Here is a 71,685-nt window from a genome sequence, read left to right as displayed (position 1 = left end):
TAGACAGCGCATGAACACTTCAGGGACTGTCATATATTGAAGGTTGGGTGCAATGGTATTTCAATGACAGGATGTGGAAAACAACAAAGCCAGGTTGATCCTGGGAGAGATTTGCTGGCAGAGCTATGCAAGCCACCCTCTCCTGCTTGAGGGACAGAGCTTGAACAGGTTACCTTCACTGGCATAACTCGTACCAGCTCAGCAAGCAGAGGAAGCCATCAGGACACTTCTACCGTGCCAGATGCCCCAGGGCTCACAATTACAGGCAGTCCTAGAGACAAAGAAATGTACAATGACTGTAACATGACTGTTCTCCACTGGATCCAGCACAGTGGAGCAGCTTCTTAATGGCAGCTTCTAGTGCTGCCTGACCTGCACTAGGCTTAACAGAGCAGGAAGGGAAAGAGCGCATAAGAGAAAGAAAGAAGGCTTGGGTTTCCCACAGAAAAATGGACTGGAACACTGTTACCATTTATTTTCTATGCCTCTGTTATTCTGAAAAGCTCTCTTCACAAGCCATTATGAATCTTAAAAAAAAAAAAAAAGAAAAAAGACAGTGCACATCTCCTGCACAGCCTAAGGCCTGACAGTTGAAGTGACCCAGGGTGGAGCGTTTTTAAATCTGCTTTAGATTTGTCTTTATCAGAGACAGAATAAAGTAGCTTTTGAGTATCTGTAATATCCTAGCCTAGTTTCTGTTGTGTTTTGCTCATTGTTTATACACACTCTCAGCCTGCCTTGTCTCTGAGCAATTCTGTTACCTGCAGTATGCCACCACTGACAAGTGTCAGCAGTCACTGTAATCAGCAAACCCAAAGTATTTTTATCAGATTCAACTTCTCTTGGACGAAAGCACCCCAAGACTCACAGGCAGCTCGGGCTGTACACTGGAGCAGAAAAAAAGCTGCTTAACTAGCAGCATAGTTTTTAGAAGAATGGTCAGGAACAAGATCTCAGCACTGACCTATTACGATGGGCCTCCCTTCAGACTGATCTGTTGCCTCTTGAAGTACAGGAGGAATCCCTGTTTGCTCCTTGGCATGCACAGGGCTGCTAACCAAGCGTGCCCACTCCCACAGTTGTTCTGACAGCATGAAAATAAATTAGAAACGAGACCACTTATTTTTGGAGCTGTGCAGATATAGAACAAGCTGGCAGAATCAGCAACCCAAGTATTGCAAGCTCCTGTAGCTCCCCATCAGATCTATAAATAAAAATCTTTGTGTTAAGGCACTTGAAGGAAAAAAATCTACAGATGAAATGATGGGCAATGACTTAGTGTGATAAGGATAGAGAAACAAGATTTTCACTGGAAAGACTGACAACACAACTGAATGGGGAAAATTATCATCCTGTGAGCAAAACCATGAGTTACAAGAAATTGCAGAAGGTTAAAAAGGAGCAGGAGTAAGCTGAAACATGTTGATATTAAGTTTTGATTAAAAGAACAGCAACAAAGAAAAAACCATTGCTAAGAGAGCACAGGGCAAGGAACTGGAACCTGCACACCAAGTAACACCCCACAGACTTCACCATCAGAGAGGAGATAAAGCCAGAACATAAATTCTGTTAAAACATGATATAATAGATAGAGGTTATTGCTATGTAGCAACAATATAGATAAAGTCATTCACTGCACGTATCTCTTGCACTGTAAACACAAGTTCACACTGTAAAAACAGGTTCCCATAGAATATTCAACCCAAGACAGAAAAAGACCACAGCTGACCAAGACAAGGAATTTGCTGCTGCAGAGACATTTCTTTCCGCATCATTAAACACAACCAGAACTCTTAAAGCAACTTCTTCTACAGAAAGAAGAAAGAGACATTGAGTACAATGCTTCCACACCTGATAAGCTCTGATACCAGAGGGAAAAAAAAAAGATCTCATGATCCCTCATGTTTTTTACAGCTTAAAAAAGTAACACCTCTCTATATTAGCACACTCACAAAATAACTACTTTGTGGAAGGGCATCAGAACAGTCAAAGAACCAGGGCTTAAGAAAACTGCTTAGAGCCTTACATGCTCCTAACAACTACCAGGTGCAGGCCAGCCAATGTGAAGAAACACAGCTTTGTCCTTCCAGCAGTGTTTCCACCTGCCAGCAAGTGCTTGCCCTTAGAAGAGGCAGCGTCCCTGGGAGGTCATCTTGACTGCCACAAGACTGACCTTTCCAAGCGCACAGCTTGTCTTCCCTAGTGCAGGCATGAGGCTGGACTCCCTGCTCCACCTGAAGCAGTGTCCGCCTGAAAGCCACAGGAGCGACACAGTGCTGAAATGTGCTCAGTGTGTGAGCACGGCTCTTCCCTCCAAACCCCACAGCTCACTTCTCCCTCTGGAGGAAACCGAGTGTGGCAAGGTACGTCCACCTTCCCACAGAAGCAAACCTGGCTACGGGGGATCCCAGCAAAAGCACTCCAGGTCTGCACCCTCGGTATTTCACAGCTGCCTGCTGGGGTCATGGTGGCACCCAGAATCATAGAATCACTTAGGTTGGAAAAGACCTCTGAGACCGTCGAGTCCAGCTTCTGACCGAACACCACTGCACTGAGTGCCACATTCGCTCTTTCCTTAAACACCTCCACGGACGGTGACTCCACCACCTCCCTGTGCAGCGCATTCCATGGTCCAATCACCCTTTTTTGAGCAGAAATTCTTCGTAAAGTCCAACCTGAAGGTCCCCTGGCACAGCTCAAGGCTGTGTCCTCCCGTCCTGAGGCAGCAAAGCCATCCCTGGGGCTGGCACGCTGAGGAGAGGGCACGGCACCTCCGGCCAGCACCCGGGCGGGCAGCAGGCGCGGCACCGCTCACGGCGAGCGCTCCTCGCCCCGGTCCGCCAGCTTTCCCTTCCCGTGCCGCCGGCACGGAGCTCCGTCGCTCCGGTCTCAGCCGGGGTCTGCACACCCACCCCCGGCAGTGCCACACCGCGGCCCGGAGCAGCCGTCCGGCACCAGGCGAGGCGCACCCCCGCGGGCCGCCGGACGCGCCGCTCGCCCCGGCACACCGAGCCCTCCCGCGGCCCTCGGGGCACCCGGGGCTCGGCCTGAGCCCCGCAGGGCGATGCCGCCCGGGGCTCCCCGGTGCCGGCAGCTGCCCCGGTTCCGGGGGGCGGTGCGGGCCGGGCCGGGCTCACCTTTGAAGAAGCGCAGCGCCAGCCCGTAGAGCTCCTCCAGCGCGAAGCCCCAGCGCCGCTCCAGGCTCAGCGCCGCCTCCTCCGCCGCCTCGCCGCCGGCCTCCGCCGCGCCCGGGGAGCCGGGGCCCGCTCGGCCCCGCCCCGCCGCCGGCTCGCCCTGCGCCGGCCGCGCTTCGCAGGGCGGCACCTCGGCGTTGGGGCTCAGCGTCAGCCCGTCCACCGAGACCTCGAGCCGGTCCGAGCTCAGCACCGCCGCCATCCTCCTCCGCCGCCGCCTCCCACCCGCCCTCCGCCTCCTGCTCCGCTGCGGCGGCCACGTCCCGACTTCCCGTCCCCTCCGACCCGGATCTTCCGGGCCCGCCCCGCCCCGCCCCGGCAGCCGGGCCGCGGGATGCCCCGGGCGGGGGTGGATGGGGCTGGCGGCCGGCTGGGCCCCTCCCCTTCCCTCAGGGGCTCTGCCTGCTCCGGGGCCTGGGCTGCCGCACCCCGGCCATCCCGGGGCCGTGGGTGCCTGTGGGAGCCGCCGCTGGGCGCCCTGCCCGCGCTTCTTGGGTGCTTGGTTGATAATGGTTTTATAACAGCGATAGTGAGGACACACTGCGGGAGATGGGCCTGTTAAGACTGGAGAAGACAAGACGGAGAGGGAAGCTCATCAATGCATAAAAATATGTGAAAGTGGCGAGACTTTGGGTGGTGCCCGTGACAGGATGTGGAGCAATGGCCGTAAACTGCAACACAAGAAGTTCCACCTCAGCCTTCTGCACTGAGGCTGGCAGAGCACTGGAACAGCTGCCCAGGGAGGTCATGGAGTCCCCCTCTCTGGAGACCCCACCAAACCCCATTCAAACCTCACCTGGATGAGTTCTGTGTCACCTGCTGCAGGTGATCCTGCTTTGGGAGGGGGTTGGACTGGTGATCTCCCAAGGTCCCTTCCAACCTGGACAATTCTATGATTCTGTAAAAGCCTTTGGTCCAGCTGAAATGTGGTGTGGGGTCAGCCGCTGACCTCTTGTCCTCCTCTCTCAGAAATCATGCTTCAGGCCTCACACAGGAGAGGAAAGCAGTGAGCCAGAGAAGGGTAAAAAGAGCACAAGGCAATTACTTCTCCAAGAGCTGTGTCTGCAATTAGCTCATTCCCTTGTGACCGTGAAACACTGCTTACAATAATACTATTATCGTGTGCTGCGGAAGGGTTGAGAGTCGCTGCCATGCACGGCTGCAGAGGTTTTTTCCCAGCTCACACAATCTTGCTTGCAGGATTTTGAGAGAGCCTGTGTTAGCATGGAGTGCTTTTGGTCACATTTCTCAGCCAAACCACGATTCAGGCTGCACACCTGGCAAGTGGCACGTCCCTGCCTGGTGGTTCATGAAGGCAATGCTAAAGAAGACAACTGCACACCTCTGCAGCCTCCTTCAACTCAGGGGTCTTCCCAAAGCCTGTGCCCCCTTCTCGGGTTATCCCCTGGAGTTTGTCACACTGCCTGGTTTATCTGCCATTCAAAGTGGCTTTGGATCCATCTGTTGATCTCTCAGGAATGTTGAAGAAATTTCATTTTCACACTTTCAAAGTACTTAGAAGCCTTTGGATGAAAGGGACAGTGAAATACATTTGTTTACAAGAAATGTAAAGCTTTAAATTAAATTACTTCAGTTAGTATTTCTTGGGAGACAACGCCACTCAAGGCACTGTTTACTACACATGGGGCAGAATTCGGTTTGGATGATGAGTCACCTAAGCTTCAAAATAAATTTTACAACTAACTGGAAATCCTTTGTAGCCTCTTCACTAGCATTTTTGTTTACTGAGGTTCGAATATAACACCATGTAGTTTGTTTTTTCCTGCCAAAAACTGCAAAATGAGGCTGCACCATCCCCTTTTGTTGGCTGGAGCCCTCAGAGCACACAGTTCTCTGTACTGACTATTTGGTACTACCTCAAGACCAGTCTAACAACAGAACAGATGATTTTATCTCCCCATACAAGCCTGCACCCTGCCTTACAGGTCTGTCACTTCGGCATCATAGCCAGCTTCACTTTAACATTTAATAGTTAATTTGTAAATCACTTCTATTGAAATTTCAGCTTTCAAAGTTTTGATCTGACACATTTCCTTCTTGGCTTAAGGAATATGCACTTCATAAATATTTTCTTCTGGCATCAATTCTACACTTTAATCCGTAGTTCCTGCTTTAAGAAACTGAATTCTTTACCCTTAAAATGCATCCTTGGAGTGAGAGAAGCTGAAGTTCTACTGGCACCAGCAGATCAGCTTCCCCCACAAAGGGCACCATGAACTCTTGGAGAGGTCCCAGCTGCAGTGTCAGAGCAAGGTGTCTCTGAGAGAGCTGTGTCTGACTCAAGTTCCTTCAGGTGTAGGAAGGGGAAGTAGCTGTGAGATGGTATTTTAGGAAAAAATGGAAGTTTAAATCTTGTGAGGAGTCGGGAAGTCCTGGTCCGGGATCAGATAATACAAATGATGAAACATTTTTCTAGAAGAAAATTTTGAATTTGCGGCGATGGTTATTGGAGCTGACTGTTCCCTGGCATGCAACCAGTATGACTTGCAACACCTTCAGTGAATTGCTCATCAATCCTGTAAATGGAGACATATTTCCCACATGATTATGACAAAGAGTTCCCAATAATTTATGTGTTGGAGAAAACCCTTAGCTTAATTCACAGATAAGATGAAAATGCTAAGTTCAGCCAGTAAATTGTTCATTCATTTCTTGGAACGGCAGCTCCTGCGTGGGAAAAGAAACACAAAAGAAATACAAGTCCCAGAGAGGAAGTCTGGTCCTTTAAGTACAGTGCTCTCCAGTAATTTTATAGAGAACAAATCAATTATTTAATTCAAGCTGCTGAATGTTGGACAGTTAAAAATACCAACCTACTCACTGAAATTATACAGTAAAGAATCAAAACATTCATAGGGCAGTGGCCTCCTGTAAACAAACAGCTTCTTCCACTCCTCCTGGTACCAGAGCACCAGCCCTTCCTCCCAGGCAGCCCTGGATGAAACCCACGTTCTTCCTGTGGCTTTGGCTGTCCTTTGGAGGAGTCCCACTCGTGTGCTGGTGTCTAACAGAGGAAGAGCCCCACTTTGAGAGATGTGGCCTAACGTGGTGTTTGCTGCTGCAGCAGCAGCTGCTAAATATTTGATTACCTCAAAGGAACATCTCTGTGCAGCTGGGTCTGGCACTGTGCTATGGGCTCAGAAATGCAAATCTCTCACTCAGGAAATATTTTTATCGGTTTCTCAGGAATGGCTGCATTCAATAAACTGGGTGTGACCATCACTCCCAGCCCTAGTGCTATGGTAGCAGCCCAGGGCTTCCATAGCTGGGAAGGAGTGCAGTGCCTGGTAAGTAAGGCTACGTGTATCCCTGGGAGGGTGACTAGATTAATAGATTGAATAAATTCCTCAAAGTTTGGAAATTGAGTTGCTTTTGTGGGTATTAACAGGACTGACCTTTTTCCATAACATGACAGTCCTATTCCTCTTCTCACTGTCTTTGCTTTCTGTTCACGGGAGTTTTACTGACTGAATAGAACCAGGACCAGAGGGATCAAAGTGTTCAAGCTCTTTTGGTTTAATTAAAGGTTTTCTCTTTGTCTGCCTGCCTTTCCTTACAGGACAGAGATCAGCTGTCTGGTTAGGAGCTGGTCTGACACTCTCCACCCAGGGAGGCACTGTTACAGTGTAGTGGACTCCCAACTCTGCTAGAAACATGAAGAAAACCAAATTTTATTTGTGCTTATGTCTGATACAATCCAGACTAACAGTATGTTTTTGTATTCCCCTTATAGATCTGTTGATAACAGTCATTTCATAGAAATTTACTTTGGATGTTGGAAAACATCTTTTTCCAGGACTTAGAATGAATCACAGAGTCATCATTATCAGCTGCCCTTGTTGCCCATTTTGGTGACCACTCAACCTCATTTACCACCAAACTGCTCTTTTTTTTGTCTGCTTGTTGCTTTTCCTAAAGTTTAGGAGCTCATGGTGACCCTAACATATGTGTGACAGACAGCAGATGTTCTCAGTAACTCTTTAGATGTTCAGGACATGTTGAACTCAAGGCTGACACTCCAATGCCTTGCATTTCTGTGGTAATTTATGGTGACATTCACACCAATTTCTCTAATTTACTGTATGAAGTGCAGAATAAGTTGATTGGATGTAGGATCTTGGCAATGGCTTTTTAGCCATCTCAGCAAATCCTGCTGAAATCAGGTTTATTGGCAGGGTGCTCGAGCAACTCCTGAGGAAACGTACACGTGCTAAGGTCCATCTTCACTACATGTTCCCATTCTGAGAGACAACAAACATCCCAATGCACGGAGGCAGCTATCCCAGCTCCGGGTGACCATAAAAGAGCAGCTCAGCCTCATAAATGAAGCGATACCGGTTCCATTATCGCACGCTGATACGATTGCATCTGCTGCGGTGTAGCTGTGTAAACAGGCACGCCCTTCACAGGCACAGGACCCGGGAGAAGCAGCTCTGCACTTTTATCTCCAAGTCTTTGCCAAATGAGATATGGCCAGGAATTGGAGCACTTCCTGAATTTAACCAACTCCTCTAATGAAGTGATTTTACAGGAGAGAGAACAGGGAAATTGATGCAATTAGCAACTGCAATTTTGGCTGTGTGCCCAGAAGAAAACGTGAACCAACAGCCAGCTGAATAATTTCTATCCATGTAAATTCAGAGCACCTATGGATGCTCTTTTCAAACACATCCAGAAAGTGAATTGTACCTCTGTGGCAGGGTATGACCTCAACTAGCATGTGTCCCCAAGGAGGACAGAGGTGGCACACGGCTGTCCCTGAGCTCTGATGCTCCAGACATGTCCTCTTCTGTGCTGTGCTACATACCAGCTTCTTCCCTCCTGCGTCCTTTTCTTTTTTGGCTTTATTTTCAAATTAACTCTATCTACCTTTGAGACTCCAAGCTATCCAGTGGCACAGGAAATGCTAGGCAGAGAGGAGATTTCGCTGCAAAACTGCTGCCTCTCTCTTGGTGAGAGCAAGGCTGTGTGTGCAACACATGGCGCTATCCACGTCACTCTTTCTCTTCAGCAAACAGAAGGATAACACACCTTTCAAAAGCATGCAGTGAGCCTGGCCCTCTTCCTCTGATTATCAGACTCACTCTTTAATGGAGAGCGTGTGGCTGGTTCTCAGCTGCTCAGCCGTGGCTCACTTTTTTATGTTGTTGTTTGGGGTTATTTCCCCCGCTTTGAGTTAAACTGAGAATGAGGTTTCATGAGATGTCTGCAGCCCTGGCCTGCTCCCAGCCATACACCACACACTCCCATCAACATCCTGGTTGCCAGCTCTTGAGCTACTTGGGCCTCTCAACAATCCTCTTCACCTTTTTAAGCAGCTGGGTTAGTTCTCTGCTGGCTCGGAGGGCAGGCCTGGTTCACCAAGGGGCTGGGAAACCACTGGCAGCAGCATGAGCATGCTGCCAAGAGCAGGGAAGTGAGGATGGGAGCAGCTTTGGGCACAGCAGTTACAGCCATGAGCTAATGCCAAACAGCAGTGGTTGCCCTCCTCTGCTGCTCCCAGCTGTGTCTCCTGCCCTTTCCCTTTTACTGGATCTAGCAGTGGATGGCTTCAGGGTGAGTTGATCCAGCTGGCTGATATGGCTGAAAACTCCTGGTTTTTATGGCATGGTTGGTTTGCCCCTGTTGTCAGCCAGATGAACAGATTCTCCCTGTGGCTGCACAGCCACTAAATGCAACATAAGGAAAGCAGTGCAAATGGGAAACAGAGACAGAAACCAGCTTGTATGTAGCCTAGCTATAATACCAAATACCAAACTGCAGCCTAAAGAGCAGCCACACCTATCCAGCCATCCTGCTGCTCTGCCAGAGTCAGATCACTCGATAGTTTGCTTCCCTACCTGTGCTCTTCTGCTCTAATGAACATCTTTTCAGTACAGGAAGTGTATTTTTATCTCCCTTGTTCGGTATGAGTAGTACTGCACTCCAGCAGGCAATTTCAACCTCCTCTGATTTGTGGACTGCTAGTGGAGAGGCTGGCATGACTAAATCTATTGACTTCCATTCCTTTGTGGCTTTTGTGGACCTCGGAAGTTACTCACAGTGGCAGCAACTGTAGAGTGAAATGTACTGCACAGCAGAACTGCTGAGAATCTCATAGGACTCATCAGGCTGGCAATAGTCTTTTGACACCTTTTTCTCCTCTCATTTCTTTTTATTTCTTATTGAGGATAATAAAATCAGAGCAGATTATGGAGAGTGAGGCTAGTGAACAAAAATGGAAACTTTGAGCTAAAACCTTTTCAGTTCAGTTTCCTAATGGACAGCACAAAACAAACTACTGAGCCAGGACTTCCCATTCTCTCTGTGAGTCTAGGCTGTCTTTTCAGGAGATAAGCAGTAACATCCTTTCTCAGTAGTGACCCTTTGTTGCAAGCCAGAGTCACAAAGCTAAGTTTGTGCAGGGGCTGCACTGGTTAACTGTGCCTCCTCTTGGCTTACAGATGCTCCTTTTGGAAAAGCTGTGGCTCCTCTCTCCATCCTTGCAGAGGGCTGTGTTTTGGTAGCAGGGGGTTTCAGAGGCAATACTGGCTTGCAGTGAAATGCTGCCTCCTTCCTTTTATACCTCTTCTCCCTCTCCCCCTCTCTATCTCTCCTGGCTTTATTCCCAGATCTGATTCACAGCCCAGCCCCCTAAACTGAGTCAGTACAATTGTCAGGGTGAAAGGCTGCAAGGAGAGGAGTGGGAATGAGGGAGATGGCAAAAGAAACAGCAGGGGGGAATCTGCTTAAGCTGCCAAGCCCTTACTTTTCACCAACCCAGACTTCAACACTGTCATGTTTAGTACATCTATAGTCTGGCCCAGCCCCTTCAGCTAAAATTGTCTGTAGTTTATTTACACACCTTCTGGCCCTATCTTGCTGATGACTGAGAGGAATTGCTGCTGAAGACATCATAGGTTTTCCCCTTAAGAACACAGATACATGAATCATTTTCCTTTCACATGCTTTGCTAAAAGATAATGAAATCTTTGAATGAAGAGGGGAACAACATATTAACATATAATTTAAAGTAATCATGAAGTCATCCACTGGGGACCTCATAATGTACCTTGTTAAGTGGGGTCTGGGATGGCTGGCATGTGTGGGAAAAACAGGGCAATAGATCTCAAAGGAAAAGCTTAACCAAGGTCAGTACATTTCACCAGATAGATTCCTGAACAACATTCCCAGGAGAGAAGTATCGGAATGCCTGATTCAGTGGTGATGTGCACCTACACACCAGTCCTAAAAGCAACAGAGGTTAACAACACTCAGAATGTCAGCACTGGCCCCTGAGATAAAACTCTGTCATGATGAAAGGAGCAATTCTCTGGCGTCCTTCTGCCTGCAAAATCTATATAAGCTGGGCTGCACTCAAGGAGCCTTAGCAGTGCAATTTTGTGAGTTAAGAACTGGGTCTTTTGCTGATAAAAGCCCTCATTTAGGTGTAGCTATACGCACATAGGCATGAGGAGTGTGTCTTTAACATAGCAAAAATAGATAGCAATAGATATAGCAAAAAAATAGATATAGCAAAAAAATAGATATAGCAAAAAAAAAAAAACACACAAAAACCACGTATCTCTGGTATAGACAAGCCCTTAGGATCAAAATACGTGAATGTCTCATGGTGTTGATTTTATTACAGGCCTCCACAGAGTGCCCATCACTGCAATTCTTCAGTAGCCTTCAAACAACACCAAAACAATGGTATTTTCTAGCTAAAGAACGGGCTCTAATATTTGGAGCATCAAGTGACATTTCTTTCTAGATCAAAACCTGGGGAAGGAAATTCCTTGCTGGATGGAGTCCCAGGCATCACTGGTAGTGTGCTCAAAGCCTGTTAGCCATGACAGACAGCTGGTTCTTGCTAATCCTCTCTATCCAAAAAGAGGGCAGTAGCAATCTTTGAGGGTTGAACCTTATCACTGAGGTGTGAAATGCCACTTGCAGGTCAGTGGCTACTTGTTGCAACCCACCTCACTACATTTTGGGTGCAAAAACTTAATTATTTCACTGTTGATTACTTTAACAGAATAGTCCAGTCCCCTGGCTTAAGTGGTCGTGTCAGGAAGGGGCTGATCCTGATTAGGACTCCCAAATCCCACAGAAATAAGTAAGAGTATCCAATGTTATCTGGTTTGATGATAATAGTGCTTACTTAGAGGCAAGAAACCTAATGCACAATGAAATATCTAACCATTTTAATCTTTCTAACTGTCATCTAAGAGACAGGAGAAAAATCCTTTAGAAGGGCTGGAAAGTCATGAAGATCCAAAGAAGAAAAATTGTTATAACCACATGTGAAAGAAACAAGATGTTAGCTTTGAACATCTTAGCACATTCATTGCAAAGGGGTCCAAATTTTCATTTAATTTTGTTTTTTGAAAGGGCTTGTTTTCCTCAACTTGTAAAATATATTACAGGGAAAAACATGTGTTTTGAAAGGAAGTAGGTTTTTTTTTATTCCCCAGTGATGCAGCACAAGATGTTCCCTTGTAATGTGTTGCAGGAGTTGGTTTGATGATTCCTCCTGACACCTCAAAGATCCAAGACTACAAAGAAGTAGTGAAAGGATTAAATAAATCACTTGGTCACCGTGGAAAATCATAGCCAGGGAGTCAGAACACCAGGAGCCCGAGGTTTCCGTGGCTGTTGTATGGGACAGCCAGTTTCATCTTGTCACCCATCTAGGATTGCAGGACTGTTTTTTCTCTTCTTTAATCAAATGGGCTCATGGCCAACAATTTACCAGTCTCACTTTTAGAAGTGTGGAAGCCACTTGGTTGTCACAAATCCTCAGACAAAGGTAGAGAAAAGCTTTGTGAAAAGTTTCAGCTGTCCCTATTTAGAATGGAGGCTGCTCAACATCTAAAGAACTGAGCTCTTAGTTGTCAAGGGATATAGTAAAATCTTAAATAATCTGCAGACTGTTAGAGGTACTGGCTGGGAAGTTATTGAATGTTCAAGGATTTCCAGTATCCTGTTTCCTAGGTGCTGTTAAAGAAAACACAACCTTTAATTCCACAGCAACTGGTCTCCCCCTGTGATACCATTATGTGTACATGGCTGGACATGAAAAATGTGCCAGCTCTCACCTGACACCATATTGCTACACACTGTAGCATGTAAATGAGTCTCTGTGTGTTGACACAAGTCACCTTTCTTCAGCGTCACTTTATTTAAACAAGCATACTCTGTGTGTTTGCATGTGTATCTGTGGGTAGAAGAAACCACCTCCCCTCCTTTTCCTGCTCACACTGTGAACAGCCAGGAGCCCTGGCAAAGGTGGGGGAGGCCGAGGGGGTTTCCAGAGAGCCCTCAGGGAGTCAGGGAAGGACAGGCACCAGGGCTGCTCCCTGGCTCCCTCCCAAGCTTTTTGTCTGCCTGGAGACTGCTCTGCTTGCTTTCGTTTCTGGGTGCCTCTGATTCCCTCATGGATCAAACATCCCTTGTTGGGAACTGGGTGCAGCCAGCGCTCAGAGACACGCCAAGCCCGTCCCATGGCGTGCGTGTTTCCATCCCAATGGCTTTGGCTGGTGCCAAACCATTGCTCACGTTGCCTGACTGTCCTGTCACCTCTGGGAACAGCTGTGTCTGGCAGCCGACCGTTTCCTGCAGACCGGTGAGCTCACGCTGCTCCAAACCGTGTCACAGGAGTTGGCACGTCCCTTGGAACAGCCTGCTCCCCACCCACACTACAAAGGCCTATCTGCACTACAAACCAAACCACCCTGCCTGCAACATTGCAGCCACTTTGCACTGCTTAGTCCTGCCAAGGATGCAGAAAGGAGCTGGAGGCTCTGCAAGGCAGGATGGTCCTCACTACAGGCCCTGCCAAGGCACAGCTCAGCCCAGCAGGACTTCGAGCAACCGCTACAGCAAACTGGGCACTCGTGAGATTTGCTTCTGCAACTTTCCTTCTTTTTTATGCAGCTGTTGCTTCCTGGGCTCATATCGTTTGAGCTGTCTCAGTTGGTTTCAGGAAATGGAATTGGATGTGCCACTGGTAATGCCAGCAGCAACAGGGAAGGGGGAAAGCACAGCCAGGCTCACCTTTTTGCTCTGCCACTCACTGACTTTCACATCATCGTGGGCAGGTCGCTCAACACTTCCCATTTTTTAGTAAAGCAGACATATGCCTGGAAGATTTTTCAAAGTCCTCAACAGAAGCAAGTCCACAGAGTGAAATGCAGGGATCACTCCCGAATGTTTATTTGAAAAAAAAAACCAAACCAAAAAACAAAAAAACAAACTTTACTACAACATCCAGCATTTCAAGGTTGTCCTTAACAGAGACCCAGCCAAAACCACCTCTCCAGTACTGTGAGCACAATTCCACAGTCATTCACTTCTGTCTGTTCATCTAGATGACTAAATAACATTTCATTCAACTGTTTCCTTTCCTGCTTTTATGGGAAATTTTGATCACTGATCAGTGTTTATTTTTTTTTAATATAGATGACCAAATCCAGTTAAGGACAAAAATGGGTTTTTTATGTTGGGTAACATATTGATGGACTTACCCCATGCAAGAGCTCAATTTGTGTGTGTGAACAACACCCAGCAGAGCTGCCCAAAGGAAGGTTTGCTGCTCTCTTGTCACTGTGTAGGGATCACTGATAGCAGGTAGTCAATGGGGAGGTAAAAGTCAATTTTGCAAATCCAGGTAAACTTACCTTTCTGTTAACAAACCGTGCAAAATTACTCAGTTTGTCTAACCTTGAATTCCTCTTGGTTTCTGGGGAGATCATGTCCCAAATGCCTTGAACTATTTAATGATTGCTATTGTATTTTATTTTGGTTGTGTGAACATGAAGTAGGGCGGACTTGTGATACACCAGGGACTGTGTAGAGCAGCAGCTGTTACACTTTCAAAGAGCATTACTGAGCTTTTTATAGTTGGCTGCAGTTGACATCACGGCTAAATAGAGTCTTGTTCTAAAATATATTCCACCCAGCCTATGCAACCTGAAATCTAGGCATTGCTGGGAGGAGAGAGGGTCACAGGAAGCAATGCAATACCAGTACAGAAGTAAAACCCTGGGGATGCATTTGCTTGTTTTTTCTGTGTCCATTAGAAATGCCCTTGAATATTTTTGTCCAGGAACTGCAGAAACCTCTGGAGAAGAATGACAGGGGGGAATCTCTCCTCTCAGGATCAGCAATCAAATCTGGCTCGGGTGAGCATGACCAACAGCTGTAATATCTCACTGTAGGTAGCTCTCTTAGTGCCTCATGGATGACTGTCCAAACCAAAAGAGGCCAAATGCTTTTACACTGTTATCACTGGTGCCAGTAGGATGCTGCTGGAACCTGGCCTAAAGCTACTGTGCAGTAAAAATCATTGGAGAGGGGCATCACACACCCAGCCCCCTTTCTGAACTGGACCAGCAGCTTCCAGAGCTTTTGGGAGAGAGCTCTGCACTGTACTCACTATTAAGAAAATAACAAAGCTGAGTTAGTTGAAACAAAGCTGAAGCTTATCCAGGACTCAAGTCTAGCCTCCAAAATGTCTAAATCCACATGGTGCTTGTGTGTGTCTGAGTATCTCTACTGCTCTATAGCTGGACATACTCCATGTGAATGGCCTGGGTTTCCTGGGGTACTTTCACAGCTTTACATGCACTGCACCTCCTCTCTGAGTCTGTGACTGAGGACTGTTTGGTTTTCAGGTGTGGTTGTTTCTGGGATCCTACATCACCTCATGGGGAAATGTCAATATCTTACTCTTTGCCTGACTTCTGTTTCATCCTACAGGGACTGACTATCCTGGCAAGAAGTCCCTCTAGGGGGCCAAGCCAGGGATATCTAGCCTACCATCACCAGCAGAGACTGCAAAATACGAGGAGACAGTGCATCACCAGTCTGTGAGCCTTCCCTGGGTATTGGTTAGATGGCCTGCCAAAAACATCACAGGTGAGGCTTACTGGCACAAACCCTTTCACAACTTGACACTGTTTACTGTTTGTGGGGTGTGATGGCACAATTCCTCCTGGAAACTGCAGAGACACAAGCCTCCTCTCTGCTGCAAAATGCATTATCCTCGGAGCCACATGAATCAGCACGTACCCAGCGCAGCAGCCAGGACTGGCCAGCACTGCCTTCCCCTTCCAAAATGTCAAAGGAATTTCTGCTTCAGCACATGACACCAGCAGCCACACAAGTCTCCCAGCCTCAGGGTTGTTGCTGTCCTCTTTATGTTATGCTTCCCTTCCTGTTCATATCAATGTTCAATGATCAACTCCCAAATGGCTCAAACTCCACCCAGAGGAAAAAAAAAAAAGCCATTACCTAAACCATGGCTATTTTGCAAGTGCTCCAAAGAGCACTTCATCACCCCTTTTTTCACAATTTATGATTTTTACATGCCTGCATGGAGAAAAGCAGAAACCTGGACCCACAGGGTCTGGAGATGATTTCACAGGAGTGGCTCTCCTTTTGTTGTGGGGAAAAAAAAAAAAAAGTGAATAAGTCTTTACTTTTGTGTGATGTGGTAGATGTTTCTCCAGCTGCTGAAAACATGGGCCAGAGTTTGAGAAGTGGCCCTGGGGAGTGTGGACAGGGAAAGAATTCACTCAGACCTGGAATGAATGACCTGGTCTTTTGCAGCACTTTGTACCTACACATTTTACATAGTCCTAAGTAAAATTCCCACCTGAAAACAGCTTTTGCACTTTGGTTAGACAAAGGAACCTGGTGAAGCTGCACTGCTTCAGGATTACATAAAGCCTGGAGAGCAGGAAGCAGGCACCAATCCAGCTCTGGAACAGGCATCTTCTAGGAACAGCCCTGTGTGTCTTGGCCAGTGTGCCATGCACCTGCTCTTCAGCTATGGGGTCACAGGCAAGTTACAGTGGCATTTGGTGGGTGTGTTTGGACAGCCCAGCCTTGGTCATACACTGTTAGTGGCAGCTTGCTGCTGTGGAAATCTGAAATGCAGAGACTTGTTTGGAATAGAGGAAATCAGATCGAGTAGATGAGGAAAGAGTGCAACATGCAGGGAGGGTTTGCTTGCTTGGGCACCTGTGTGGCTCTTGGGTCCCTAAAGCAGGAGTCTGCTCCATGCAGCCAGAGGAAAGATCACCATTTGCCTGAAGAGATGCAAAATCAAGCTCTGTGGGCAGGTAGGATCAGTCCTTGGTCTGTTAGGATTTTTAGTGGCAGCAGGTTCCCCATTTATCCTGAACTGCTTTGTACATGCCAGGACTCTTGCTGTAGTAGTTGATAAAAATACAAAACACAGAGGAAGGAGAGCTCAACCAAGTGAGATTAATCAAAGGAAACTCATTATCTTCTCACTTCTGCCCTTAGCCTGGCAAAACTTGAGAGAAATACAATGTTTTTGAAATGCCAGAAAACCATGAACACTGCTATGCTGACACTGACCAAGACACACACGATGCAAAACACCCAGGTAGTGCTGTGATAGATGTGATATCCTGCTCAGCTTTGCAATTTCCAGCCACTGTCATAAATATTTTGTCTACAGCCATATTTCAGGCATTGCCAGTGAGTCACAAAAGAGGCCAGCAGCAGTGGAACTGCAAATAGAAACCTAAAGTATGACGCTGCTGCACTCTTTTTTGATCACTCAGATGCAGCAAACTCTCAGAATTCCTTTAAACCTTCTCTTACCTCAAACACCTTAGGTAAGAGGTATCCCAGCTGCAAAGATGTGACTGCAAAAGAGGAAAAACGTGGTGTTGTAAAGATGTGGAGGGTGGCTAAGATGGCATTAGAGATCTGCTGAGATCACCCCAGCCCAGAGTCACTCTCCATCTTGGATTGCAGTTGTCCCATCTGCAATAAAAATAATAATAAAAGTAAGAAATGCATTTACTCTTTGCCATGTGTCCAGCAGCACGGAGAGCCTTCCAGGGGCAGGGAAGGAAAGCTGTCAAGGAGAAAAGTCTTAAACCCCCCCAGTAACATCTAAAACAAGCTTGGTCATATGCAAAAGAGAGGGGTTAGAATCAAGGGGACTAAAAGATAATGGAGAAAGAGATAAAAGTACCAATAAAAGGAAGGAGAGGAAGACCTTTAGTCAACAAAGGAGAGGATCAGAATAAGGAGGTGACAAGGGTGCGGCCTTGGCAAACAGAGCCAAAGTCAAATAGAAAAATAACCCTGCCAGAAATTAAAGCAGAGGAGTTGAGCTTGAATAAAAGGGGAAGAAAAACAGCTGTCATGTAAAATGGGAGTGAGAGAACGAGCAGGGCAGCCCAAGGGGGCAGTGGTGCAGGCTGGAGCAGGGACATGCCTCAGAGAGCGCCTTTGCCAGAGGAGTGATCCAACACACAGGACTCTGTTGGACAACTTATCTGGGATGGCTGAGGCAGGGGGACAGGAGAGTGGGGGAGGAGGATGGAGATACTGATCTGTGCAAATGTGTGGAGCTTCTCTGTGAGTCAGGCACCAGAAAACTGTGCTATGGGCTTACACAAGTCAGGATAACCCACGGAAATAATGCCTACCGAGTGTGCTGCGTGGCATTTCTCTTTAATTTGACTTTAAATAGCAAAGAAATATGAGTCAATTCATGCACAGAAGAGAATGACTTTATCAAATGGCATAGTAACCACTGCACTCCCCAGCTATGATCATGTGGTACTGCTGATTCAATGATCAACTGCAAAACCCCAGCTCAGGTGAAACTTCCAAAGTTCCATCCACATGTTAAACCTGAAAATCTTCAAAACTTTACAGAGGCTTGAAAGCCTTTGAAATTAAAGCACCCAGAAAGAAATGCAAGAGCAAAACCAAAATGGTTTTGTTGTAAATGTTATGATACATGAGACTAAAAGTCCCCCATCTCCAAAACTGATCAGAAAAGAGGGCGGGAAACATTTAGAATGAATGATTAGACTAAAGCCAGAGCACTGACCTTGGCACATGCCTGAGAAGCGGCAGGGAAGCACAGGGAAGGCAGATGAAGGATTCTCCAGGCATTGCCACTCAGAGAGGAAAAACTGGGTGGATTTTAATAGCACCAGGGCAGCCAAGGGCAGAGAAATGTCATGGGTTTGTGTTCATGTTGTAACAGGCATCCAACCATACCAGGACAGTTCTGGTTCTGTGTATTGTCTTCTGGTTTTGAACCACTGGAGCAAAACTTGCTTCACATTTGGATCCTTTTCTCAATAACCATGAGACACAAGCTGTAACAAACAAACAAACAAACAAACAAACAAACATTTACATAAAAATCCATTAATTTCAGCAGCTCATGCTCTCAGATACCAAACACTGCAAGACAGAAACAGAGAGTCTTGTGACTCATTTGTTAAGTTGGAGTAGAAGGAAGAGCTTACCACATGCGGGGGACTATGATAAGGGTTTAAGAGCCTGCCAAGAAAAGGTAGAAAACAATGCTCTAACACTGCGGGCTAAGGCTAAGGAGCCTGAAAAGGGAAGAGAGGGGACTGTTTGGAGTTTTTCATGCTGTTATCCAGTGCTGTTAGAGGAGAATGTGGCCTCTTTGCTATCCATCACCCTGCCTGCCCTACTCTGTGTGTATATTCTGGCTGCACCCTGCCAGGCTGCCTCTTCTAAGTAGGTGCTGAATGAAAAGGAGGAAAACATGGTCCTGTCTTTTTCCTTAGCTCTTCTGTTCCTATCTTCTTCTTTCTTTTTTTGTTCATTTGCAAATATATTCCTTTGCTTTCACAGTAAATTAATTAAACATTCTTGGGAGTTTGGATAACGCCGTTATTTTGTACACAACCACCTGCACCAACAGTTTTCAGCAAATCTTCATTAAGGAAAATATCTCTAAGAGTTGGGTATGACCTTGTTCAGAGCATGCGAGTAAGCAAAGCAATACAGTAAATTCTATTAAATAGAAGCTTTAGGTTCTCTCACAATTTAAATATAAATGTAAATTCAGAGAAGGCACACAGAGAAATTGCAGCAAGGATTTTATTTAAGCCTAGGGTTTGCTGCCACAGCAAACTTGGTGGGACTGTCCCCTCACTGCAGAAGCATCAGTGAGGGTCAGGTACATGCACCCTGCCACTCTCAGAGTATCTCAAAACCCAAAATTAAGCTGAGGTTTAAGTATATTTAAATTCAACACTAAACACCCCATGCTCTTTCAACCAGGCCCCCCCTATCTCCAGGTAGCTTCCTCCCTATTGCCCTTTCCCTCTTCCCACCCCCACCATTTGCTCTTATCTCCCTTCTACTCCCAAATCCTGGATCTTCCTCTCCCTCCGATGGTAGGGAGCCAGCTGCCAGCCATCAGACATACTCTGCTTTCGCCCTGTTGCTGTGTCTGGGTCCTTTCTGAACCTGGGCATCTTGCCCCAAAATCTGTTGCTGCTGGGATTTAGCAAATACAGCCCCTTGATCTTTTCATATGCATTCGCTGGGTTTTGCGCCTCCCCGCCTCCACCACCGCTTCCTTCAAGGCTCTCTGTGTGTCTGAAGCTCTTATCAACTCCCCGGAGCAGAATACACGAATGGCACCACCAGGTCTTGAAGTCCCGTCTCACACCTCTCAGGAAATGGCTCACCCCACCAAGTCACATCCCCCTCCTAAGCACAGGGCTAAAGTCACAAGATACTATTAGTTCCTCGTGGCCTAAACCAAGGGGACACAGCAGCTGGATGCTCAAAGGAAAATAGATTGTGCATATACAGAGGTAGTCAGGTCTGAGCCAAGCAAGGCAGGCATCTTTCAGAGAGAACATAACCTCTTGTCACATTGCATTTATTTTGACCCTCTGTCTGTGCACAGAGCTGCTGGGCAAGCCTGGTGATCTGAAATAACCTGTGCTGGGGATTGCTATCACCAGGCTCTGACATCGTTCTGGTTCTCCAATGCCACGGGCTCCATTGCACTGGAGATGTGCCCAATGCACCTTAAAGTGCTGAAAGGGGTTCAGCCCAGCCCCTTGGTCAAGGTCACACTCAGGACACTGTGACAGCACCATCTCCCTTTCACTCCCCAGTGCTCAGGCACCTGGACACCCACTGGGACAGCCTGGAGCATGGCCAAGTCCCATTTCTGACCTGGCAGTGAGACACCGGCTGTATCCCCCTCACTGTGTGTCCCAGCTGGAGCTGAACACACTCCCTGGGCTGAGCAGCAAGGCAAGCCCCCTCTACCCTGTAGAGGACTCTGGCAAGGAGGGGACACAGCTGAACATCCACAATGGACAAGCAGCTTAGGCCTTTCAAGAATGTATTTCAAGGCATCTGCAAACCATGCCAGAGTGAGGACTATACACAGCCCGCCCTGCTGAAGCCGTTCCCCGTTAAAGCCGTGAGGACTAGAAAAAAATGACAACTCTAAATTAAAAACATGACATCATTGTAAGATCTCAGAACTCTACCTAAAAGCCTGGAGGGGCCTCAATATATAGATCTTGTGTCTTTACATTGGAAAGACCTGATAAACCTCTAAAAGCATTTTGAGGTTGTAAAGAGCTTTGTCACAATGACTAGAAGCACTCAAAGGGAAATTAAGTATTCATATAAAGATTTCCTCTTAGGCAGAATGAAAAAAACCTCAAAACCTAAGCCTAGTATGCATTAACAATTTTTGCTATGAGGGCCCTGCTAGAGAAGCTGGAAATTATATGGTATTTTCCTGCCAGCAGAAACTCTGGAGCAAATGTAGTTATCTATGCAACCATAAAAATGTGTCTGGACTACAATTAATTTAATTTGTAAGATAATTATCCAGGGATTGCTTCCTCAGGGACAAGCCATCCAGGGATAGCTTAAACTTAAGTCTTAACAGCAAAAATGTGGTTTTCTTTTTTCTTAAACTTTCTTTAAATTAATGAAATCAGGTTTGTGTGACCATTGTCCTTTTGTTTTGGTCAGTCTCCTAATACATGGAGAGGAACTTTTTTGCAAGGGCATGCCATGACAGGACAAAGGTGAATGGCTTCAAACTGAGAGTAGGTTTAGATTAAGTATTAGGAAGAAATTCTTCACTGTGAGGGTAGTGAGACACTGGAACAGGTTCCTCAGAGAAATTGTGGATGCCCCATCCTGGAAGTGCTCAAGGCCAGGTTGGATGGGGCTCTGATCAACCTGGTCTGGTGGAAGGTGTCCCTGCTCATGGCTGTGGGGTTGTAACTAGATGATCTTTAAGGTCCTTTCCAACCCAAACTTTTCTATGATTCTGTGATAAGATTTGAACTTTTTGGCCAACTTCATTAAAACTGATGTAGAAATTGAGATCTCCAAGGTACCAAATCTTTGCGAATTTACTCAGGTTGACAAGAGACTGCTAAATCTTCACTTCTAAACACCTGTCTTGGGTTTAGTGACCAGAGAGTTCATGTTGAAGACAGCCACCGAAAAGAAAAAACCAATAAACCTTGCTGGAATGACAAAAGACTGTGCACAAACTGCGTCCCTGCAGAGTCCTAGAAGGAACAGGGTGATGTGACAACTGACAAGTCAGAGGAGTTTGAACACAGCCAAGGCTGCACAGCTGGTTACAAATCACTGCATGGCAAAACCCCAGGTGTCCCATTCCCTGCAGGACTGAGCTGCAGAACTGCAGCTAAATAACTAACTGAAGTTAGTTATTTAAAGGGGTGTGTTGTCTTGTCAGCAAAGCCACGACTGCATGTCACACTGCATTCTGGGATGCTTCCCAAGCTCCAGTTCCTCAAGTCACATAAAGCAGGATCTTAAACTGCACATTTAAAAGATGACTTTGTAGCCCCAAGAGCCTGAGAGAACCTCCCCAGCTTGACATGCAAAAGGCTGAAGAGCCAGCTAGCTGGAAAACTCACCACAGGGCCTATCTCCCCCTGCTTCTCCACAACCTTGGTGTTTCACAGCCTGTCTTACCCTTGCTGGATGCTCAGAGCTGGCAGCAGTGATGTGAGAGCATGTTCTCCAAATGAAGCTTAAATCTGTTTTATTGCAGGTACAGGCAGATTTTGTATTGTGAGTCCTCTTGGCACAGAAGCCTCAGTGCTGAGACACTCCCAGCACAGACAAAAGCACGAGAAGTTTCTCTCCTGACGAACAGAGTGAAGATCAATGGAAACAGCTTCTGAAGCGGCCTGTAATTTTTCATATCAACACAGGGCAGTCTGCTTTTCCCTTAGAGACAGCTCTCTCAGTTTTTGCCATCTTAATTTCAAAAAGCAAGCCACTTCTGGACTTCCGTCACAGCTTCTGCTTCTTGAGGGAAGACATCAAATCCCCTTTTTTTGCCTTGGTGGGACACAAATAAAAGCAAGTCAGCAAAACAGGAAGGGACAAAACTGAATGTCTTCTAAATGCTTCCAGCCCTTACCTGGGTATGACTCCATGCAGATGCTGGCACCCGCAAGGCATCAGAAACTTCTTTGTCAGACTACAAGGGGTACAGCAAGATGGAAAACTACTCGTCAGGGAAAGGAAACTCCACTGAATGCAGACACAGCGCTTTTTCCTTGCTGCAGGAGGCACACTGCACTACCCCACAGGCACAGCTTTTAGGACATCAGTGGGATGATTCTCTGTGGGAGCTGTGGAGAAGCATGCCAGCATTGGGAGGGGAGAGAACTGCCAGAAGGAAGCAAGGAGCTGTCTTTCATGTCATCCTGCTTGCCTGGGAGGAGGCAGAAACCTCCAATTCTGATGTCCACCTAACAGCACACTCCTTTACAATCAGTACTGTCCCCCTTTGCTTTTATTTAATCTTAGATCTGTTTCAAACCAAGCCAATATAGAAGGGGGACCACGAGGATCCCAGGGACAAAATTAGTGTGTGATGCTCTGAGCAATCGGAAAGGGAAAATATTATTCCTGGGCTCTGGTCTTGCTCCAGAATTGCTTTGCTTTTGCAAAAGCACATACCACTGCTAAGCAGAAAAGAACTCATCACCAGGATATATGAATATGCTGGTAATAGCCAGCCAGCCCAGACAGGGAAACTGAGGCAGACTAGAAGTGAACAGAAGTCAGCACCTGCGGACAGGCAGCCCAGCCTGACCTGCTCAGAGCAGTCCCATCCACTCACAGGGATGTCTGCTAGGAAATACAATTGTCTGCAGCCAGGTAATGAAGAGTGTGAGTGGGAACCCCACAGCCAGGGGCCTGTGTGTGCAATCCTGGGCTGCACCAAGGGTTTTGGCCACAATTCACTCCCACAGGGTTTCCTATTCCACGGGGCACAGCCACGGGTCGCACTGCATCCATGGAATGCCACAAAATGTAGGGTGTGGAAGTTTTTTTGCTTTCATTGTAACAATGTAGATTTTAAAAAAGTCTATAAGTGTTACATCTGTGTCTCCCGATGAAAGTTTTCAGGCCTGAGAAGCCTCACTGTTCTTTTCCTCTCCCGAGGGAAGCGTGTCAGCTGCTGTCACAAGACAGCTGTTGGAACACCTCTGGAACCATAAAGGGCAGGGCAACCGAGGAGGCTTTTGCTCTGAAGGATGTCACAGCAGTCAGAGATCAAAGAGTCAGCCCATTTCCAGATTTATGAGTTGGGAACAGGTCTATTAGCTCCCAGTACTCACTCTTTCCTGAGTATCTGTTCAATATACATTGACAGTTGTCTTAATGGGAAGTCTGACACTGAAAAGCACCATGCTCCTGGGCAGTCTGTCTCAGTTTTGCTCTCTGCTAGCTCAGAATCAGATCCAGGTGGGGCAGTCCTAGAAGCACCCCAGATGGGATCCCCTCATTTCCCTCCTGCTCCATCTGACAGTGCTCTCTCACTTGTACAGCCATCCTGGGGGTATTGATAACTCATAGGAATCCCAGATCTGGACTGAAAAAACCCAACCCACAAACCCCAACTGTTGTTACTGTACAGTTAATGTAACTTGGGTTAATGCCCTGAGCACACTGTGTGGACTGACACATGCTCAGCTAAAGGGAAGGCATCAGGACAGGGGTGAACAGTGGGGGGCCTGTGGTGCCAGCAGCTCCTTAAGCCTGGGCTGCTGCTGAAAGAAAAACACATGTATGTGTGTGAAAAAACACATTTCCTCAAAAACCTGCGCTCTCTGTCTGGCAGCCTTCATCAACCTTAACCAAATTCTAGAAACTATATCCTTATAATGGCATAATTCCAAGCAGAAAATAAATTTTAATTCATAATTCATTCAGAAAATAAACCTCCGCTATGTTTTATGGAATATTATATTTGATGTAAAATACAATAAAACATTCCTCATGTAAACATAATCTGGAATAATTCTCTTGTGCTGCCACCTGCGGCATCTTCTAAATCTGCATGCAATCTGCAGAGTGATTCAGTGAGTGTTTCACTAAAAACCTTAAATAATGATGCTGTCTGTGCTTTCTGGATCACTACTCACCTGTGCCCTTTCTCACCACCTTGCCCTCTCGTTACACTGCTAATTGAGAACATTGTTCAAGTCTCATGGGTCTGACTGCTGTCTGCAGGCTACAGCCCATGATTTTGGGAGCAAACCCTCGAAACTTCAGTCATGAAAGCACCTGGACTGCTGCGCATGTAAAGGCACAAAGGTACAAATGTTTTAGGAGCAAAACTTCTAAAAACAGCTTTTAACAATTTTAACATGATTTTCTGTACAAAGTAATTTTTCTTGGGAGACAGTTGTAAAAAGTAATATGAGGACAAACCATTTTAAGTGCCTTGATGTTGTCGGGGTGTGCAGGCAGCGTTTCAGCACAAGACCTCTCCGTCTGGGAATCAGTTTTGGCAGAAGCACACGGGACGCGCCAGTGTGATGTGTGAAGGCATTAGCAAGTGGTGGAAAAGGTGATGACACCAATGTTTGCCTCTGCCCTGGCTCTCCGGGTGCATTTAACTTGCATCTTAAAAAGAAAGAGATGTTTTTGCAGCAGCAGCAAGCTGTACACCTCCTGCACAGCTGGCAGCAAAGCGCTGGAAGTGGAGCAGCCGCGACCACGGGAAGAGATAACTTCTGTTTGTTTTATGTCTCACACCATGCACGATCCGTTACTTGCCAAAGCAGTCAGCTGCTCGGGAGCATCTACCTCCACACCAATAGCTGGAGGGAGTGAACTCCATAACCCGGCCAGCCTAGACATTGTATTAGAAATAACCCAGCCGCTGCTCCGGTCCTCTCCGAGTTGCCAAACTCCCAACACCCAGTTGTTTTGCGTGCGGATGCAAAGCCCGCTCCCTTCTCCCTCCTGCTGTCTATCTTTCGGCCGGGGAGTCGAGGGCTGCCACCATCACCCAGCCCCGTCAGGCACGCATGGGGCATCACTGACTCCTCTGGGCTGGGCGAGGCGGGGGCCGCCCCAGCCGGGCACCCCGCCGGCAGCCTGGGGCGCGGGGCCCGGCGGGGTGCCCGGAGCTCGCCTTCCCGCGGGGCCGTGCCGCCCCCTCGAACCCCCGCCCCTGCCGAGCCCCCTCCCCGGCTATAAAGCGCGGCTGGCCGTCCGGGCCCCCTCCTCGCCGCTGCCATGGCCGCGCTGCGCTTCGGGGAGCCCCCGGCGGAGCCGCCCGCCTTCCCCGCGGGCAGGTGGGCGGGGGGCGGCGGGCCCGGCCCGGCCTCGCCCGCCCTCAGGGCGCTTCCCCCGGCGGAGCCGTCGGAGGGGGCGCCGGCGGCCTCGCAGCGTCGGAAGCGGACGAGCTTCACGGCGGCGCAGCTGGAGACGCTGGAGCTGGTTTTCCAGGACACCATGTACCCGGACATCTACCTGCGGGAGAAACTGGCCGACGCCACGCAGATCCCCGAGTCCCGCATCCAGGTGAGGGGCGCCGGCCGTGCCGCGCCCGCCGCCGCGCCGGGGCCGCCCCGCCGCGCTCACCGCCGCCCTCTCTCCCCAGGTGTGGTTCCAGAACCGCCGCGCCAAGTCCCGCCGCCAGCGGGGCCCGCCCCGCCCCGGCCCCGCCGCGCCGCCGCCGGGCTGCCCGCGGCCGCCCCGCTTCGCCGCCCTGCGCGCCCCGGAGCGGCCCCGCTGCGCCCTCTCCGCGGTGGCCCGGACGGAGAGCGGCTCGGCCCCCTACGCGTGGCCGCCGGCCGCCGGCTTCCCCCCCGGCCCCGGCTTCGAGGGCTTCCCGCACGGGCAGCCCGGCGGGGCCGAGCCCGGCCCGTTCGCGGGGAGCGCCGCCGGCCCCTTCCCGCCGGCCCGCGGCTTCTGCGGGCAGTACTCGCCCGTGTCGGACGCCGAGGACACCAGCGGCTACTCGGAGTCGGGCTCGGAGTGGGAGGAGAACGCGCTCGGCGCCTTCCGCGCCCTCTGAGCGCCGCCGCGGCGGGACGCGGCCCGGGCGGGGCACGGGGTGAAGCCCTGCCGCCGGAGCCCGGCCCGCGGTGCGCTGCTCGGGCGGGGAGCAGTCACACACCGCGCTACCTCACTGCTGCTCTGCCACTGTGTTGCACTTTATCCGGTAGTGACCGATTGTACCTATTTATTTAAGAAAGATACGGGTCGGCTCCATCAGCTGAGGGCATCTTTTTACACTGTATTTAAAGCTTTTTTTTGTATCATGTTTAGTGTATCTATTTAACCTTCTTTAGCCAAGAAAAAGCTAACCCAAATCCACTGTGTTTTGGGGGTGGGGGCTGGTCTTAAAAAAGAGTGATGGTCTGTCGGGGTTTTTTGACCAAGGAAACAAAATAAAGGTTTATGTTTTTGATCTGCTTGTGTGTGTACCTGGAGCACGGGCAAGGTTTCTTACCTTGGCTGATGGTGGGGTAGAGTAGTGATAGATATCCCAGCTGCAGGTTCTCCTCCCAGGTCCTGGAAAGCTACGGCTGCAGTTCAGATGTTGATAAGAGACCTAAGGGGCCCGAAGGACAGGTTAAGGAAACTGCCTTAAACTTTCTCAGTATTTGTCTTAAATCTGCCCTAAACAAACACCCCCATTCCTAAATGAAAATGGAAATGTCAGGCCTAAGTAATACAAACCCCCAAATCTCAGGTGCTCGGACAAAAGCCTCCAGTCTTAAGCCAAGAATAATGTTAAATTAAGAGAAAAGGGAGTATTTTGTGGACACTGTAAGGGTGCTTTAGCTGTAGGCAGGGACTACTCAGAAGCTGTTCACATGATTGTGGGCGGAATGGCAAAACCAGTAACAACAAAAGTCTCTCCTCTAATTCAATTTATTGAGAAAGGATACATTACTCTGTACATATTTTGAGCACAAGGCCAATTCTTCCTGCTTCAGGGCCTAGCAGAGCAAGTTTAAGTTATGGAAAAGCAGCCAAATGCCAGAAACACAGGAAAAAGGACCTTTGCAGAAATATCAGGCATCATGCCCCACAGAATAAGGTTACCAGTGCACAAAATCCCTCAGAGCCACCCCGTAACATACCTGTGCTTGTGAGATCTGCGACAGCTGAATGCAGCTTGGACTGCAAGGTGAAGTGGCATGACAGGCTTGCTGATTAGTACCCTCCATCAAAAAAACCCCAGAGCGATCCTTGAAAAAAACATGAACCAAAAACCAACCAACCTACCTCAGACACCATCTGTGCCAAGTGGACTTGGGTGCTATGCCGAGGATCAGGCAAACCCCAGGAGAGAAGCACTCGCAGGAAGAGAAACAAAATGAGACCACGGTTTCTTGGGGGCTCAGGGTGAATTCAAGTTTACTGATTATAATAAATCAAAGTAACTTCTTTTGCTCCTGCAGATTCAGGTAGGGTGAGCTCTTGAGACTCCTGCTATGCTTGAGGCACACTCAGCAAAAGCAGTTGGATTTGTTACTGTCACCAAGATTCAACATTAACTCTGACCCAACGTATCAGTAAGCAAGGAGAAATGCAGCCTTGCAAAGAAAAGATGTGTATATTCACATTGCTTACATGAGTGGGACAAATGACACGTGAAAGTAAATGGCTAATCACAAAGGACAGATCTTTCTATGATATACTATCCTCCAATAATTAAAAAAAAACCTGTAGCAACAGAAAACATGCTGGAGAGCACATTTAAGTATCCACATGTAAAACCCATCACACCTAAGGAATCAGAGTTGAGACTGGGGTGTGGTGGTTATTGTAGTGTATTCTGTGTCCAGTAGGATAAAGGGTTGTCATGAAAAGCAGGTTCCCAAATCCTCTGGTATCTACTAGTGTCTACAACTTGTCTCCCCCTCAGTTTGGGATGTTCGTTATCAACAGGGCCCAATTACCCTCCTGGTGCTTCCTGCTGGCAAGTCCTGCTCCTCAAAAGCAGTCAGTGCACATGCTGAGCTGGAGTCCCACCAGCAGGATGGGATCAGAGCAGAGGGAGCAGCAGGCACCTGAGTTTCAGGGTGCCAGGGATGGTTCCTTCTTCCTGAGTTAGCTGTAGAGCAGATTCCTTCCTGCCTGACTAAACACTCAGCGAAATTACTCTTTATCATTATTTTATAGTATCCCTTGTAAATTTTTAAATACCTTTTAAAACAGCTACTCACCTCATCCTCATAACATTTCATTTTCAGCAATTAGGTTCTCTTAAAAAAATGACCTGAGACCATCTGCAAAAAATTTTTGCATTTTTGTGAAATATATCAACTCTCATAGGTCAATTTATTCAGTTACAAATTTCATTGAGAATAAAAGATTTATGCATTTCTCTTAATTAACAGAACAAATTTAGCTAAATATAAACTCTGCACTAAAGTTTTGCAGTGGCACAATACCAACACAGAATACAGAAGCATCTTTAAACTATACAAAATTTTAAAATTGAAAATAATCCTGTTTACATATTCTTTATACATTAACATATAAAAGACCTTATTTAATGAGGCATCTAAAAGAATCAAAAACATCTCTACAGCTATCTCTGAAAATCCATATCTGGAAACAATTCATTACACAGAAGCTTTACAAGACTATTTAAACAAACCAATACACACTTTTTACAAGATTAACATTCCAAAAGGTATAGGCAGGCTATCACTTCTTATTTTTGCAGTTTACCTCACTGGTTATCTTTAATTATAAAAATCTTCATATTTATATATGGTGGGTATTGTTGAATAACCAGTAATCTAATTTAAAACTTGTGCAAAACAAACAAGAATTTGGAAAAACAGTAAGTTTAACCAGTCACTTATATAAAATACCACCTAAAACACTTCTTTTGTCCCGTGTGCAGGGAAAAAAGCCATAACCAATCTCTTTCTGGAAAGTTAACAGTTACATTTTTATATTCCTTCATTAGACTCCTTCTATAAGTTATGATAAATTAAGAGTTCCAACAAGACATTGACTGATCGATAGACCTGCCCAACATCCTCCAGTTTACAGCTTATGTTTGCTGGCTGTATCCCGCTGCTGCTTCCTTAGCTCAGGGCTTCCCAAGGGTTGACCTGGCAGCTCTGAAGAGTTCCACAGAGGTGTAGCTTTACACAACAAAGACCTGCCATGTGGCTACTAACTCGAGCCATTTCCTCTTCAGCACTTCTAACATACCAGGAGATCCAACAGCAAGAGGTGCGCAGAATTCATCTGAACTTTTAAAAACCAAGTTCAAATTCTATGAAAGTATGCTTTCAAGTTTACTATAACCAATGCAATTACTAAGAGATTACCAGTTAGCAAAACTACTGCATGTGAATAACAAATGGAGAAATCTAACGTAACGCCGGCCAGTAATGCTGGTTTCCTTAAGAAGCAGATATAATATATTTAAAAGGGTCCTTTCTGAGAGGTTTTCTCTTCCCTTATCTTCTGGCAGTTAGGGTATTTGGTGAAGCCTATAGAAAGGAGGAAGATTTTCCAGAACTACTTGCTGTACACTTGAAAGGAAGTTTTCAGTCTCTGTTGGTGTTATTGGCTGCAAAAGCATGTAAGTTTCCCATCTGGCTCAGACCACTCTGAATATGTGCAACATGGATCTCAACGTTATTCTGAAAACAACTGTGGGAAGAAAAAAAGAAAGAAAGTAAGAAATGTTGAGCCCTATATGTAAGAGTTATGTCTGAATATCCCTACAGTGAAAAATCAAGATATGAGCCTAGCCAGTATAAAAATTCAGATGAATCAGAGAGCAGTACATACAAATACAACTTGTCAGAGAAATATGGGAAAGCACAAATTGCACAAACAGCTGCCAGAAATCAAGAGTCACTGACTTAAACCCTTAAAGTAAGGTTTTAACATGACCAGAGTTAGTGAAATTAAAATATTATGAAGAGATGCTAAAATGGCCAAAATAGGTACCATGGAAATGGAAACATCATCACTTTCTTTGCTGGGTACATCAACCTTTACTTGAATCAATTCCAATGTGCAATTTGCAGGGTTGATTATAAAAAAGTTTCACTAATGTTTGAAGTTTGGTTTTGTTATTCCTAATAAAAATTGCTATAAAACAGCATTTCTCTAACTATATTGAAATCAAAAGGCCACCCTAGTATCTTTCGGAAAAAAATATAAAAATTCATGTGTACAGCCTTCCATTATTATGTAGCAATACAAGTAGTAAAGATAAAAAAAAAAAACACCACTTAGCATTTATTTTCTAAATGACATAATTTAGAAGCATAAAATGCTTGTCACAAATTGCTGGAGGCTGCAGGGTACTCCAGACAAGTATCACTACTCTCCTGCTACCACATTCTTGCTATTTTTATGATGCCTCCTCAGGCAGCTGCTCATGACAACTGTTGAAAAATGGCCCATCCAGACTAGACTGGCCTTTGATCTGGCACAATATGGCTGCTCTTCTGTTTCTTGGCTTAAAATCTTGCCAATGGAAGCTGCTCAGAACCTCTAATTGTCTCATATGCCACCTTTTCATAGCTACAGTCAAGAGGCTGAGTATGCTAAAAGAATACTGAAATTGTACTGTTCTCTGGTTTAAAACATTTGTATTGCTAGTGAGATTTCAAAATCTGACAATGTTCTAAAATAAGTGTTTAGTTGTCATAAATTACTAAAGAACAAGAAAGTCTAGTTGTTGCTGTATCAATTTAGCACTTTTAAACTTTTTTTTTTAACATGTTACTTCACTGAGGTTCAAACAGAAAACTGCTCATTTCACAATCACTTTAAGATGGGACTCTTCCTATAAGCAGAAGCTACCAGATTAAACTCCTTAATTATAACCAATGCTCACCTCTAAAATACAGTAAGAACTATCACAAAGCGTGTAATTAAGAATTAAATATTCAAAAAGTAATACCTGATATTTGAGGAGTCTATTGAATTCTTAATGTCATTTAATGAATCTGTTAGTGATTTAAATTCAAAGGAATTCAGATCACCTCCTTCTGCTAGACACTGTGGAAGAAGAAAACAAAAATGTTCTTACAGTTCAGCACAAAAACTGGCACAGCTTTAACACTAGGTATTGTACAGGAGAAGCAATTTTGTGCAAATTTTTTACCTTAATTTGCAGTAATATTGCAGTAAGCCTAGAGATAAGATCAGTTAAATTTTCACTCTCCACACAGAGCTGTCCTGTTGACGAGGTATTTGCTTGTCTGACGACCTCCTGAGCCTCCTCTTCACACCTGCGCCTCAGATCCGTGGGCTGGTCAGCGGGCTGCAGGCCCTGGTCAGGAGCAAGCTGCAGATAGGAAGGGGAGAAATTCAGAATGAAGATGTCCTTTGTCCTTTGCTTTTGGTGGATGTGTGAAATGAGATGATTTCAAAGACAGTTTGTGTACACAGTGGTTTTTCCTTTAAGTATGTCTACTTAAGAGCAGGCCACTGGTATCAGGAAAAGCATTGCTCAAAGGCAGCTCAAATTCCAGAGAAGGAATCCAACACAGCTACCAAGAGTTTCATTTCACCCCCTATTCCCGGGAAATTCAGTTTTCTAATTAGGTTGAGCAAAACCACCAAGTACACAGAGATTCCAGCAAGATCTTACCTCATAGCAATACTGTTGAACTTTATGCAAAACTTTATTTAAGTCTTTGTTTAGTTGCTCTAGATCCAGAACAATAGTTGCATATCTCCTCTGAAACTCAATGCCAATCGGCATGGAATAGGATTTCTGTGGAAAACACAAAACATATCAAAGTTAATGCAATACCAGATTTTGAACTCATCAAAAGGAGCTTTTACTTGAAAATAATACTGAGATATTTGAAATCCCAGAGTCAAATAGAAAAAAATGTTAACATACAAAATACTAAAATGCAGTATTACTATTTATAACTCCAAGTGAAACTGTGCAGGTAACAACCATGCTTTTATTCCCTTCTTGAAGGGCTGCAATAATCTATGGTGGTAAATGCTACAGAAGATGACTGTGGTCTGACCTGCTTATTCCTCTAGCAGCTGGGCATGGCATGGCTTCTCCCTGCTGGTTGAGCAGAAAACTATGCTGCCAGCAGAGGAACAGTACAGGACAATATGGCCTCAACCACCTCTGCTGCAGGATGGGGGGCACATTTGGCTAGTAACTTATTGGTCATTTGAGGATGACTCAGTGCTACACACCTTCTGTTACAGCTAGCAGTTCTGCCAAAAAAAAAAAGTTACCAGAGCTTATATTTGGTAACAGTATTTTGTAAGCATGATTTTCCACAAAAAGAATAAATACCAAAATACAGTACCTTTTTTCTTACGCTCTTTTCAGAATACAGCTTGACATTGTTTGGGTGATATTTGTGAAATTGAAGCAAAACATACAATATATTATAAAATTTCCTCTCCAAATTGCCTCTTGCAAGAGAAGCTAGAGGTAGTTCCAGCCATAGGACTGAGATACAGGTACCTCCTACAAGCAAAACTTGGAGCTATAGATTTCACACATAAGAGAAAGCAAATTGCAAAGTCAAGAGCCTCCATAAGGATAATCTTGGTCAAAAACTCAAAAGGTTTCAATTATGAGTTCAGTTCAAAGCTCCCCGTTAAGCCTAATCACTGAGATGCTCTCCAGGGATTTACAAATCTGAATACCAACTTAACAGGGCTTCAAACTAACACCATAATTCCAGAATTCACTGGAAAGTGGCATACATTTGGCATACTTTCTGCAGCTGTGGAACATAAAATGTTAAATCTTTCAGACCTTCTCCAGTGACCAGTTCCCTTAGAGCAAACTGAACTGCTCCAGCTTAGCTGTGAAAGCTGCAGACAACTATGAATTCCCTGTTGGAGAGGAAAGGCTAAGGGCATTCTATGCTAGTGATGACAAAAGAAATATTTCTCAGCAGCAGCAACACTATTTCTGACCTGGGCACAACCCAAGACCTGGAAACACACTGATGAACAACTAAACTGACAAGAGATGGATGGCTTTCAGTAGGGAAGCAGGTAACACCTCTGTCACCAAGGATCTAGATGCTTCTCTGACACAACCAGCGTTACCTTTACCTTGTTTTTATTGCACCTCCTTTCAATTTATACTTGTTTATCCAAATGTTTACTGTTTAATGTACACAGTGATTTGTTTATAGCCTGCAACCCAGACTAGTACAGTGATGTCAAGAAAAAATTAGACAAAAAATGTACAGTTGTATACATTAATAGCTCCTCTGAAGGCATCCCTTGACTCGTGTAAATTTATTATTATTGCCAGATAAGAGTGGCCTACATTCAGTACCATTTCTGATTTTGGTCAGTTCCATTTATCTCTATATTGAATCAGTCATTGAACAGAAGTCCTCACAAAAGGATTACTTTAAACCAAACAGCAGTGGTACTCTAACAATTATCAAATGACAAATGTATGAGTTATTATCAAAGTCTGACAACTAAGGCACACCTGAATGAACTCAAAGGATTCGATTTTATTCAAGTTCAGGTATGTCATTGATGTTGAAGTGAACTGGGGTCAGAAAAAGATTCTTGTTCAAAGAAAATATATTTTAAAGGAGAAGCAACACATACTCAGTGGCAGAAACATAGATGGGATTGCCAAGGGACAAAGAAGATTAGAAGATGGGCTAAGAATATGGCCCAATAGGAAGGTATCACATCCTCTATTTTTATCAGGACAGCCTTGAGCACTAATGGGAGTTGCTTTATGATTGCTGGTTTTCAAGAGAAATAGAGCAGGGAACAATGGCAAAGTATCTCAAAGTCCTTAGCCAGGTTACAAATGAGCTAAAATGTAGCAAATGTAGCATCTATTTCTATATTTCCTTCCCAGTTGCTTTTTTGCTCTTTCCCTTCCGTGGAAAAAGGAGACCAAGAAAAGTAACAATACAGCTAATTTATGGCTTAATAGCTGAGCTAACATTCAGGTTCTTGCTAGAGCAAGGATACTGCCATTCCTATGGACCTCCTTATCTATGCAAAATTATGAATACCTCAGAAAAAAATTAATTTAGGAAGAGTTGGTAAGTTTTCATCATCAGAGTTGAAGGTTGCAATGACATGTTTTAATCTTGCTTCTCTTTGCATCTAGTTTAGTTACTAACACACAAAATGCAGGAAAAATAATGTAGTAACTGAAGTGATAACAAGGTTTTGAAGAACACCATGGCACAGAAGAAGAAAATTACAGAGACACAGAGATGGGGCAGTAGGAAGCAGAGTAACAGAATGCACACATGCACATGATCATTGAAGGCACAAAGAGAAATCTCACCACAAGAAATCACATCTTTCAACATTCAAATATTTTACATGGAAAAAAACCCCAACTGTTTTGTTTCAAGAAATAAACCAATTGTTTTCCATTCTTCTTCTCCACAAACCTTTAGCCTTCTGTACACTGCAGAGACAGCAGCCTGGATGGATGCTGGCAGAAGGCTGAGACCGAGAGCTTTCTCAAGTTAATTTATAGCCATGGGTGGTAGAAAAGCCACTCTTATAATCTGGATTTATTGACTGCTGATTAGATAAAGTTAGCTAGAAAAACTATTCTGCTGCTGCTGCTAATTACTCTGGAGATGCTGTGGTACTTTAACTTTAAATGCCAGTCAAGGGCACTCAGAGCTTTACGCAAAAATCTCTGAAATGAGGAACTGCTTTAACCATCCACCATCTGCAAAACAGTTTTAGCATAAATGTCTTACCATATAAACTTGTACTCCAAATTCTCAAGGTACACAGTATTTCCTTACTTCATGTGTTAACTGACATGTGCTATCCTGACGTTAACATTAATCAGTTTCCAAAGCACAGTTCTTTCGAAGGAGAATCATATTTGAAACAACTGATCTGACTTGTCTTTAAAAATAATAAAGACATTTCATGTAACAGAAAGAAACAAAATACAGATTTTATTTAAACTACACTCCTAATTAACTTTATTTAGACTACACTCCTTATTTGCATTAGCTGTTAAAGCACATCCTGTTTCAATAACCAAAAAAGAGAACATTCTCACCAGCTTTTCTGCTTCCGTGTTCATCTCTCTCAATTGTTTGATGTGTTCCTTCTTGATCATAAGGATTTTCGATAACCTGGTCTAAAACAAAGGAACTATTTTTAGAAAGAACTGATCCTTAAGCAGTTTTGAAACGCCATAGAAATTCAAGACAAAAAACCATACCTGTTTCTTTCATAATTTAAAATGTGTTTCTCAGTTGTTGATCAAGTTAAGAAGCAGAAATAAAAATTAATTAAAATTAAATGATGGAATTTCCAGAGATTTTTTAAAGCAATTCCAAGTGCCTTAACTTGCTGAGTGCTAAAATCCATCAGCTGAAATTTCCTACAGGAAGACTAACATGATTTATGGCCAGCTGCAGGCTGAAGAACCTTTTTTTTTAATAGGCTGAAGGAGAGTGAAGGGTGTTATGGTCATGATACTACAATTAGTACCACTCACCTAACTGCACCTTTTTTCCCACACAATTCTCAGCTGTGCCCTCCATCAAGCACCAGCCCTTTGTGCAAACTCCAGCAGTAAACCCTGGTATAGAGATTGGATCTATTTTATAGAGAACAACTCTGGGCTTTCCATTTCCCTCTTTTGTAATGGGAATGCCCTGTGTCTCCTGCCCTGGGGACCTAGCAGGCTGAAGTGGAAACCACTGGGAGCACCTTCAACATACTCATCACTCCCAAAACTATTCATAATCTAGGGCCCTGAGAGAAATCCTAGCTTCACTACAACCAGCAACACTTTTATTACTGGAGTAAACAGAGCAAAAATTTCAGGTTTTATAAATTCCAGAGGGGTTAACTGAATCCTGGCAGTGAAACACATGACTGGGAGAAATAGGAACTCCTAGTTCAACACACATCTGATTTATAGAGAATCACTTTTGTGATTTTCAAGTTCAGCCTTAATCCAGCCAGGTTGCTTGCCCCCACAAATTGTAATTAGCAAATTGTTCCAGGATCTCTTGCAGCTAATGAGGAATAGTCTGGGAATTTCCATACTAAATGCATTCTTTTTCACTTCATAGCAATTTGTTCAGAATTGCCAAACAGCCAAAGCTGGTTTTCAGCTAAATATAGTGTTCCCTCCTTGTATTTATCCCTGTTTATTCAGAGACAGTAAAAGCGTCTCTTCTCCACTGTTCTTCCACCAGACTAAGCACAACACAAGCCTTTTCAGACTCCACTCCCTTAAAGGGCTCTTCATCTCTTAAACTTCTGTGACCCTTTTTGTATCTTTTTCCATTCACTGCCATCTTTCCTGTGTGTGAGCACAGGAAGCCTGTAACACTATTCTGAATGACACACCAGGAAACTAAACCTGTAAAATGGCATCAGTATTTCTCTCTACTCCAAATATTTTGCCAGATGCATCTTATGAAAGGATAGTGAGCCATGGCCAGAGGTGCAGAGGCAACACTGCATGGGTTATCAGCCTCCCAGCTCCAGCTGCTCATTTCTGTCCTTGTGCTGTCCCCCAGTGACAGCACTTGCATTTTTGCTCTTTGCATTTTGCATGAAGAACCCAATCACAGAAGAGATAATGACAAAAAAACAAATTCAGAAGGGGCAAGAAACAAAAGGTTTAAAATTGTTACTTGTGAACTGGATTGCCTCTCTGATCTAGTTTCTAACACACCACACAAGGGTTTGTGTTGCCAATAAAACACCTGTGAGGAAGAAAAGCACTGTACACCATCGGCCACTGCTGCCAAAAAATTCTTTGTCAAGCTCTGTGGTCATCACCATCCAGCAACTGCCAAACACATTCTTCTGCTTCATGAAGTTGACGAGTCCCCAGATTAATGCAGAATATATAATTTGTTCACCGAATTCACAAGGCATTTGATTCTTAACTTCTACTTTGAGGTGCAGACACATGTGAGGATGCACAGTGCTAGTTCTCCAGTGGATGAGCTTGGATTTACTATTATATTCATCCTACTCCAAGATATATTCCAGTGATCAGGATAATCTGATTCTAAGGATTTTCACTGTATTTATCATGTTCACCAGCTTTCTCTCAGGGGTACATTTTATTACATCGACCTCCATTTTCATCTGCCAGTGAATGCTATAATCCAGTCTAGCCCTATTTGTCTTGAGAAATTCTTGCCTAACAACTCTATTTTCACCATAACTCATTCTGTTTACTGTTGCAATTAATAGTTCTCAATAAACTGGAAACAAGTTTTTAGTACAATGCTTTTCCACATTAAAAGAAATGAAGGGACAACCCAACCAGAATGTTTAGATTTTCACTTCTGATTTCATTTGTTAGTCATAAAATACGAGCACTTCAAAATGCAGCGTGTGACAACTTACTATGCAATATTTTCAAAATTTTCATAGGGAGAAAACAGCCAAAATTTGAGTGCTCATTTTCAGATTGTTCCTCCTGCATTTAAGTTGGGAAGATCCCTCCTTTCCCCACATGCAGACGCCAGGTCACTGCAGTGCCCGTGCTGCATCACCACACTCCCTCTACCGGGCATGCAGCGACCTGCCAACATCTGCTTTGTCCTACAGTGCTGCCTTCCCATCGAATTCTTTACCCCAAAACAAAAAAGGAAGCAGGGAGGAAGGAAAATAAAAAAAAGCTGTAGCTGAATACTTGGAAAAACGTCCTCCAAATTTAAATACTGTCTAGAATGTACAAATGCAATCTACTGATTCTGATCTGCCATATAGCACATGAAATACTTAAGGATACATCACATAATTAATTAAGTATGAAAGATTTTTAAAAAAAAATTATTACTCATTTATTGCTGACTTTATTCTTAATATCATGTTAATTTTTCAGCCAGTCTTCTAATGCATCAGTCCACAGTCTCAGATGTCAAATTGTAACATGTAGTAATAAATATAAAGATGCAGAAAAACTAAGACAGTGTAGAACAATGATTAAAATAGTTGTTACAAGTCCCAATATTTTCTTAAAACTTCAAGTTATAGGTGAAGAGAATATCCCTAACATTTATTTGTCATTGTTTGCATGTGATTTTGGATTCACTTCCTCTTCTTCCAAATTAATTTCAGATGAGGGAAATAGAGGGTTGGGTTGAAAATTATTTGAGGTGTGCTCTGTATTTTCTGGTTTGTCCAAAATTCTTCCCACAAAATTGTTTCTTTGTGATCTTATAAATAACAGCCTAGCAATAGTTTTTGAGAAATTTTTCTGGGAATCAAACTGTTTTTGACCATTTACTTTCTGAATCAACATTAAATGAGAAAAAGGGATTTGACTTTTTTTAAGTACCAGTCTATAAAAAAGGCTAAAAAACCATCCTGAGCAACAACCCTTAACATAAAAATACATCTGGACTGGTGAATACAGCACAATTAATAATTAGCACTCACCAGTCTCATGTACTGCACAAATTTCAGTACCTCCTACAACTTCTAATTAATTGATTCTTAAAAACAATGCTTCAAGTCCTTCAATAAATGTTTAAGCCCTGTGATTCCTTGTCGTTGCTCAAACAGACAAACACCAAAAATCTGTGGATTGATTTTGTTCAAAAATTTTGAAAATCTTCAAGCAAAAATACATATTAATGTGGTATCTTTGTAAAATGCCACCATTTGCAAGAGGCCTGTACTTATAAAACTCGGATTTCCTTATACTGAGTAGTAACATACAGCCACATGTGACTGACAAATCACACACTGTCATATTTTAAATGCAGGGAAAAGATCATAAACAGATCAATTTGATGTACCAAGTAGATGTAAAGCTCAATACACCTTAGTTACCAAGTCTCACTGATCATACTCCCTGACTCAAACAGGACAGCTGCAGATACAGTTTAGGTCATAAAGACTCTATCTTTCATTTCAATTGTATTTCAATTTTACCATAATGAATCTTATAGCAACTACATCTATTTTAAATTTTCTTAGCTAAGTTAGATGCCATGCCACCTTTTTCAAAATCAGCTTCATACGAGTTTCCTCTAAAAAAAAACTGAATAGATGATACTGTCAAACGAAATTCATTATGTTTGAACGGCCCAAATGTTAGTGTGTCATGTGAGCTTCTGACACAAATTTATTCTTTTGACCAATGACACAGACTTTAAAATCTGAGGGGCATTTTATTTCTCAGTTCTTAATATTTTAAACATGAATCATTCCAATCTCCTTTGGCATGTTCAAAACTGCTTTCCTTGTTAAAGACTTCAATCACTGATCTTAAGCTAAGCCAACATGAGCAACTGCATTCCTCCATCATCCTGGAAAATGCTTCAATTTTAATATTCAGTGAACCTCAGCTTCCTAACATTACTTGTCTGTGCTTTTCTGAATTAGTAAGCAAAAACCACTGAAAAATTATTTCGTAAAGGTGAAAAAAAAGGGATTTTCTGTGTAGTGTTATCTATAAAATGAATGCTTGCTTGCATGGAAATGAGTGTTGCTTTTCTTCTCCAAGAGGACAGAACATTATATAACATAAAATATATCGTTGCACTATGTAACTATATTTTTAAAAAATAAAGAAGTCTTAAAGTCTGCACGTACAAATAATAACTTTTTTAAAAGAAAAAATGGTAGATCTGGGAAAATAAGACACTTTTGAGGCCCTCTGTGGTCTGAAAAGCAGCATATTTCAAAGGTTATGAACAAGTGAGAAAATTAAGAAGGGGAATAAAAACCAAACATGAACATCTCTTCAAAAGTTAATTGGGCTATTACCATATTTGTCATAAATGAACAGAAGGTCATTGAACTGCAGAAGAATTGGCACAATAAACACAAAAGCACAATAAACAACAAAATTAAGAGCTGCAGTTAATACTTACCACTTGAATGAGGAATTCTACTGGAAAGCCTCCTAGTGTTTCACTATCTGTGCCTGAAATTTTGTTTTTCCATGAAGATTGTCCTAATAAAGGATCACTGTCCTACAAAGGATAAAACATCTAAATGAACACCTTCTTTTCACCCAGTTTTGCTAAAATTTTGATCATGCTAAATAATGTCAGAAAATTAATCTCAAAAACTTTTTAAGGTAACAGCTTCAACATGTATGAAAAAACACTTCAGTGATTAACACCACTTGAACAGAGTAACTTACTGTGATTGGAGACTGGAGTGAAGGAGTGTAGGGCAATCGGGGAGGCGTCATGAAGAAGCGCGAAGGCCGCTGTTTCTGTCCGAAGGCAGCTATTGGCATGGTTTCATGGGGCTCGTTACTCTGCCACAGGGGAAAGGGAAAGGGGAAAGAAGGAGATACTTCAGCGTCTAATTAATTTTTACCCTTTTGGAACATGCAATTTATTTCTGGGATCTGGACTAGCCATGCCTATCCACACCCCAACCCAACAGCAGGAAAAGATTAACGCTTTGCTTTTGGTCTAGGAGTTTTCAAAGTGTTCTGGCATCACATCAAATAAAACCTGCATGAACATTTCCAAAAATGCTACTGGCAGGTAAATTACAACAGGAGCTCAGCAGAGGATCCAAACTCAGACCATGACAGAGACTAGAAGAATTATGTAGATCCAACGCCACACAAGATACAAAAGAAAGTGAGGTCCTCCAGAAATCTTGCAGTCTAGGCTGGACTGCCTGGCAGGAACAAAGCCTAGGAACTGGGAGATAACCTCCAAATGTTTGACCAAAACATCATCCTCCCAGGTAGCTTCATTAGTACAAGAAATTCCAAAATCAAGGTCAGTCAACTTGTAATACTTGTTTGCAACTCCCACAGGCCTTTCCTGACTTTGGCAAATCACAAAGGGCAAGGGTTTTCTTGAACATTTTCTGCAAATCCTGGCAGGATCCCATTGAAGAATTCTCTTTGGGATCTTATACTACTCACTGCATTTCTTCATATTGAACTCAGGCTATTGTAACAGCCTACAATATAGCTGGTCTAGTAAATTATTCCACCCTGAGCCATTTTGCTTTAATCATAGAGGGTTATCCTGTTCTGTAGGACCATAAACAGTAAAATTTTATTAACCTGGAATTTCCCATGCATCTGTTATGCTTGTTTCTACTTTATGACAATACCACCTGGGTGTAATTTCTTATAGTTGATTAAAGCGTATCACTGTAGATTTTTAAAATTTCTTTTTCTTATTACAGCTACTTTTAGAATGTGTCATTAATACTTACAAGAACTTCATAATCTGGGACTGTGTGTGTTCCAAGACCTGCCCTGTCAAAAGTCACTCTGTAGGTAGCATTAAGAGTGTCTACAGCATCTATTTGTCCAGTGAACAGACCATCATGGACACCTCGCAAACGGGCTGAAAACAACAACAGGAGAACCAAGAAACCAAACATTACAATGCCATGATACAAATAACAAAACCAGATTTATTACATCTTTTGCAAGTAATTCTTCATATATATACTTTAAAGGCTGTATATTAAATGGAAAAAAAATAGCAAACCCAGAAAAAAAGAAGTATGTAATAGAAATATTACCTAATTTTTTACAAAATTTAAGTTTGAAGGTCAAACATTTCCCAAATCTAATCCTTAGCACTACACTTACGTCTAAGAAACTCCTACTGTTCCATACACAGTACCTTCTGACAGATTTGGCAGACAAAAGCCAATTTCCAGATGACTTTGCACAGCACTTCTCTCTGAACCCTTCCTCTGATGACTGCATATTTAGCAAAAAAAAAGTGTGGAAGGCAGGTCCTTCCACACTGGAAGGATACAGGTCTAGGAGAGTGAGGAGAGGCAGTGTGGTGCACGTCTGCTCTTCAGCAAGAGCTAAGGGCAGTGGTGTTCAACACAAAAAATGCAATGAACACTCGTGGCTTGAATAGGAGATGCTGAAGTGAAAAGCACCTGGACCAAAATCAGACAGGAGGGAGGAATTCAAATTTTCATAAAACTAGGCAAAACCTGTGGAATGTTTTCAATAATATTCCTTCCTCAGGTTTTTTAGTAAGGCAATATCATGTTTAGCCTACACATCCAATTACACTGCAATATCAATTGCCTATCTGTTTCAAAACACATAGCTTTCTATTTATGGAAAAATAAAGTTTGCGTTTTATAATAGGTCAGATTTTAAACTCAGACAACACTCAGTATTTTGAAATTAAGCATCTCCCTCTCTCCAAAATGTGATACACTAGACATGTAAGAAATCCTACAATTTAAATATCAGAAAGAATAAGTCATACTAAGTTTGCACCTCAAAATCTTAGCAATGTTTTAAAAATACCACCTAATCTTCACAGGCACCTTCTCAATTAACTAAAAAAAAAAAAAAAACAATACAATTTTGATGTTTTACATTTATTATAATTATGTGCACTAAGTGGATTATGACTTACTAAAATCTTTGCAAAATACACTTGGCTGCTTCTTTTGTTTGGTTTTAAGAAATTACCTGTAACTTTTGTTCCTATTACAAGCGGTAATGGAATTTCTTCTGGAAGATCTTTGAACTGTGAAAGATCTGCAACTTTCCGCTGCTGCAAAAGTCTGATTTTCTGCCGTTTCTGTTTCAATGCTGACCTCTCTTCCTCAAAGAATGCAGAGGAACACCTGCAATATCATTAGATAAAATATATATTACACTTAAATTAATCACTCAAAACATAGAGATGTGAAGGCACATGAAATAAATAGGCATAGTTTAAAAAAATCAGTGTGAGAAAATGAAAAAGCTTGGGGTGATGTGTTCAAGAGAAAAAAAATCTTGTTTAATGCATTTAGAAAAGCTTACTCCTCAGAATTCTCACCCTTAAAATAAGAGTCTATTTTAAATAATACTCAGGAATAGTAGCTGTTGCAGTAGTATATCTAAAGAGCATAACTTTTTAGGATTTTTCTGCTTGTAAGGATCCATCTAGGGACACAAGAAAGCTAAAGCTGGCCCCACTCTGCTCTGGATGCCAGTTCAATGCACTGAGAAGGGAGTCCTGTGAGTGCCCTGGCTGCCAGCACTTACTGATGCACAAGAGAGCCCTTTCACATGTGCTTATTAGCTCTGTTAAGCTAACTGAGTATGAAAAGGCACCAGACTCAGCACATAAAAGGGCACTTCTCTGTCTCATCTCCTTGCACCTGTGCAAAGCACAACTCAGCCCCAAAATCTCTGTAACGCCGATGAACTGCTCAGAGGGTGATCATAGTAAAAGTTTCTTTGATCTTGGGCTACTGTGTAAAAGTCAGATCATCTGTAGTAGTCCTCTTCCCCATTTTGGGGGGGTAGGGTTGTTCTCAAAATGCAATCTAAAAGATGGAAGGCTCACTCCCAAAGTGCTTACTTGGTATGAATTTTCATTTCTAACCTACTGAATAGGCAAGATTCATGAGGGAGATAAACACAAAGCACAAAGACATTAAGGACTCAATCCTATCTTTCATTCCTTACTTAAAAAAGTTTCTTCATTCTCGTGTCAATGAAAGAAGTAATTTTAAAAAGGTGCACAAATGTTATTTTAAGTCTGCATGATTGCAGAAAGTCATTTATCAAAAAAAATTGCCACCTTTGTTAATTGCTTTACTGCAGCCAAATGCAGATTAAACATTTCCTGTGGAACTCATAGTTATATATTGATTACTGATCAATAAATTCTATATTATCAAGTTATTTTAGAAGACCATGTCAACTCTGCTGATGGTTCCCTCTACTGCACTACAAATTATTTTCTGACCTAAATCCCTTCAAGATGTTCCTCAGCAATCTCCAACACAGTACTACTAAGAAGTCAGCTCCTTTTTCCAAGTCTCCTTCTACTACTCTCCTATTATTTGCTGAAACAAACATTCTTCTGTATATCCCTCCCTGGGAGAGTTCCACAAAGCCCTCTACCTGTTCTCCACGAATTCTCTTCCTGGCATGGTGTATAGGAAGACTGTAGCACTAAGGTGCCAGGATGCTGAGACCATTTTGTTTCATACTGACAGCAGTTTCACACTCTACATGCACACATCAGTGGCCTTTTATCTTATACATGTTTTCTAAGTTATATGGGGCATAGGCCACCTGTTTTCTCCCAGTGTTAACACAATGAAATCCTAGTCCTAAGCAAGACATGGGAGAAAAACAGAGGCAAGAACGAACTGAAGCTGTGAGGTACTTTTGTCAGGTAATGCAGAAATGCACTGCACTGAAGACTCCCATATGAGGCTTTCCAACCTCTATCAGCACAAAAATCACCTCTTGTACAGTCTAGTTTAATCTAGTTTTTCTATAGCCACGAAATTCTGTTATAGATTGAGGCTGTAGGTGTGTGTCCCACTCACCAGCTTCACTACCACTGAAGAGCAGAATGTGTTTACCTGGAATTATGTATTGTTCCAGTGCTCCTCTTAGGAAAGAAATTAAAATATCTGGGAAGGGATGTGGCAGACACAGAGAGGGATATAGTGGTTGGGAAACTTAGGAAGAGCTTACTTGGATATTTTCATTTATTGATGCTATTGACTTCCTATTTACTACTGGGGAGGACCAGGTGTGAAATAATGCTTGCAGTGGGCTGTGAATATCAAGTTGCAAAATGCAGGTCAGAGCTTTTCAAGTCCATTGAGGAGAAGAATGGCTAACCACAACGAGACAACAAAACAGGCAAAAAAAAAAAAAGAAAAAGAAAACAGAAAAAAAGCAACACAGACTTTGTATAAGTCCTTCTAATAATGTCCAGGGTCTTGCACTAAGAACAGCAAATATCACCTGATGTTTTTTGACTCGTGCTCTTAGAAATACAAAATCAAATGCTGATGTACTAATCACTGACCTTGGAAAGTCCCTACAACAGCAATTACTCTTTTACTGATAGCTCAGATGGTCTTAAAAAGTCTCTGTCCCAAATGCTGTAACTATGGATGTAGAAACTATTTGCAATATATTTCTGGCTTCTGTAAAAGGAAACCTCCACCCCAGCATTCCCCAAATGCATTTAACGAAGGCTATCTTCATGCCATCCTATGAAAAAATGGAGATTAAAACTATGGTACAGATCAAAATTGCAAACTCATTAGCTTTCTGTAGAGACTTAAGAGGTTGAACATTTTTCTCAGTTTTTACCTTGCTTGCGAGAATTTGAACTAACAGGAATCACCACCATCATGTAGTGGCAGGACAAACAGATCTAAGCTTAACTCATATTCACTGCTATTTCACAAGCCAAATTCAGTTTACACAGAGTACACAAAACTAACTATTACCTCTTCCTTTTCCTGGAGCATATCTTTCCTCACAGTCTACAGGAATCTTACAAGCTTTGCAGGCTCTCATGAAGAATACTGCTGTGCCAATCAAACACACTGTTGATGTGTGATAGGACATTTAAGGTAGCAGCAGATGTAAGAAAATACTACAATATATTTGAAGAACAACAACAAAAAAGATGACAACCATGCGCATAACTATCACAGAGACACTATTATCCTCTGCCATCAACACTGTGGCTGCAAAATGTTATTTTAATCTCTCATGGGGAGATATCAGTGTTGACATGGTGTATAGCTTACCTCCATATGATGAGGATAGAGAGAAGAAATTTCTAACAGAATGGTAAAATTAAAAAAAAAAAATCTTTGTTCTAGAGATAGATGAAAATTGTCTTGAAAAAGCATTTAAATGTTTTAGAATAATTCAAAATCTTTTAAAACTAAGGCCAAAGACCACTCATGACATCTTGAAAGAGACTACCAGTAATTTAAAAAACAATATTAGTGAAGAAATAAAAAGCAAATAGGAATGCTTACTTTATGTAGCTATAAAGCAGTAACTCAAAGTTTGCATTAACAAACAATCAGACTCTTTATGCAGTCAAATACTTCTTCAGAATTTAGATAAAGCAATTTCCTGCCTATTTAGACCTTTGGTTCCTTTGGTATGAGTCTCTCTTTTTTAAAAAAATAACCCTATGATAGCTGAACAAAAAACCCCCAAATCAAACCCAAAATCACTCTCCACCTGGTTTAAAAAATAAAATCAAAAAACCAACCCAAAGAGCCCCTGAAAAACAAAAGGAAATTTGCAACCCACCAGGTTGGATGGGGTTTTCAACCTGATGTAGTCAAGGTTCCTACCCAGGGCATCCCTTGACTCCAGTCCCTGTTGGAACCAGACAATCTTTAAGGTCCCTTCCAACCCAAACCATTCCAAGACTCTGAAGTTTTACCAATGGTCCACCAGACTGCTGAATGAGGCAAGCTGATCTTTCAGAAAGGTAACCACTTTTGCCAAAAGTCAAATGAGAAATTGATAACATAACCTTCAAAGATACCATTTCTCTCCCAGTAGGAAGCATGACAACAAAAGAAAAACTATCTAAGCTAAGCTCAAATTACATGAATATCTTTCCAAGAGGAGCTATTTTCAAGCTGGTTCTGCTGCCTTCCCTTGACGGACAATTTTTACTTATGTTGTTTGCAGGTACAGAAGATGAAATGGTCTCCATCATGCAAAATACAACCTGACTCAGTGATCCATGAAGAAATATATTCAGTGAATATATTCAGAAATATATTCCATATCTTCCATATGAAGAAATGGATTCAGTGCCTCAGTGTTTGCATGACAGAAATAAAAGGCTGATGAATTTATGAAATACTACTTACACAATGACAGGGTGGTCAAGTTTGGAAGGACCTCTGGAGGTTACCTTCTCCAACCCCTCCAGCAGAATGACCTCCAGGAGGCTTCCCAGGATCACATCCAGAGGGCCTTTGAGTACATCTTAGGATGGAGATTCTACCACCTCACTTGTGCCTATTTCCTCTTGTCCTGTCTCCAGATAATGCTGGAAAAAAAGTCTGGCCCTGTCTTCTCCATACCTTCCTTTCAAATATTTATGTAAAAAAAGGAGATCCTCCCTTAGCCTTCTCTTGGCTAAATTGTGTAGGTTTTGTGAAAAGGCTGAGCTTAATCAGAGAGTTTAAGAATGAAAAATTCTAAAATAGAAAAAGAACACCATGTCCTTCATTAAATTCTAGCTTCTTCTCTACAATGGACAATACTTTATGGGTGACTTCATATTTTCTCTGTCTTGATAGCCTATTTAAGAAAAGTTGAGGATCTTTAAAATGGTTTAGAAACAATAATAAAATAAATGAGGTGAGAATGTACACTTGTTTTCCTCAAGAAGAGCTGGTTATAGACAGAAAAAAAAACCCCATTAGTGAAAAATTGGTCAGCTCTTCCAGGCCAGGAAGCACTGCAGTATAGAAGATACAAAACAACTTTAACACAACCTAGCTTGGACATTTAGTTATCTGGAGTGGGAAGAGAACATTTCAAGCATAGGCTCATGAAAGCTACATGGACATATGCATTTAAGGAATAGGGTGTGTGGAGGAGAGAGGTGCTCAGAGAACACCTCAATACAATGAATTTTACTACTTTAAAGATATTGTTTTGTTCTACTATATGAATGCAAAATTTTTTAAAAGGAATAATTTCAGTAACATCAAAATTACATGTAAGTAATAGCTGAAAGAAAAGAAAGAAAAATTTACCTCCGTGGTTTTCCCATTAATCGCCTGATCTTCCCCCATTCTACTCTTGTCAATTTTCTGGTTTTCAAAGTTGGAAAAGATTCTTTCAGGCATATACAGAAATCATTATCTCCTTCAAATAGTGGCCTGTTGAAACATAAGAGTCGTCCTGTGTTAACCACACTAAGTAAACTTTTGTCACAAGATTGCAAAAAACATCCATCATCAGAAACACATTAAAAATATTAATATAAATTAGTCACATGATTAAGACACTTCTATTCAAAGAACAACAAAAAAAAATTGTAATTCAGCCAAAACAAAAATCAAGATGTTTCCAGGACTATTGTTTAGCTTTTACTATTGACATTTAAAAATGCTCCTTTCTCTAGTTTCTACAGAGAAATACACATAATTCATCCTGCTCTATAATGGATAAAAAGGCACCAAATGAAACTTCAGCAGAGTCAGCTCAGTGTCATGAGGATACTGCAACACACTGAAGGAAACCACAGAATGAAATATTGACAATAAAAGGAAGGAAAATATGGTACTGAGAAACAGACAGACAGTACCCTTTTTCATCAATTCATTCAATTGTAACTCAGATTCTCAACAGAAGTTTCCAAAATACAGTAAATTGAACCAACTCATCATTCCCTACCGCTGTGCAGGTGAGACTTCTATTGTATCATCCCATGACTCCATGGTGAAGCACAGGATCAGTATGAGAGAAGTGACAGTTCAGAGAACAGACCTGCACAACTCAGGAATTTCTCTCTGATGCTATGACCCATCTCTAGCTCTGTTTTATGACTGCCTTTTTTCTTTGTAATACCACATCCTTCTTAGGCTGAGGAGACAAGGGAGCACCAGCAGATATGCCCATCTAATAGAAGGTTAATAATAAAAGACTTTGTCCAACTGAAATAGATCCCTCCCGGCAAGAACAAAAGGATAACTGCATCCTAGAGAAAGCTGCTTTTCTCCACTCTGTGCAGGGCACTGGGGTTTGGAGTGGAACGTATCCCAGCACAGAACAAAGAGAACCTTGGCAGCAACACTGCTTTCAACTGAGTGTCTGGGGGGGCAGGAGAGAGGAAAGGTGCACAGATATAAGGAAACCCAGGCAAGAATAGAATAGAACAGTTTTGCAGTAGGAGGATCTGCAGCTGTGGCACGAAGTGAAAAGGAAGACAAAAAGAATGAGCAATGAGGCTCAGGAAACAGACACAGAAGAGCATACAACACTATCATTTTATCCATATTTAACATATCTATATAAAGAATAACTATTTAGCTTGGGTTTTGTTTTTGTTTTGAGAAAGATAATCTGTATTTGATTGCTCTTACTAACTCTTGTCCTTAAGCAGGCAAACTCTAAATCCACAGCATCCACAAGATTGGAAGCTCTAGAAAATGGTGGAAGCAAGTTACAGGTGCATTGCTTCTGAGGGCCTGTGAACACCATAGCAGTAAGTAGCACTTCAGAAGTCTCTGGAGGCCCAGACACCTGGGAAAATCAATGGGACTCTACAGAAAAGAGTCCACTGCAGTAGTATACAGAGAATTCAACTGAATCAGCTTCAATAATCTAATAACCATAGATGACAGCTGTAGAAATAAAAATATTTCAAAAACTTACAGCAGACATGGCATATTACTTATTTTGAATTTTGGATGCAATAATTTGATTAAAATATTCAGAGATTTGTAAAGTGAGCCATATTTTGTCAGTTGATAGCAATATGATTTAAACTTTTTTGAGCTTCTTATTAAGCCTGGATCATATCACTCCAAACAAGATGTATCAAAGTTTTCCTTCCAAAGATATGCAGTCTTTTAGTAAACTATGCTATAATATTTCAATATCTTACGAGCAGTACAAGCTGTATTTGATTTGCAAGGAAAGGTTTTGGCATAGGGGGCTGCAAGGGTGGCTTCTTTGAGAAGCTGCTGGAAGCTTCTCCCATATCCCACAGAACCAACACCAGTTGGTTCCAAGGTGGACCCCTTGGCCAAGGCTGAAGCCATCGGCGATCACGGTCGTGCCCATGAAATAACGTAGTTAGGAAGGGGGAAAAGCCCCTGTGCAACTGCAGCAGGACAGAGCTGCAAGAGTATCAGAGAGAAACAGCTCTGCAGACACCCAGCAGAGGTCAGGGAAGGAGGTGCTCCAGGCACCAGAGCACGGTGAAGCAGCAGTGTCCCGACAGCCCATGGAGGGCCCCTCGCTGGAGCAGGTGGCTGCACAAAGGAGGCTGTGAGCCCATGGGAAGCCCCTGCTGGGGCACGCTCCTGGCAGGATTGTGGAGCCGTGGAGAAGAGTCCATACTGGAGCAGGTTTTCTGCCAGGACTTGTGACCTCACGGGGGTCCCAAGTGTGCTCCCACACTGGAGCAGTCTATTCCTGAAGGAGTACATCTCATGGAAGGGGCCCACACTGGAGCAGTTTGTGAAAAACTGCAGCCCGTGGGAAGGACTCACTTTGGAGAACTTTGCAAAGGACTGGCTCCCAAGGGAGAGGCAGGATTCCTTCCCTGGAGGAAGGAGCAGCAGAGAGAGACAACAGGTGATGAACTGACCACAACCCCCCTTCCCTGTCCCCCTGTGCTTATGGGGGATTATAGAGAAGAGAAAACTGGGAATAAAGCTCAAGAAGAAGGGAGGTTTAGTTTTATTTCTTATTATCCTACTTTGATTTGATTGGCAATAAATTAAATTAATTTCCCAAAGCCGAGTCTGTTTTGCCCATGACAGTAAGTGGTGTGGTCTCTCCCTGTGCTTGAATCTCATCCTTTGACCCTTTTGTTACATTTTGTCTCCTGTGTTCAACTGAGGAGTGATAGAGCAGCTTTGATGAGAACCTGGTCTAGCCAAGGAGAACCCACCACACCTGCATACATGGATAACTATCAAGGAGGATTTCAGAATTACCTGCTAAATTCAAATTCTAGCCTACTGATAGACCTACAGTTTTGTAGACAATTCTTTAAGAATATACTAAAAGTTCTTGGTCTGTTGCAAAAATCATTATTAAAAATGTCACATATTAAAATTACTCCTAGAAATAAGCAGGGTTGGGGTTTTTTGTTTTATTCTTTTTTTTTTCATGTAATTGGGGAAGAAGCATGAAAAGACAAATTCTTTCAAAGGAATTAAATCCTAGAGATGATGAATTTAAAACTAACTAAAATGGACATGAAATTTTTCCACTTTTGATGAATATATGCCAAAATGTTTTTCTGTTGCTATGACTGCCTTCTCAGTTAAGGAAAAAGAGCTACAGCAATTGTGATTAAAATAGGAAGGCAAAACAGTAATTATTTTGTTTGTACATTCTGGAAAATAATGCTTAATTCTAAAGCCATTCTTTAGAATATTAAATACTCGTGTTTCATCTATTAGTCAAACAGTGTAGATTTTAATATTCCATTGATCAAGAATGTTTTTTACATTTTAGAAATTAAATTGTTTATTTTAAACAACTCACACCACTGTGATACTGGCATTAAGAGAACAAGTGCCAAAACCTCAGAGGCACAAACTGCAGGAAATACATTATGAGATAGTCCAGGAAATACATTATGAGATCCAAGCAGGATGTTGATATCTGCACAAGAGTTGAGCAGTCACAGCCTGAAGCTCTGTTAGTGATCACAATAAAAACAGGATGATGGGAAAAAATACTTAATACCAACATTTACACCTTTTAGGAAAGCAGCACTTTATGAAGAAGCAGTGTCCTTCCTATCTCCTCTGTATAGCACTGATGCAAGGGCTCAGAAAAGCCTAAGTGTTCTGATATCTTCTTGTTTCAGATGCTAAAAGCATTATGAAAAAAATCTGGTATCTGGTAGAGGCAGAGGTGATAAGAAGAAAATTACATCCATGAAGGCAGGCTTTCTGTAGAAGACTTTCTAAAGTTGGTAGTTGGAAAGAACCAAGAGCATATACATTGCTCATTAGAAAAAAGAAAAACACCCACCACCACCACCACCAAACAAAATAGTTTTCCATAACTAGTAATTTAAGAATAAACTGGAGTATCTAACCAATATATGGAACTATGCAGCTGAATTTAAGAAAATTACTTGTTTCTACACTAATAAGAGATAATTATACAAACCAAACATACTTATCTATATTTGAATAGAACCATTCATATATGCACCACTTGTGAGCTTTGGGCAGTTTGAGCAGGTTCCGAAGCCGTAAACCAATCTTCTGTGACACTTTCTTTTCTGGTGTGGACATTGTTGTACTAAACTTCTATATAGTAAAAACAAAACAAAACAAAAACAACAAACAGTTAAACAGAATCTAATATTTTTCAGTATTCAAATAAACCCGATTTTCCTGATAAAAGTCTGCACATATTGTTACATAGCAATGTTTTTCTTGCAGATCTAGAACAACCCTTACTGCATTATATCAGCAATGCAATCAAGCAGAACAGACAGCAAATTTTAACAGGATCAATACCATTATCTCCATACAAAACTCTTCTAAGAGAAACATTTTCCAGCACTGAAAACTACATTATCGGTAACAACAGCATGGCACCAAAATATACAGACTTCAAAACTCTGAGGCCCCACCGACTGTCTCAGGTGAGCATAACTGGTGTTGCAGCTCAGATCCAGCAGCAGCACCTGCCTGATTTGCACTAGAACATCCACTCTTGCCCACTCTTCTTAAGCTGAGGATGAAGCTAGGACAGGAATGTAACACAGGCAAAGCCTTGAGCAGAGCGTCTGCTTAGAAAATTGCAAGTGAAACGAGCAATCAAGTGTTAACTACATTTGAAAGCTATTTGATAAATCATGGAAAGCACTGTCTTACATTGCTTGCATAATAGATAGACCCATGTTTAAACAATACCATAAAAAAAAACCCTGTAATTTTGTTGCAAGGATGGCTGTCTTAGCTGACAGAAAGAACAACTTTTCTGTAAAAAATAACAGCTTTTTGAGACTATAGGTTTAACAGGGTCCCCATGCCATCATCAGTTGTTATCCTTCCCCAAACATTCAAAGTATTTTGGACTTTAGTAGCAGCAATAACAGGATAAAGCATAAGGCAGGGACCTTGTTGGCTGCTGCTGCCCTAGATACAAGCACCTTTCTCCCACAGGAACTCCAGGAAACAAAGCCTGGTGGGACAGCAAGATCTGTGAACTACAACAGCTGCAGTCCCCGCAGCAAATATTTATCTGGCAATCACTGGACCTCCTGAATCAGACATTTAAGGAAAAAACAACTGGGTTTAGAACATTACCAAGTCTTTCTACACTTCAGAAATCATGGTAGTGAAGAAGAATGTCATGGTTCTCACCTCTGGCAGAACAGACCCAGCTAAATGGCGAGTGCCAGGCTTTTCACATCAGACACTGCACAGCACAGCTCAGAAGGCAAATCAGAGCAGTATCCAAATAGCACTTTTTCAGTGAGGTAAATTCAGCCTCATAAGGTGAGGGCACAGAGAAGTGATGTGGATGACAAAGGTACTACAGAGCCAACTCACTGAGACAAAGAGATGTTCCCCTTCCTATCATAACAAATAAAGGCTGACAAATTACAGCTGTTTTTTTGTGCTGTATCAAGGAGTGGACAAACAAGTGGAGGATGGAAAAACAAGCTCTTTGAACTGAGGACTTTAGCATTACAGGATCAAGAAGGTAAAGCTGGCCATGAACACAGTTAGGCTGCAAATCTAGAGCAAGTCCCTAACTTGCCGGGATACACTAAATTCTATAGCAACCTTCTCAGTTACATAATCAGTGCAAAAAACTTAGGCAGTCTTAAACTGAAGCTGAATAAATTTATGCTGACTACAGGAGATGACTGTTTGCAGGAGAATGATGGGCAGTGAGTCTGGAATCCTTTCTAGCTCTGTGTGTTTGTGTTCCATATCACAAAGAACAGGTACTCCCATAAACAAAACCAGTGGTAAGAAAGAAAAATATTAATCTGTTTTGAATTGTGGCTTCCTTCTAACAACAGTTTTCCTCACAAGAAGATTCACAAACCAAAAATGCGACTTGAAAAGCAAATATATTCAAATTTTCAACTAGAACAGATAGCTTGTTCCCCTTTTTGGTAAAAATATCTCCATACATGTATGTAGGTACCTGTGGAACCATTGCAACCTTCTGATTTCTTTTGGGGGACCTCGTGTTTATTTGTCTGTCATCATCTTCACTGAAGAGTCGACTCCGTTTTGAATTTCTGAAGGGCTGTAGGGAACAAAATTAAGAATTACAAGCAAGAAACCTGATTTCTCTGTTCATGCAGAGAATTCACAGTGAGAGAAATGAAATGCCTCTTGTCTTGTCACCTGTTGGTTTCAGGCACAATAAATAGTGTCTCCTCACACTCAGAAATCTAAGGACTGAGAGAAGAAGGAGTTCAAGATTCCAGGCTTTTCCAGTGCTAACTATAACCATTACTACACTGCTGGCCCAGTTTCCCAGAAGTATTTAGAGCCTAACTCCCACTTGTTTCCATTAGAGTTAGGTGTCTAAACACTTGTGTATCTTAGCTTGCCTTGGTTATAAGTAGTACATCTGTTAAATAATTTGTTTTGAATTTTGGATTTAAAAAAAGGTTTATTCAAACACTGTATTTGTTTTGTATGTTCTCAGCTACACAGAATTTTAGCAAGAGTTTTCTAATAAAGTGACATGTGTTTGTTGGTTTTTTAACAGTATCTGCATAGCAAAATGCTAGGAAGATTGAGTGAAGAAAACACATCTTGAAGAGTTATGTGACAATCTCAGAAAAAGGAATTTAGAATTCATGCTAAGTGAAATTTACTTGTGTACTGCTATAGCTCAGAAAGAATTGGAAGGCTGACTGAAAACAAGAAATGATATTGCAAATGTGTCATGAAAAAAATCTCATTTAGTTATTCCTCAATATCTGACCCTACGAAAAAGACTCCTGCTTTCACTGAGGACAAAAGAGCAACCTGTGACTGGCTGTTAGCATTGAGGGGAAGCAGCTTTTCCTTTTCCTTCCATGAAGGTTCTGTGGCCCAGCACAAGAACCAGAGACAAAATAAATCAACACAGTTAAATAAAAGTTCATTTACAAGCATTTGCACTTTAGAAAGACATTTAATACATTTGTGTCTGGTGAACTGCTTGAAAAGAGATATTTTCTATTAAATTAACCAGTGGTAGCTAAAAATCTGTCCATCCCATGCCATCTGAACAGGGGGCTTTCCCAGGAAATGTCTCTCTTACTCTAAATTAGATATATTTTATAAAAAGAATTACACAAGTGTATTTAAGTAACAGAAGTGCTCTGTATGTGATAGACACCTAACCACATGCAGCACACAGAAGAAAACGTTAATTCCTGATAGACAGTACAAACCAGGAAAGACACACACTGGACAGAGGAACTGTATATTGACAAGGTAACCAAATCATCACGAGCCAGACCAAGAAAACTGTTTACAACCCTCAAGAGAAACTGCCAAACTCTACCCAAAGAACTACCTGAAATGAGAAGAGTGTTTCATCACTCTGGACTGTCTGTGCCTCACACCAGAGCGAAATAACAAGTGTTGCAAAGAGGTATCATCCACAGTGGCTAAATAGGTCAGGCATTTTTGGAGAGATTTTTCAACCAACAGTAAAACATGTCTTCAAAACTTTCAGCATTCAGTAAACTCAAACTACTCCATGACATCTTAGCAACAGGGGTCACCGCCAACACGGCAGACTATGCTCTGATCTTTCCCCCAGCTTTCTACAGAACACTGAGCCACACTCCAAGTTTGACTCTGTGTTTTTACCACCCACAGCCACCATACCTAAAGACTGACAAGGTTTTTATGCAGATATTACAGTCAGTCACTTTGGGTCTTTAGCACATGTGGTCTTCTAAGTTACCAGTAGGGCTTGTTTCTGTGAGAGGATGGGCATTCCTGGGAAGCAGCTGAAAACTGTGACATGAACTGCAGGAGCTAAGGGTCTTCACAAAGTTCTGGTCTCTGTCTGGAACTGCATTTTGTAGACCTTATGTTCTCTAGTATAAACACACAGCAGCATGTCTGTATACATGCATCTGTATGAATCCTACCAAAATAAATACCAGGGAGAAGATCACAGGAAAGAAACAAACAGTGAAGCAAAAACAAACCACAAGGCTGAAATGGTTAACCCAAATACCAAACATCCCATTGGAAGCTGCAGGCTCATTTCATATCCCCATCCCAAGGCTGTTCTTCTTTAATGTAAGGCCTCCTATGAAAGTTCTCAGAATACACAAATTTCACTGACAGTCCTTCACTTTTATTAAAACCAGCCTCCCAGAAGGCCCAAAGATAGAAGTGCATTATGATATCTTCCCTTCCTTTCCTTTATGCTTCAGTTCTCAGCCATAATTAGAAGTGAGATATTTCATGAGATACAAAACAGTTGATCAGAATTGGTGATTCCTGAGCTCAAGGTGGTAGTACAGTACAATTACTTCACACAGCACTTACTTTAAAAAAAAAAAAAAACAGAGAGGAAATTATTTTGACCTATCTTGAATGAGGTCAGCAATTTAATGTGTTTGATTATTCATTTTTAAAATATGTTTTCATCTCTTATGCAAACTGTGCAAAATGCTTGTGAAGGATATAGTTTCACCTTTGGACACTACAAAGCTATAAATCTCAGCCTTTTTTTGTGATCCTTACATTTGATTCCCTGTATGGAATTTTACTAATCCTGAAGCTTTTTACTGCTGCTTACCATTTCCACTGCAGAACCAGCATTCTTGCTTTTCCAAATGTGTGTTTTCTGCAGAGAATTGTACTTTTCATTCCACGAACTGGACAAACTTCCCTCTGTTGTGAAGAAAGTAAATAATTTATATATATATGTGTGTGTATGTCTTAATGTAACTACTGTCCAAAACCAAGTATAACATCATCAACTACTAAAATATTTACTTGCAACATCTTTGAATTCAGTAACAAACAGATTTTAGATTTCAGTATTTTTATTAAATAATTCTTAACATTAATTAAAAAAACTGAAGGGGATTTTCACTACAAGGAGAAACATAAACAAGTATTTTTTATTTATGACAACATTTAGGTTTCTTGAAACCTCCTTTGCTGGAATCAGTTACTTCCACTGTCAGGTTGACACAAATCAACAGTTGAACTGTGTCTGTAACTGAAACCTGGACAAAGCAAAGATCTACAAGACACAGACACCTTCTAATTCTAGAAAATTATTAAGTGGGTGTACACCAACAAGTAAATAAAATCTTATTGCAACAAATCTGCATTAGAACATATGGTTCATATGGTCTGAACATATTCAACAGACCATGACTTCTTCTTTGTGTAACAAAAGCCTTGTAATACATAAAGAAGTTTTAATTATTGGGAAAATTAGAAGTATTCAAATTTTTTATGAATGTTCACAAAGACAATGTCAAAGAAAAAAATATAACCAGCAGGTTTTTGATTTAACACACAATTTGCTGACAGAGAACACCAAAAAATTGTGAAATGCCTTCTTAATGTAAATTGTGTCACACGTACAGGTCTCACTAAGAATCCTTCCTGTATCTCCTGCTCAAGAGATGAAAGATTACCCCAATCTTCTCGTCAAACTTGATGCCTAAGCAGTACTTTTGAAGAAAAAACACATTTCAGGAATTTCACCCAGAAGAGCAGTGTCTAAATACACCACAATATATGCAGTTTCAACTGCCAAGGATTATTATTCTATAGAACTACAAATACCTACAATAAACCCCACCATATTTCAACAAAAAAGCCTGTGATTTTCTTGAACTCTCTGAAGACAGAAACTGAATACACCTGAATGTCAGATTGGGTACAAGTAAATAGCATATTAATTTCTTACCTTTTAAGCTCACAAGTGCTTTTGCTGAAGAACCTGCAATATAGCAAAAAAGTCCACATAAATCACAAGCCAATTCAAACCCTACAACCTATACAGAGTCTACTCATTCTTAATTAATTCTCGGGCAGAAAGTGGAATTTAATATTAAAATCTTTCACAGCTGAATGAGCAAACCCAGCACACCTTCCATGGCACTAAGCGTAGAATTATACATTTATTTCCAATAAATCCTGAAAGCATATTCACATTTTGGTTTTTTTCCTTTAGTTTCAGGCCTACAAAACAACTTTAGATGTTAAACAGTTGGTTTTAACACAGCAAATTCTCAACAGGCTTTATGTCCAAACTACGTTCTCCCACGTGGCTGCTTGTTCGATGCAGTTGCAAATGTATTTTACAACTGACAAGAAAACTAAAGAGAACTTCTTTTTTTTTCTTTATTATTTAAAATTCTTCAGTGCCCAAGATTTCCAGGAAAGGAGTGGCTCATGCTCAAAAGGAAGAAGTTGGATAGCTTGTAGCCCCCTGGTGGTACCTCTTTGTTCAGAAAGGGAGCAGATTCAGATCTGAAATGCAGACAGGATTGATACTTTGCTCAAACTGTCCAAACAGTGCAATAAACGCATGAAAATTTCACTGCTCCCCTTCCACTGCATCTCTAGAACCTCTGCAATGCTCCTGGGCCTGAGTACAGTGGGCCTTCATGCTCAGAAATACTCAAATGTCTAAGAATGAGCTGCTTGAGGCAATTGCATCAGCACAGGGAAAGATATTTCTGCACGACAATGCCTCCCAGATTCATGCTTTTCTCTCAAATCAATTTTATCTTTCCAGTTATGTTCCTGTGTGACAATCACTTCTCTCTGCTCTCTCCTTCATATTCTCTTTGAAACTGCTGCTCCAAGAACTTTCTGACTCCAAAGCTCCAGAAATTCCTTGCAGCTGCCATTTATCAAGCTCCTTACCTCACTAACCTCACAGATACTTGCCTCTAAGAGAATACATTCCAGGCGGTATCACAGAGAATACAGGTGCAGCAACAGCAAAAAAAACCAAAAAACCTCTAACCCCTGATGTTGTCATCATAGTATTTTGTTTGCTGCCATCTGCTAAAAAACAAAATTTCAATACAAAAAAGAAAGGAAAAGCAAATGAAGTTTCTATTTCTTTTTCCCCAAAAGCTTAAAAAAAAGAGATTAAGATACCAAACAGAACTTGGAATCACAGAGGGTTTAGAGAGCTTCCACCCCACTATCTCCCAAACTGTTAAAATCTACAACAGCAACCACATCTGGGATTACATGTCAGAACCAGGGTGACACACTGGGATGTACTGTCACACCTCCTGCACATTTCTTTTCTGATGTATCACCTTTGTTGGGTTGAAGCCCTACCAGTGACTGGTACAGGAACACGATTCTGTGATGATCTGAGTCACAGGGAGTTCAGCTTTTGAAACAAAGCTGTATGTTCAAGGTTTCACTTTTTTTTTTTTTTTTACATTTAATGCTAAAAATCCAACACCACACACTGTGCTTGCATAAATACACAGGTAGTGTGCTATCAACCAAGAATGAACAGCTCTGAAAGGTAACACGAAGAACAGTGAAGAACTACTGTGTCCCAAATTTACATAAGGGATGGTGGGAAATGTGTGCAGGGCTAAGTGCACACAGCTTAAGAACACATCACCGGGGATGGGGACACAGGAGCAGGGTCACCAGGATTGTCAAATGGAGGAGATGCTGCCTTTGCAGAACAGATCACTATTCTGAGCAAGCTCAGGCACTCAGTCTCAACACACAAGCATTTTCCTCTTTTTCTTGTTATCTTGTTGATATGAATCGAGTTCAATCAATCCAAGTCCGGGGTGAGTATGAACGCTGTCAACAACGGAACAGAAACACTCAGCAAGAGGCAGCAAAGCTTTATCTGGGGCAATGTCAACTCACAGCTGAAGTGCCTGAGATGCTTCACCTGTGAGGGTGATGATGGGCCAGCAGAAGGTTACTGTGCTACTTCCTAGCTTTACAAGATTAGCACTCCAAAACAGCATTAGTTGCCAAGGAGTTTTCCACATGGGATAGTTAATCTTCCATAAATGCATGTTAGAAGAGGGCTGCTCATTTGTTTTCACTTGACCTGTAATTAATGTATCCAGGGCATCTTTATTTAGCAATACAAGTGTCCAAATCAAATACTCCTGACCTATGGAAGTTCAAAAGTTAAATGAAACTATTTTACTGTAACAAAGTACAGAAAATTAACACCAACACTTCCGTAGCTTAAAGCTTTAGAATACATGTAGGATACTAAGGTGACAATGGAGATGTCCATAAGCTTCATTTTACCTCAAAGGTAAACAATATGACACAACAAGGCTTTTCTTGTCAAGTTCTTCTATATTGATTTTAGGGCTACCTGCAGCACCACCAAACTCCAAGGAATATGGTACATCTCCCTACTTTTTCCTTTTAGTTGGGCAGTACTGTCAATACCACCAGGGCCACAAAACCAGAAACTAGGATGATGATCTAAGCAATACTGTGTTACAATAAAAACCAACCAACACTTAATACAGATAGAAGCATTTCAAGAACTATAAAAACTGCCAAGTGATGCAGGATACATCAAGCTTGTTTAAACTATACTTACAATAATTATTAGATTTATAATATACTAGCCTCACACAAAATGCCAGTAATCTTGTATACTCCTGTTCTGAATAACAATTATATAATCACAGGCAGTCTTTTTAACCCGCATTTTAATTATAAACAGAGATTAAAGTTGAATACACACACTCTCTTGAATGTAAATGTCTATTATGACAATGACACAGACTTCATTTCCAGAAACACTTAAAAAACAAATGGGTGGAAAGCAAGAAATAAGGCCTGTGAATCATACAGGTTATTACAACTAAAATCTACTTCCAGCTCCTCTAGGTTCAGAGGATCTCAAAGGTGACTTTCTTAATATTGAGAGTAAAAAACCCTTAACCTAGGGAGGCAGCACAGGCAGCTCAGCACAGCGGTGGCACTGGCACACGGCTCCAGTGCAAACTGTGAATTACCTTAGCTTGGTCTTACTATCCTACCGAGTGGTGCTCTGCATATGCCGTTAGTGAATTAACTACCTGAACACAGTGTTCACACTTGTCTAAGTCTGTAAAATTAGGAAAAGATTCAGCAGAGATCTAGGAGATAAATTTCAAGATCTAAAGACATGTCTTATTGTGAGAAAGTTAAGACACTCTAATCTTCTTCCCAAAGAAGGTCAAGATCTGCACTGTTCATAAGTATCTACAAAGGAGGATAATTCAGATGGGTAAATAGCTCTGCAGCACTTTCTTTTCTATGGAAAGGCATAACTAGACCTATTTTGTGAAAGATTACATTGGGTAACTTAGATTAAAAATGAATACAAAGTTTAACAGATTTTAGGTAACTATACCAAGAAAAAGCATGTTGAGCTCCCTGTAACTCAAAATCTTAAACCAAGTTCAATACATTTTTAAAGAGAGAACTGTAGCTAAAAAGGAAGCTTGAAACTGATGCACAGAAATTCCAAATACAAGTATACCCAGCATGTTTAATGAAGAATCTAGGATGATTATAATGGCCTTTCCTGGCTCTGAAAAAAGCCCCCAATGATTCTGTAAAATATGTGCACCACAGATGTGCAATAAAAATAACCCTATTCTAGATTATGAGGTATTAAATAGCATCATAACAGGAAGCTCATCAGTAACTGAGAGTCAGGAATAAGTGTATTTATGTGTTTTATAACACTCGCAAGAAATCATTTTCAGCAAGTCCAGATAAAACCAAATTGATAAAAAGTCACCACGGTTAAAACCATGCCAGGTGTGCCAAGCCCGGCACGACAAGGGCCCTGATGTTTTCATGTCTGGCTGGCTGCAGCGGGTCCCTGTGCATGGACAGCTCCTCCAGTCCTGAACTGCTGCTCCCTCTGAGCGCACAGTCCCCAGCAATCCTTCCTCCAGCCCCTCCTGCTCCCAGGGAGGGAGCACACACAGAGCACTGCAATAAAGAGAGCTTAAAAACCTCCTCTATGTGCTCTAGGGGCCATACGAACTCTCTGAAAATATTTCTGATGTGGAGATCGCCTTTGAGGAGTGGGAGAAAAAAATGCAAAAGCTTTTACTCTTTTCAAAAATAAAAGACAGGTTTAAGTTGAAAACCAAGCCTCCCCTCACTGGAAAGCATGGTAACTGAACAAAAGAGGAGGAGTTTGACCACAATTCAATATGGGCAGCTGTGAAGGCCTTGATGAACATCCTCAGTACTAAGATGGAGTAAAGCAGTTTAAACGTGGCTTCTCAACTGCTGATTTGAAAATCTAAATAGGAACACACACACAAGCATATTAGGTTTGTGAAACTGTTTTCAATTTAATAATAAATTTGTAACAGCTGATAATTTTGAAAATAAATGTTACAAGCAACCACAGGGATGTTCTATAGCTACTGATTTCACTAATGGGTGAGCACACAGGGGCATTTCTAAATCAATATAGAAAATTCTAGGATCCAGATCAGCAATTACATTATGCAAAGCCTTTCCTCTCCAGATCGTTAGACTGTTTTGTCTAAATTTGCACAGGTGAGCAGTTATTTTAACACTGGTTGCGTGACTACCTCAAAAACATATGTAATTAATCTGCATTGCCAGCACTAAAAATGGTGTGACAGAAGAAACTCCCGGAGAAGAAGGGAAAACCATGAGCCTTTATTATAGACTGAGTCATTAATCCTCCAAGAGATCATTCATCTACACAAGCATGGCACAAGTTGTTTCAGCAGAGGAAGCATCTCAAACAATTGGCCACTTCAAGGAAAGCTTAGTCAGGAAAACTCTGAAAGTAAAAAACACACATAAGAGGGAAAAGTGGCTTTGGGGATTTTTTAAAGCTTCCCCTAAACTTTGGGCTGATTGAAGAGTTAAATAAATAAATAAATAAATAAATGAACACTAACTCTTCACTTCAAGATGAGTCAGTATTTTCCTCATGTTATGAGCCCACTAATAAATTGACAGATGTATATTTCCAAATCCTGCTTTAACTACTGGATGCAAGTAGGTTTTCCAGCCATGTGAACCCTTCTACAGGACTTCTGCAGACAATAACCACAGTAACAAAGCCCTCTTTTTGAAACTGTGTTCTCATAATGGACAATACACTGATACCATGGTAACATACAATTTTAAAGGTAGCCAGCACAAATAATCCCAAAAACTATTAGTTGTGAGTACTGTATAGCAGCCACAAAGCTTGAGCCTTCTCCCAAATACTGCAATCTCGCACAGTTCTGCTGATTTTTTTTGTCTCAAACATCCAGGCCACAGCAGTGATGGGCTCACGGCCCCTTGGGGCTGAAAAATGGAAGTGCCAGAGGTGTGCCACAACCTCCTGCAGCTGTCTAGGAAAGCAGCAGAGCAGAGGACCCATGAACCACAGCAAAAGGTCATGCTGGGGGTAAAGACAACAATTTCTGCTTGAAGTGCTGCCCTTATGCTGCAGCCTCCCCCCATGTGATAAAAACCCACACAGAAAGGAAATGGGATACGGATCTTTCTGCCTGTCCTAAAACACAAGCCCCTATGAACAGCACCAACCACGCCTATCAATACATGCTACTTGGCAAAACACTGACTTCAGAATGTGCACTGTAAAAGCTGAACCCTGACACCCACCACCCCTGGAGTCTGCCTTCTTTCTCTGATTCTCCTGCTGCTGGCTGGAGTTTGCAGCACGGGAATGCTGCACTCCGGTGCTTCCCTGCTGGCCCCGTGCCCCTGATCCCTGAGGATCACCCTCCTGTCAGAAATGGCACCTCCCTCTCCCTCTTACAGAGCAGGTCCCAGCACCCTCCTCCCTCAGAGCAGCTTGTGCCAAAGGATGCACCAAGAGGTGGCTTTGCCTGAGCTGCTCTGGGCAGAGCTCTGCCTCCAGCGGGACCAGGACAATCTTCAGTCCCATCTGCACGTGCTGCTTGTTTTAGCAGAGCCTCACCTCAGCAGAAAGTTCATTTCACATCAGAGCCTCCCCTCAGGTTCACTGCACAAGCTTTAGAACCACACAGCCCACAAATCAGATCGCTACTACCAGCGGCAGGAGACACGGCAGCATTATGTATGCTCCAATACAATGCACCGATTCCCTCTTTTGAGACACAGAGAAAAAGCCATCTGGTATGCAGCACCAAGGCTGCCCACCATTTACCTCCACTGCAAAGTTACCAGGAGATAAGAAGAAGGAAAAAAAGGCATTGACTAAAATTAGTCACTCATTGGGCACCGACCCAACAGCCTGCAGAAACAATTTTTTTGTCTTCAAAATAGAAATCAAATTATTAGTATTTGAAGTATTTCTGCAATTGGGATCTTTAATACTCTGGATGTTCTCAGCTAGAGGATTTGCCACAGATTTGTTCTTTCTTCACCTGCATCCCAAATTACTGCATGGCTCTTCCCTGGCAGCACAGGAAAGGCCTCAAACGACAAGAAATGCATGTAAAATTACACACCATTTCAGGCTGTCAGCATGAAGCCTCTCACTGTTTCATATGGACAGAAGAGCAGCTTTAGAGAAGAAGAGAACAGTAACTTTAGCACATAAAACAAGCGCATATCATGAGAGACAACTGTGTGCATTACGTTCATCTCACTCCTGGGTTAAGGAGCAGGCATGGCCCAGCTGCATTCCAGAACCTGCCAGAGGGCAAGCAGGTGCTATCAGAATACTCTGGGACAAATTCCACTTCATCAGACTTCCAATCTGAAAGTAAAACTGTGTGGTTCTTACCATACAGCAAAGTGTCAGTTTTCTTGTCACCAAGTACACCATGTTTACCTGTAATTATTTTTATGTGAAAGCTCAGTTACTATAAACTATGTTGGAGAAAATTCACAGGGGTGATGCATAAATCTCAAAGTCTCTTAGTAATGAACTATTCCAACTTTTTTTGGAACTTCTTTTTATACCATAACAATATTCCAAAAACAATTTTGCAATGCTTGCTGTTATTGTCCTTTATATATTAAGCTGCAGACTGAGGGCTGCATGAAGTCAGTGCTAAATTAGTCAGGACTAAGTTTACATCTTCCTTTTAAGTATAGGACTGGAAATGAAAGAACCATGTGTGTCAGGAACTAGTGTAATTTGAAAACATCCAGATCACTAAAACTGGATAGAATAGGAATGGAAGCACAAGGCAGCCACTCCTTGAAACTTTCACAGTTCCAGCAGTTCAGCAATGCTACAGACAACATGAAGCTCCCTGTCTGATGGAAAACATCCCTGACTTGCACCAAACTTAGGTAAATACAAACCTTAAGGTCAAGGTCAGCAGAGCAGAAGTTTACTGCTTTTACAAACAACCACCCGGTGTCTGCTTCACCTGCCAAGCACAGACTGTAACACTGACACTGCTGGCAAGCGTGGCCAGCATAGCCCAATCCTGAGGGAAACTGAGTCACACACTCTACTACAGTATCTGCCACAGGTGAAGTGACAGACCTGTCAAACCTTCCCAACGTCACTGCAGGCAATTTAAAGTGACAAAGAAGAAAAAAATTATTTTTCATACTTCACGTTAACCTCTTGAAACACACAGTGCTTTCTCTGGAAAATGGGCAAGGCAAATGGAGGAACAGTAACTTAAACATTGCCTATTCTAGTGAACAGGGAAAGTTCATTTAATAAGCAATAAACCACTGCTAATTATTAATTACAGTCGTATCAGCTGGGCCATGACTTGTATTAATCAGTCTCTAAATGCAGCACAGCAGCCATGACTGAGCTGCACCAAGTTGAGAGTGTCAGCTCCATCCATAATTTATGACTATCCTCCATAAATCTGTTCAGTTAACACAATGACACCGGCCATGTGGGCACATTAACCAATTTTTCTCCTGACAGTTGCTGAAGCTGTAAAGACCCACATGGAGCAGCGAGAAGCAAAATTTCCACTCTGAGTCACCTCTCTCTGAGAGTCTTTGGATATGGAAAGAGTTGGTATCTTGATGAACTTGTGTGGTGCTGAACAAAACAGTGTCACCAAAAGATGTCTTCCCTGTTCTGGGCACATCTATTGAAACTAGGAAATGCCCTAGTTTTAGCTTGGCAGGTGTTTGTAAAAGGACACATCAAGATGGCATCCAGATGCATTTTACATTGAATAATTTCCTCTTCTGTAACACTCAAGTACTTTGTGCATGGATCCACATATACAGCAACACATGTCAGGTTTCTGGCTACACTAAGTTTTTATCAAATCCTTGTGCTCTTTGAAAACAACATCCACACAAACCCTATGGACATCACATAATCAATGAGGTTAAAAAAGACCTCTGAGACCACCGAGTCCAGCTTTTAGCCAAACACCATCATGTCAACTAGACCACGGTACTGACTGGCACATCCAGTCTTTCCTTAAACACCTCCAGGGACAGTGACTCCACCACCTCCCTGGGCAGTCCGTTCCAATGTCCAATCACCTTTTCAGTGAAGAAATTCCTCCTAACATTCAATCTAAACTTCCCCTGCTGAAGCTTGAGATTATGCCTGGGACAAGAGGCCAATCCCCACCCGGCTACACTCTCAGGAGCTGGAGAGTGTGATAAGGCCACTCCTGAGTCTCCTCTGGGCTAAACACCTGCAGCCCCCTCAGTTGCTCTTCAAAAGCCTCACACTCCAGCCCCTTCCCCAGCTCCATTCCCCTGCTCTGGACTCACTCCAGCACCTCAATGTCTTTCTAGCAGTGAGGGGCCCAGAACTGGACACGGCACTCGAGGAGCAGATACACAGAACTGTATGCATGAAAACACATGTTTACATGCTGTCTTCCTGTACAGCCAGGTTTCTGCTGCTGACACACAACACAAGGTCTCTGAGCTCTTCCCTGCGCATTCATCAGTGCCCCCGAGACACAGCGTGTGCACGCCCTGACCCCCAGCCCCGCGGAGCTGCTCGCACCGTGCACGGCACGGGCTACGAACACACAAGCCCTTCTTCCCCCCCACGGGCGACAGCCAGGTCCGGAGCGCCGGGCAGCTCACCCCTTCCCCGGGCCGGGACGCTCCTTCCCCCGCACTGCCCCGACCCCCGCGGGCAGGGCGGGCTGTCACCGCGCCCCGCCCGCCTCCCGCTTCCCGCCCCGCCCGCCCGGCAGGTGCCGCCCGGGCGGGGCGGGGGGCCCGGCCCCGGCACCCCCGAGGGCAGCGGGGGTCGCACCCCCGGGACGGAGCTCCCCGCCCGCCGCTCGGGCCGGGGCCTCGCCCGGGAGGGGCGGCGGCGGGGGGGTGGAAGGGGGGGGGCCGGGCCGGCCCGGTTGCCAGGGAGGAGGCTCGGGCTCCGGCCCCGCACAGCGCCCGCGGCGGGAGGGAAGGAGCGAAGAAAGGAGGCGGGAGGGCGGCGGGGCGCGGCGCGGGCGTCCCGCCGGGACGAGGGGGCGGCGGGAGCGGGGGCACCGGTCCCTACTCACTCTCGTCAGGCAGCTGATCCAGCTCCGCCATCTTGAACGAGCCGCGCCGCTTTTTCAAAGGCTGCCTGGCGCGGGGCATTCTGGGGGAGGAGACGGGGCCGGGCGCGCGGCGGGCGCGCGCGCGGGGCGGGGCCTCCGCCCGCGGGCCGTGAGGGGCCGGGGCAGGAACGGGCTCGGCAGGGAGCGGAGGGAACAGCGCCGTCCGGAGCCCGCCGGGACCGCAGGAACAGCCTTAAGGAGTCGGAGTGCACGTTACGCTACTTCCAGTCTAGTTCCAATTCCCTGCCCCTAGACCAGGCTGCTCAGAGCCACATCGAAACTGGCTCTGAACGCCTCCAGGGCTGGGCTAGCCAGAGCTGCTCCGGGTAGCCTGTTCCAGTAAAGGCTTTGTTCCTAATATCGAACCTCATTTTCTCCTCTTTCAGTTTGTACCCATTACTCCTTGTCCTGTCACTGCTGCAGTTCCTGACAGAGTCCCACCCCGGCTTCCTTAGAGCTCCCCTTCAGATACAGGAAGGCTGCCATGGGGTCTTCACACAAATTAAGGCCTCCAGGCCTGAAGGGCCCCAGCTTTCTCAGCCTGTTGTCATAGGGTAGGTGTTCCAGTCCTCTTATCACCACCATGGCCTTCCTCTGGACTTGCTCCAACAGTGCCCTGTCATTCTTACCATGTGGGATGAGGGGAACAGGCCATTGGCAGATTCAGGATTGCGGGAAAGGGGGTGGAGGTGGTGGCTGTCACAAAGGGTCACCCCAAAGTAGCAGTGCTAGTCTTTAAACAATCCTGTTACATTATATCCACCCTCCTTCACTGAGTAATAACTTTTTGCTAAACTGTGCCTATTTTCCTTGTCACTTTTCAGAGGTGAGGCTCCAGGAGGAGTAAGGGATCACAACAATCCCGGCCCAGCCAGCCCTGGCCCTGCTGTCACTGTCCATGGCACTCCGCCCAAGAGGCGGCTGAAATGCTCAGCCAGCCCAAGGCCTGAAGGTCAAGGTCTCACTTGCTCTCACCCAGTGCCAGGGAAAGCCAACAAACCCCAAAAGTGGGTGACTGTTGCCTAACAAGCTCCTTGTCTTGGCCTGGCCTCTACCATCTCACCCCTGAATGCTTTCTTCAAGCAGCAGAAGTGGGGTTTTATGTAGTTTTCTTAGATCTCTGCACCACAGTGAATTCTAAAGCTTCTGCAGCAAGAAATACAAGCATAGAAATACCTCCATCAGCCACAAGCACCTTAATTGCTGATGGAGCAGACTCTCTACACACAGGTTTGGCTTTGAGTATCTACTGCTATTATACCAACCAAAATTCATTTTTTTTAAGATATAAGAATAAATATGAAAATGCAAATTGAGCCTCAAAATAAATAAACAGTATATCTTAGTCAAGGCTAAGAAGCCTGTGTCACATGTTAAACATACTGCCAAGAGCACACTGGTGTAATGCAAAATGGATGCCATGCCAGGTTGTATGCAGCTCTTTGAAAGCACCTAGGTGAAACCAAAGATTCTACACAATACAGAAAATGTGTATCTTGGGACACGGAATAGAATTTAATTTGTGTTCCTAATTTGCTGATGAACTCAGATGACTAGGCCCTCTAGCAGGTTGAGAGGGGCAGGATATAGGTCATGTTATTAAACAATTTTAATACATAAATAAAATAAAATAAATGCTGCCCTCGTGCTCAAGGGGAAAAGGGCCAGTTTTAAAGGGAAGAAGCAAACTGAGTGAAATGCTTTAGAAATTCCCCCCAGGGCTTTCTATGTACATTGTAGCAGAGCTAAAAAAAGAAAAAAAACAAAAAAACCAAACAAAAAACTCCAAAAACAAACAAACAAAAAACAACAACCAAAAAAACCCCAAAAAACCAAAACAAAAAACCAAAACCCCCCCCCAAAAAAAACCAAAAAAAAAAAAAAAAAAGGAAAAGAAAATACAAAGCCTAGCTTCCCCCCCCTTAGCCCCCAAAGGGCCTAAGACACTTCAGTCAGAGCTCCTATACTGCACAGCTCCAAAGAAAGCTGCTACAGTAGACACTTGCAAAGCACTGTAGGCACAAAACTAAAGAAACTAGTAACAAAACACAACTAAATAGTAATCTGTGATATTCCAAACACCAACGCCACCCCAAATATTAAATCCTGCACAGTTTTCCCCTTTTAATAAAACACTTCCACCACCCAAAACGCCTGACATGGACCAGACCTTCCAGGCTCAGTTAACGTGTTAACACCACCGATATTCCTCTGTGTTTCAGCTGTGCTCCCCTTGTTCCAAGGGCTGCATGGTAATGCTCAGCTAAGTCTGGAGACTCTGGGACTTCCACACTCCTATCACCAGCAAGTTTTTTACTGCTGTGCTTTGTAAACCTTGTCATCAGGTCTGGCTGCAGCATTGCCCAGAGCCACCCTGGTGCTACAGCTTTCCCTGAGCAAGGGCTTTGCAAGGGAGAGGTGAAAAGTGTTCCACAACACAATCACATTTCGAAACAGTCCTCAAGAGTGTGAATTTCTACAAGGGAAAAAGGAATCAAACTCAGTGCCTTGCAGGGAGTCTTTGTAGAATGCAACAAAACTAGATGAAAAAGGTGAGAGAGATTTTCCCCCTCCCCAAACGTCTCCTGCCAATTATCTCACAAATTAACAGGTGGGAAGGTAGAATTCTGCTCCCAACAGCACAACGATGATTATTCCTGCATTTCATTCCAACAGCTGCACTTAGAAAATATTTATCAGAAGCCATTACCATTCACTATGTTGACAGGGTAACAATCAACACTGTGTTATGATTCCTGGATGAAGAACCTTTTACATCTTGGCCTTTAATGAATGCTGCAGTATCTCCGTGTTCTGGTTTTTCGTTTGTCCTGTGCTCGCTGTTTCCAAGTCACACAAACGCGACCCCGTTGACAAAGCCCCAGCCAGGGCCATTTGCCAGCGTGCACACAAACACACAACGTGAATTTTCAGCGCATTCTTTTTCTTACATTTGCAGTTCACACTTGGGTGACGTGGAAATGACACCACTCTTCCAACAGGCAGGGTGAGTGAAAACATCCCTGCCAACGACCTGCCTGAGGTGCTGCTGACTCACCTGCTGGGCACAGCTGCGGGGAGGCCTCTGAACGGCTGCACTGCTGCCATTCGCTCTCGCCAGGGTCACGTCAGGCAACTGCTCCTAATGGTGAGTGCTGAAATGCTGCAGGGAGCGCTGCCACGCTCCCACTGCTGCTCATTTGCTGCAGATGATAGTCAGACGTGGGTTACACCACCTACTGACCAACGCATTCAGAGTCCTGTCAGCACAGAGCAGGTAGTGCTGCGTCCAGGGGACAGCTACGCTGTCATTTTCTCATCTCCCCTAGGCAGGCCCTGGCGGTAGGAAGAGAAGCACAGATAGCTGGCAGAAGAGAGTGCTCTTTAGTCGCTGAAGCACCTTCTTGTGAAGTCTGAGTCCTGCTGCATTAATCACATACCCTTTAACGAGGGGGTGGAGGAAGCAGTAGTTTCGCCTTTGGGTTGTTGGGAAGTCATTTCTTCTTCTCACCTTGCCTGTCCCTGTATATCTCACTTCTGTAGAAGTGATCTGCCATGCCCACAACAGGCCCACATGCTGCCTTCACACCAGAACAAATTAAAATCATCACAGCAACTCATCTTGGCTGGAACCTACATCTGCTTTTCTTCTCACAGGTGCCACTTCATCTCCAAAATGACCATTTCTGGAGAAGCAGCCTGGCATTAATTTTAAAGTGAAAGCACACACAAGCTCTCGTTGAGATGCATGTACTCCACAACAGTGGAAACTATTTTTATGGGCATAACAGGAGCGTGAGTACAATGGACTAAGTTAGGGGCCTCAACACGTACATAAAAGCAGTTCAGGCAAAAAACTACGTGGGATAAAAATTGGCTGCAATAACCCTTCAGCAGACAATTACATCATTATGTCCCCAGAATTCACAGAGTGAGGTCTGTAACAGTCTCCCAGAGAGCAAGCTGAAGCAGAGACTTCAGTAGCTACAAACATTTCACACCTCATTTAAGAACAGGAGTACAATTATTTATGGCATTGACAAAGTTTCATGTGTCCACAGGTCTTTTTCATATAGAAATTATTTGGTTTGGGATTCCCCCTTCCTCTGATTAGAAGCTGAAGGGGGGCAGGGGCAGAATGTCATTGTTTTATGGCTAAAGTACCAGGATGGGCAACTTGTGCTTTAATTTTTTTTTTTCCTCAGACATTTTTTTCCTGCATGAACTCGGGCGAGTCACAAAAAATTTACACTGACTGCCAATCAGTAAGCCTAGGCTGGCTTCCTTCAATTAACTGCACAGACTATCTTAATGTCTGTGAGCCGTTGTACAACAGAGCCTGCAGCCATGCTAAATAAAGATAAAATGGTTAAATATTTATAAATTGCTGCTTTTGGTAGTTTAACACTTAGATCAGAAGCCATTCCTCAACATGTCTCCCCTGAAAAAAAGCACAG

General features: G+C 43.2%; 3 protein-coding genes and 1 long non-coding RNA gene across 4 annotated transcripts in view; 1 reads left to right on the top strand and 3 right to left on the bottom strand.

The window, feature by feature from the left end:
- Positions 1 to 3,428, bottom strand: part of ACBD3 (acyl-CoA binding domain containing 3) — a 17,740-nt gene extending 14,312 nt beyond the window's left edge. Inside the window, exon 1 of the mRNA XM_038133190.1 lies at positions 3,138 to 3,428. Coding sequence (XP_037989118.1) covers positions 3,138 to 3,396 — 259 coding nt within the window. The 5' untranslated portion in view covers positions 3,397 to 3,428. The remainder of the gene's footprint in view (positions 1 to 3,137) is intronic.
- Positions 3,429 to 11,693: 8,265 nt separating this feature from the next.
- LOC119699853 lies at positions 11,694 to 26,085 on the bottom strand. Its single transcript, XR_005256568.1, has 5 exons — positions 25,827 to 26,085; positions 24,777 to 24,971; positions 22,017 to 22,388; positions 18,085 to 18,358; positions 11,694 to 17,000 (listed from the first exon to the last, which is right to left on the bottom strand). It is a non-coding gene; the product is annotated as an uncharacterized LOC119699853 (long non-coding RNA).
- MIXL1 (Mix paired-like homeobox) lies at positions 24,967 to 27,009 on the top strand. Its single transcript, XM_038133854.1, has 2 exons — positions 24,967 to 25,877; positions 25,957 to 27,009. The coding sequence occupies exons 1-2, from the start codon at positions 25,590 to 25,592 to the stop codon at positions 26,371 to 26,373; spliced, it is 705 nt and encodes a 234-aa protein (XP_037989782.1). The 5' UTR covers positions 24,967 to 25,589; the 3' UTR covers positions 26,374 to 27,009.
- Positions 27,010 to 28,615: 1,606 nt separating this feature from the next.
- On the bottom strand, positions 28,616 to 67,286 carry LIN9 (lin-9 DREAM MuvB core complex component). The gene is made up of 15 exons (XM_038133245.1): positions 67,190 to 67,286; positions 57,679 to 57,711; positions 56,548 to 56,642; positions 53,929 to 54,033; positions 51,934 to 52,067; positions 47,817 to 47,942; positions 42,733 to 42,890; positions 41,493 to 41,626; positions 40,447 to 40,566; positions 40,172 to 40,273; positions 35,368 to 35,448; positions 31,951 to 32,076; positions 31,462 to 31,644; positions 31,258 to 31,355; positions 28,616 to 29,990 (listed from the first exon to the last, which is right to left on the bottom strand). Exons 1-15 carry the CDS (start codon positions 67,266 to 67,268, stop codon positions 29,885 to 29,887), a joined length of 1,680 nt encoding a protein of 559 aa, XP_037989173.1. The 5' UTR covers positions 67,269 to 67,286; the 3' UTR covers positions 28,616 to 29,884.
- Between the last annotated feature and the right edge of the window lie 4,399 nt (positions 67,287 to 71,685).

This window comes from Motacilla alba, chromosome 3 (genome assembly GCF_015832195.1).
Source record: "Motacilla alba alba isolate MOTALB_02 chromosome 3, Motacilla_alba_V1.0_pri, whole genome shotgun sequence".
NCBI classification, from domain to species: Eukaryota; Metazoa; Chordata; class Aves; order Passeriformes; family Motacillidae; genus Motacilla; species Motacilla alba.
This window is presented reverse-complemented; position numbering and strand designations above follow the sequence as displayed.

Coding starts and splice junctions, on each gene's coding strand:
- MIXL1 (XM_038133854.1), top strand. CDS start 25,590: ATGGCCGCGCTGCGCTTCGGGGAGCCCCCGGCGGAGCCGCCCGCCTTC. Junction 25,878..25,956: donor TCCCCGAGTCCCGCATCCAG/GTGAGGGGCGCC, acceptor CTCTCTCCCCAG/GTGTGGTTCCAGAACCGCCG.
- LIN9 (XM_038133245.1), bottom strand. CDS start 67,268: ATGCCCCGCGCCAGGCAGCCTTTGAAAAAGCGGCGCGGCTCGTTCAAG. Junction 40,274..40,446: donor CACTCCAGTCTCCAATCACA/GTAAGTTACTCT, acceptor TATCCTTTGTAG/GACAGTGATCCTTTATTAGG. Junction 29,991..31,257: donor ATAGACTCCTCAAATATCAG/GTATTACTTTTT, acceptor TTCTTCCCACAG/TTGTTTTCAGAATAACGTTG.